The sequence below is a fragment of the Triticum urartu genome, chromosome 1 (assembly GCF_003073215.2).
Source record: "Triticum urartu cultivar G1812 chromosome 1, Tu2.1, whole genome shotgun sequence".
Classification (NCBI taxonomy): domain Eukaryota; kingdom Viridiplantae; phylum Streptophyta; class Magnoliopsida; order Poales; family Poaceae; genus Triticum; species Triticum urartu.
Window position 1 is genome coordinate 40,147,456 of NC_053022.1, and position 72,089 is coordinate 40,219,544.

General features: G+C 44.4%; 4 protein-coding genes across 5 annotated transcripts; 2 read left to right on the top strand and 2 right to left on the bottom strand.

Annotated features, from left to right (window-relative positions):
- The first annotated feature begins 18,259 nt into the window (after window positions 1–18,259).
- On the top strand, window positions 18,260–21,534 carry LOC125532673 (wall-associated receptor kinase 2-like). The gene is made up of 3 exons (XM_048696641.1): window positions 18,260–19,169; window positions 19,751–19,907; window positions 20,541–21,534. Exons 1-3 carry the CDS (start codon window positions 18,260–18,262, stop codon window positions 21,532–21,534), a joined length of 2,061 nt encoding a protein of 686 aa, XP_048552598.1.
- Window positions 21,535–27,574: 6,040 nt separating this feature from the next.
- On the top strand, window positions 27,575–32,728 carry LOC125545483 (wall-associated receptor kinase 2-like). Its single transcript, XM_048709435.1, has 3 exons — window positions 27,575–30,275; window positions 30,888–31,049; window positions 31,463–32,728. Exons 1-3 carry the CDS (start codon window positions 29,381–29,383, stop codon window positions 32,449–32,451), a joined length of 2,046 nt encoding a protein of 681 aa, XP_048565392.1. The 5' UTR covers window positions 27,575–29,380; the 3' UTR covers window positions 32,452–32,728.
- Window positions 32,729–35,303: 2,575 nt separating this feature from the next.
- LOC125545491 (50S ribosomal protein L10, chloroplastic-like) lies at window positions 35,304–36,199 on the bottom strand. The gene has a single exon (XM_048709448.1). The coding sequence runs from the start codon at window positions 36,077–36,079 to the stop codon at window positions 35,495–35,497; it is 585 nt and encodes a 194-aa protein (XP_048565405.1). The 5' UTR covers window positions 36,080–36,199; the 3' UTR covers window positions 35,304–35,494.
- Window positions 36,200–45,519: 9,320 nt separating this feature from the next.
- On the bottom strand, window positions 45,520–50,212 carry LOC125545497 (APETALA2-like protein 1). 2 transcript variants are annotated; one of them, XM_048709456.1, is made up of 9 exons: window positions 49,145–50,212; window positions 48,969–49,025; window positions 48,739–48,826; window positions 48,443–48,588; window positions 48,088–48,132; window positions 47,852–47,955; window positions 47,598–47,725; window positions 47,119–47,226; window positions 45,520–46,103 (listed from the first exon to the last, which is right to left on the bottom strand). In XM_048709456.1, the coding sequence occupies exons 1-9, from the start codon at window positions 49,741–49,743 to the stop codon at window positions 45,846–45,848; spliced, it is 1,533 nt and encodes a 510-aa protein (XP_048565413.1). In that variant the 5' UTR covers window positions 49,744–50,212; the 3' UTR covers window positions 45,520–45,845. The 2 variants fall into 2 exon arrangements, with proteins under 2 accessions (XP_048565413.1, XP_048565418.1); XM_048709461.1 differs by lacking the exon at window positions 48,088–48,132.
- Between the last annotated feature and the right edge of the window lie 21,877 nt (window positions 50,213–72,089).

Here is a 72,089-nt window from a genome sequence, read left to right on the forward strand (position 1 = left end):
AGGACTATGGGGATCCATTCTCCTCACATTGTAATCTCCGGATACATACTAAGATAAAACAAAGCCTCTCCGGAGCACGAGACGTAGGGTTGTTATCTCCACCGTGAGAGGCCCGAACTCGCTAAAACCACCGTGTCACCCATATGCATCTCGATAGATCATGCTCCTTTATCCTACCCCTTTCTTATTGTCGAAACCGTTACCACGACAGCGGCCCCCCTTTTTCCTTCTCCCTCTCCCTCTCTTTCCTTCTCTCCTATTCCGAATAAGAAAGAGGAGGGGAATCTACTTGGATTGGGGAGTCCTAGTAGGATTCCCCACACCTGGCGCGCCCCCTTAGGGCCGGCCACCTCTTCCCTCCCCTCCTTTGTATATGTGGCCAGGGGGCACCCCATAGACACACAAGTTGATTGTTTAGCCGTGTGTGGTGCCCCCCTCCACAGATTTCCACCTCGGTCATATTGTTGTAGTGCTTAGGCGAAGCCCTGCGCCGGTAACTTCATCATCACCGTCATCACGCCGCCGTGCTGACGAAACTCTTCCTCGACCTCAGCTAGATCTAGAGTTCGTGGGATGTCACCGAGCTGAACGTGTGCAGATCATGGAGGTGCCGCACCTTCGGTGCTAGGATCGGTCGGATCGTGAAGACGTACGACTATATCAACCGTGTTGTCATAATGCTTCCGCTTTCGGTCTATAAGGGTACGTAGACAACACTCTTCCCTCTCGTTGCTATGCATCACCTAGATAGATCTTACGTGTGCATAGGAAAAATTTGAAATTACTACGTTCCCCAACATCCTCATGGTTCCCCATCGTCAGTCCTACGTGGTGGACGTGCCCGATGCCCCCATATTTGTCCCATAGTTGGGTTGGATATGAGGGGTGCCGGTCAGCCTGGGCGTTTGAGGCGCCCGTTTGGGTCAAATTTTCATGACCGGCCTCAAACGCCCGGGCGGGCTTTTGAGGCGCCCGTTTGGGTCAAATTTTCATGACCGGTCAGTGACCGGGCGGGCCGCCCGGGCGTTTGAGGCCGGTTTGGGGCACCCGGCTATAGATTCTCTAAGTCCCAACAATCGGATTCTGAGCCAAGGACTAGCAGCCGACAATAGGAGACGAAGGGAGCAGTTGGCTATATGCTAGCAGTCGATGGCTACGTAGGTTACCTCTCGACCACAATGTCTTAAAGATGCAGTCACCTAAGGGTGGAATAATCTAGTTACAATGTCTTAAAGATGGCAGTCACCCAATGGTGGAATAATCTAATTAAATACATCAGCTAATAGTAATAAATGTCAAAAAACAGTCGGCCACACCCGAGGCCATAAACAACATTAATACCAGCCCATTATGTACCCCTCCTAGCACACTCTATATAAGCCAGGAGGGGAGCATCTGGCTGAGGGTGAAAGATCCATGCCTTGTACATTACGCCAAAAGCTAAGAGCACAATATCACCTCCACCATAGTTGGCCCAAATCTGTATAATTCCTTGCGCGTGCTTCTACCTACACCGTTTGATAGATACTATTGCATCTACATTCTTACACTGTAGTATTGTCGGGATCACGTGAACCGTCATCTAGGGCCGCCGTCCCGTCATTCATGTCCTGAGCCACCGCCAACCCTCTGCCTCATAACGCCCCAACTATGGAGGGAACATTGGAAGGCAACTCCTTCCACTTCTGACCAAACATCAGCCACCGGACCTAAGTCAACGCCTCCATCGCTGGCGTGCATCCGATGCAACCGCCAAACCACCGACATCATCGCGCCATAGCGACCCATGGCCCTACCAACGGCCACACAGGCCGCCGCCACCACCCCACACTGCTAGTCGACGCCCAGTCACCGGATCTAACCGGAGATGGCCAAGCATAGAACCACCATCGGCCACACACTACTGGGGAAAAGCCTATACACAGAACTTTAGCAGTAGCGCATGTTAAAAAAAGGCGCTACTGCTAGACAGCAGTAGCGCGTGCGAAATAACCGCGTTGCAGATACACATATAGCAGTAGTGTGTCCCTTTGTAAAAGCGCTACTACAAAAATTCCCACCACTAAGCCGATCAGCTACACATAGTAGTAGTGCTCTTTTAGAAACACCGTTGCCGCTAATTTTGTTGTAGCAGCGCGTTTATGTGTAAGGCGCTACTGCTAACGAAAATAAAAGAAAATGAAAAACAAGTAGAAAAGTAAATGAAAATGAAAGAAATAGAAAAAAGGTAAAAAATAAAATGTAAAGAAAAATAAATGAAAAAAGGGAAAAAGAAGAAAGAAATAGTAGTAGCGCATTTGAGGAAACGCGTTGTAGCTAACTTAGCTACAGCGCGTTTTCAGGAACACGCTATCGTTATGTTTCACTTAAACAGCGGTTTCCCTCCCCCCCCCCCGGCCACCACTTCTCCCCCAAATCCCTCTCCCTTGCCGTTGTCTCCCCAATTAGCCATCGCCCCACTTCGTCGTTGTCTCCTGTCGGCATGGACGCCCGCAACCTCACCGTCTCCCTCCGAGGCCGCCGTCATCCTCGGCGCCGCCGCCCGAGGCCGCCCTCAGCCTCACTGCCGCCGCCCTCGACCTCACCATCGCCGCCCTCGACCTCACCATCGCCCGAGCCCGCCCAGGCCCGCCGCTGCCCATGCCCGAGCCCGCCCTCTCCGCCCCTGCCTCCGTCACCGAGCACCTCCCCGCCACCGTCTCTCCCCTCTCTGTAAGTCCCCCCCCCCCCCCCCACTCCTCTCTCTCTCTGCATTTTAGAGCAAAAATTAGTAGAGCAAAAGTTAGTTTATAGCAAAAAATTTAGTTTAGAGCAAAGGATGTTAAGTAGTAGATGTTAGAGTAAAAATTAGTTTAGAGCAAAAAATTTGGTTTACATCAAAAGTTAGTTAGGGCAGTAGGGTTTAATTAGGGTAGATGCTGCTTGTAGTATATAGTGATACTAGTAGATGTTAATTAGGTTAGGGCAGTAGTGGTACTAGTAGATGTTAATTAGATGTTTTTTAGTTAGGGCAGTAGAGCTTTGCTAGGTTAATTAAGTTAGTAGTGCTGCTAGTGGTAGTGGTACAATATGTTAATTAGGTGAAGTTAAATGAATAACCTAAATGAATGAAATTAGTAGTTAACTGAATGTTTTTCCTTTCATCAGTATAGAGCACTAAAGTTAACTGAATATGCTCTATTAGTAGTTAAATGAATTTTCTTCTACACTTTGTTTTTGAATTAGCTTGTGAAATTTGGACATGTGGTTGCTCGTGTATACATGTGTTGCGGTGTCGAAGATGGATATTTGAACACTGTTTCCAGGGAATGAAGCTGAGTGGCCTATGTTTTGCCGGAATGTTGATTCATTTTCATTCCAGCAAATTTCAGGTTCCCGATTTGTCCATTTTTTAGCAAAGGTCATGCCAAAAAATTTCGTGAATTTCGGCATGACTTGTGCTACAAACTAGGACATATCAATTGCCTGGGATTTGCCGCACCGGGAAGGAGTCAACGTTCCTGCAAAACATAGGCCTTTTTTATGTCATTATTCATTTTATTAGGTCTAGAATTAATTGACTAGATTTAATCGTAGGAAACATGGCTACCAACGATTAAGGATAGGGTTCTGGTTATTGCGACGACGTCTACCTGGCGGCAGATGAATTTTTGACCCTTGCCGACGATCAACCGATGTTGTTGCTGGGCCCACCGGTCGCATCGGGGACTGAAACCGACACGCAGACCGGTGCCGAGACTGAGACCGGCACTAAGACCGAGACCAGCGTTGAGACTCAGACCGGCATTGAGACCGACGCTGAGACTGAGACCGACGCTGAGACTGAGACCGGCGCTGCCTCGGGGAGCGGAGCCGATGTAGAACCGAAAGCAAAGAGGCAACGGCATCCTAACAAACTAAGGACTACTAGACTGGTGGTCACGGAGGTGGACGACGACAATTTTGAGCCAAACGCACCCGAGGAAGTGCGCGCGTGCTACAACAATCAAATAGGCTGCATCATACGGACAACCGCCACCATCAACGATGAGAAACTACAGAAGATAGATAATATGAGGCCCTCCCTCCTAAAGAAGGTGCACCAGATATTCTTGTTCCCGGGCCGGAATGAAAAGGATTATAAAGATCCAGATAAGGACCCAGCAATGAAGAAGATAAACAAACACGCCATGAGCAAGTTTAGCGACGCGTTGGCCGCCTGGAAAACAAGAGTGAAAGCAAGGATCATCAACAAAAAGGAACCCTACTCCGAGATTGTAAAGGATAATCCGACAATCACAGCAGAGCACTTTGAAATATTCAAGGCAGCTTGCGAGGCCGAAGCTACCAAAAAAAGTCAAAGTACATGAAGGGGCTTTAACAGAAGAACATTGGGTGCCACCACCTCGAAAGTCGTGGTTACGGCGGGAAGAGGTCCATATGGGCCAAGGAGGATGCGGAAGCCGCGAGTCTGGGCATCCCAGACCCCTTGGCGGAGTTCACCGTCTCGCAGGAGCGTGACGTCCTCAGGGCCCGACACCGTTGGGACCCAGTGAAGAAGGTTTTCGAGACGAATGCGGTCACGGTGGAGTTCATGAGACTGCTGGTAATTTTAGTTTCTGATCAATTCGACTGCACGTTAGTCATATTTGTAAACAATCCTTGTGCCTTTTGCAGAGAGAGAAGCACAGGATTGCGGCCGAAAGCGACTCGCCGTCTGAGGCGTTGGCGAGGCCCAAGTGGGACACTCCATTCAACCGGGAGTTGAACATATTGAAAGGACTCCCGATGGAGAATCAGCCGTCGTATGGACGTGTGCATGGTGTCGGAGACGGCGCCACGTGGAAGAAGTACTACCGTGAGACCACAGAGGAGAGAACGGAAAGACGGGGGTAACTGAAGAAAACATCGACAAGAAGGTCGAGATTGCGGTTGAGAAGAAATCATCTCAAACAGTCGCAATAGCGGTAGCTGCCGCAAAATAGGTGGTTGTAGATATGTTTACTTCCTTGGTTCTGGCTGTTTTCAATTGGACCAGGCAAAATCCAGAAAAAAATGCAGCGGACTTTCCCCTTGCTGACTTCTTGGGGAGCAGCTCGACTAGCGTTGCACCAGCACCTGCAGCTGCAGTTGCTCCCGCACTTGCTCCGGCACCGGACGTGCTCGGCGGTGCTTTGTCTTTGGCTGAGCTCGACGCCCTCACGGTATCTGTCACACTGGCCCCCTTCAATAAATGTATAATCTCCCGTTTGTGTTGCCTTTCGGATGTTTCACGTCGCAGACTTTTCTTTGCAGGCCGATGAAACCCCGTGCACCATATTGTACACCATCGGCGACCAGAAGGTGGATGTGGGGAAGGCTATGATATTGAAGCCGAAGGAACCATTATTCCATAGCCGGCTGATCCCCCCGAACGTCTTCAAGGTTTCTGTGGCCAGTGTCAAACCGGGCCACGAGAATTTGCCTCCTCTGGTACTAGTGGGGATGATGATGAGACCCCGCGACGGCTTGGAGATTGTTGCAATGGGTGGGTCCTGTTGTGGCCAAAGAGCCTGCTTCGTCTGGAGGCGACCGGGAGCACACCCACGAGCACGCAGTTAGGTATGAACATCAACACCTCACCTACCCAATTAGTGTCGGCTATCGTGCTGGGTGATAGCGGAGGGGGTGAGGAAAAGGCTCCATTAGTCGCTGGTGACGTCGCCATAGATGAGGATGAGGATGACGATGACACTCAACAGTATGTCTATACTGGCGCCTACTTAGGGTTTGAGCATCATGAGCCGGTGCCTGAATTGCCGTCTCCGGAGGCTGAACGTGTTATGGACGACCTTCCGGTAGTAAAGAAGTCTAGCAAGAGATCGAGGAAAGGCAAAAAAGTTGATTCTATGATCCAGCCGCCTCAGCAGCCTTGGGTTCAAGACCGTATAGATGTCCCCGGTGCAGATAAATGGCATATCCCCGGTCAACCAATCCTACCTGTAGCAGCGCTAGGGGCCAGATTCGGTGATCTAAGGAGACTTCATGACGACGTGCTATGAATAGCGAAAGGCCTCATCGCCTCGAAAGATCCAAGATACCCACTCTATGTGGTTAACGTTCCGCGGCAATTATCGTACGTCGACACATTCCCCGCGGAGAAGTTCTTCCTTCGATTCGATTACATATTCGACATGTTTCACATGAAGAAGCTGGATTTTACGTGTGTCCACCTTTATGCCTTGCACATGAACTACATCATCGAGGTTGAGCAGATACCTCATATCTGTGTCGCTGACCTGTACTTCATGCATGAGGGCTTCTTGGGAGTCTGCGCAAAGCACCATGAATACACGAGGGAATACATCGTCAATTTCATGCTCGCCAATAAGGACACAGAGGCGATTCTCGTGCCTTATCATCCCCTGTAAGTCATCCGCGCAGATATCCTTCCTTCGATTTCAATCATTCATTTGCACGGTGGAGGCTAATTAATTTGAGGTGTACTTATTTTGTGCAGCGGCGTGCACGCCGTCCCCATCATCCTCTACCCCCGATACTCCCACGCTCTTTACTTGGACTCGTCGAAGAACATTAACAAAAAGGATTACACCCACATCAAGGATGTTCTCGACAGTGCTATGTTTTACTACGACGCACGGGGTGGAGAGGTCAAGAACAAGAAGAGAAGGGACAGCAGGCCCGCCTTCAGCCATAAGACCGACTTCTGCTACATCCAGCAACCGAGTGATTCTCTTAATGATGGATTCTATGTCCTACACCACATGCTGGAGTACAGATGGGATCACCAGAACCTTTGCCTGTCACCTACATCCGGCGATGCCCATATTCTGCAATGGGCAAAGAACGTAGGAGATATCGAGGATCATCGACTTCAAGCTGAGTTCTATCACATCCAGTGCGAACTTGCCCAAATCATCATGAAGGAGGTCGTCGAAAAAACAGGGATGTTCTACGAAGAAGGACAAATGTCACGGGAAGACGTCCGAACACGGGTAGCCGCTCAGCGTCTCGACCTGAAGCCTTTCACTAGGCTCGGGGACTATCTCCCTGACTTGGATGGATGGCACGTCATGTTGGAGTGATTGTCGATATATGACAATGTGTCCATTTAGTCCATACTTTCTGTATGACCAAACTTTGAGTTATGCACGACGAAACTTTATTTGTGATGTAATTAAACCGTCTTCCTCGACTAGCGACAATCACTGGTTAGGGCATTTTGGGTACGATCAACTTTGTTATTTATGCTTATGATATGTTGCTTCTATTCTTGCCAAGTCCGTCTCTTTCTTTTGCTCAACTATATATGTTGCATATCATCGACTCATGTGACGATGCAGGTGCATAGATCATCGATGGCGAAGAAGTGCTACGCCAGGAGTATATATACGACGAGTGGCCGGAATGTTAGGCCTAGGTGTACCGGTTTCCGAGCGACAGGTAGTAGTTAGTTTAGGTTCACGCTAATGCGAGAGAGGGATACAAACTCATGTACTGCATAGTTCCGCTCTCACTCAAAGTGATAGCTCTTCTCGTGTATATCATTGTTTAGATGGATAATGATGTAGTTGCAAGTAATCGAGACTTGTATCGGTATTTTCGAGATGATGACGAGAGACCACTTTGTGTTGGATGATGATTATGATGATGCCATGATTTGATGAGACTATTTGTATGTATATGCTATGATTACATTTGTATGTGTATGATATGGTAAAGATTATCATATAAAGCCTATTCAAATAAAAAACAAATATGCAGAAAAAACTAATAAAACTAGTAGTGGCGCTGCCTTACCAGTAGTGCTTCCTGCTAAAAAGCACTGCAGATATTAGCAGCAGCTCTCTGCACTAAAGCGCGCTACTGCTAGCCATGTATAGCAGTAGCTGAAGGAAATATGCCCTAGAGGCAATAATAACTTTATTATTGCCTCTAGGGCATATTTCCTTCACATACGCCATTGGACACAAGGTGAACTCGCTCCTCTCCGAACCATCACTTTCTACATGTGAGATATGGCTACTACCTCCAACGTGTGTTCTATGCATGATCAGGTACTTGGAGGAAAGCCACGAAGTCACCACATCCAACGGAACAGCTAGCGAGGACGCCAAGTACAAGGACCAAGAGAAGAAGTTGTGCGAAGCTACAGCCACCGGCCGGCTGGCCCAGCCCGGATGTCCGGCCCCTGAGGACCCGAGCCGAATCTACGGACGACCGGAGCCACCGGACGTCCGACGACTCCCAGCGCCCGGACGACCGCCAGACACCGGACGTCCGACACTCTCTAGCACCCGGACGACCGACGCCGACCGGACGTCCGACACCACATATTCAGAGCCAAAACGCCGGACGTCCGACATGCACCGGACGACCGGACCCTCGTGAGCCACCGGACGTCCGGTACCTGTCGGACGTCCGACGCCTGTGCGCCCGCCCGTGTGTTGGGCCGAAGCCACTTACCCTTTCATTCGCCTAGACTATATATACTCCTCCACCTCCTCCTAGTTAGGGTTAGCATTGGTTTAGCTCATACTTAGAGATAGAGCTACGCTCATCTATATCAGATCTCCTCCGTGCGAGAGACTGCGTCCTCTTCGGAGAAGATCCCATTGGATTCAAGCCCCCTTTCTAAGGGAAGATCCCCCCGTGGATTCAAGACCTCCTCACGGAGAAGAACCAGTTACCTCTTGTATCATCCGTTGTTGACTTTGGATCTTGTATCTCACCTTTGTGTTCATCGATCTAGCGCATGTGTGATCTATTCTTGTCGGTTGAGTGAATTCTCTCGTGTTTCCTCTTGTGTTTCCCTCGTTTTTCCCTCGTGTTCATCGCGGGATCCGCTCCTTTCGTGAAAGATCGGCCTATAGGGTTCCTACCCTACATCATCTTGGCATCAGAGCTTAGGTTTATCACGAATTTGGAGCCTCCCCGATGTGTTTTCTAGCCTAATTTTGTTGTGTTCTTTCCCCAATTTCGAAAATCCCCACCAAAAATAGCCCCAAATTTTTTTGTGATTTGTTGGTTTGATGAAGTTTTGTTGATTTTGATCCATGGATTTTCTTGGTTTCAAGTGGATCTAGCATCTCCCCAATTTTCCCCACTTTCCATCCACGAAATCTCATCAATTTTGACCCCAAAATCCCCAAATTCCGCCAAAAATCGCGTCCCGGATTTGAAATCTCGCATTGACACCGACCACCGGACGACCGTCACTTTACCGGACGTCCGGAGCCCCTGGAACGACCGGACGTCCGTCATCTACCGGACGACCGGAACCCCTAACCCGGATGGAAATTAGCGGATTTCCGAGCTCACCGGACGTCCGGCCACCGGACATCCGTCCATTAGCGGACTTCTGCTACCTGTAAAAACTGACTTCGGCTGATTTTTGTTTCGGCCATAACTAATTCATCCGAACTCCGATTTTGACGTTCTTTAGCTCGTTTTGAAGATCTTGACATCCTCCTTCCCACAAAAATACCACCAAAATCTTTTGACTCCATCAAATTTTGAAAATTTTGGCATCTTTGCCTAGGGCTTCCACCACATCATCCGCTACACCACCACCGACTTCGGCAACCTAACCAATTTTGTTCCCCATCACATTAGTGGTTGCTTGAGGAGTGATTTGAGTCTCCTAAGGTGTCTAGACTACTTAGGGACGGTTGCTTCTTCATCAACCACCACCACCACTTCCGCATAGGCTTGACCACTATACACTTCCGCCACCCCAACTTAACCCAATTTTGGTTGTGTTGTGAGTTGTGTCTCCTAAGGTGTTTCGGCTACTTAGGGACCGTGCTTCCAACTCTGACACCGTGTATAGTACACCATCATAACCTCCACTTCCGCATTGCGTACTCCACAACCCATCATTGCATTTCCACAATCCCTTTGAGCTTCCGCAACCACCACCGCATCCCGCTACCACCATTTTGACATTTAACGTTTGAGATTTTGAGTTCGCGGTTTTTCCGTTTCCTAAGGTGTTTCGGCTACTTAGGGACGAGTCTCCATCATCTTGGTATCTCCATCAAGATCACCGCAACTCATCATCGACACGGACGGTAACCTCCATATCATCTCGGTATCGTGGTACCCCTCCATTGTACATTCCCCTTGCAATTGCATTGATAACCCCCTAGCCCATTTTGCGTCACTTGCCTATCGAGACTAGCCGATTAGGAAGGCTGAACTTATCTAACATGTCACTCTTCCCGGCAAAGATACCTTGAGATGATTTTCAGCCAAATTAACCTCCGAAGCTCTTTCATCTCGAGGAATACAAGTCGTTTAGTTACTCACGACACAAGAAAAAAGAAAAAATAGTCAAGAAAGTGCTCTCATCCAAAGAACATGCAAGGTGGCAGTAGTACTACATACCAGGAGGCTACCTTGGCCTAGGTGCGGGGTTCGCCACCGGATCAGACCCTGCCGGGGGAACGGACTTGGTGCCCAGGTCATCCCTAATAGAGCATCGACATCGATGGCCGACAGGAACGGCGGTTCCCTCGGGGATTTTGGAGCTACGAGCCTATGACTGGGTCGTGCTGCCTGCCGCCCCAGCAATGACGGCCATTAACGAGTACTCCCTCCGTCCGCTAGAAAGTGTGCATCTAGGTATTTCAAGACAAATTAACAAATTTTGCACAAACCCCCTTCCTCCCCTCATTTAAGCTACTAGCAGATGTGGTGCTGCTTCGATTCAAGTGTACAATTAATGCAAACATAAAGCAAAAAAGCAATCCAAACACCAGAAAGTACTTGGCGCCAGAGAGTTTAGCTCCACTTTCACTGTTCTCGCTACTTAAACTAGTAAGATAACAATAGTACTTGGCGCCAGAGAAATTAGAAGAGGCGCCATGTTTAAGAATTGGAACCCAAGTGTCTAACCCAGCCACAAAAAAGCAGCTCACATGAAGCAAACGGTACACCACAAATTCACTATCCATGGCCATGGACTTGAACATGAAGCAAATGGGAAAACAAACTTTTGCCATCTTAAAAAGCAACAGGAAAATTTGCCATGTTGAAAAAGTAAAACTTCAGATTAGGCAAATTTGCATGTTAATTGTGAAAAAGGCACATGAATTTGCCATGGTATAATTAAGAACATACAAAAATACAATGCATTTTAAGTTGCCAAAAAAATGAGTATTATTAAAAAAAATGGAAGTGTGATCTGGAAAAATAAAATTGCCATCTTAAACTTTAAAACTGCCATCCTCTAGGTAAAAAAATGTCGTGAATAAATAAAAAATTAGCATTTTCTTACAAAAAAACATAGAAACATAAATTCATAAATGCGATGCTCTGTAGTATGAAGATTGCCCTGCTACTTTATAAAATTGTCATTTCTCCAATTTATAAATTTACTATGATAAGTAAGCATGACATGCCAATAAAAATTAAAATGACATCCTCTTATCTATCCGTGTGTGTGTTTCCGTGTGTCACATATTGCTATTGGTCTACTTGTTTCACTTGCGAATTTGTGAATCTCTTTCAACATTATTGACTCTTGCTAACATTTTACATCAAATTTTTGTGCCACTATCCTCACCAAGCTCCACCATAAGCCTTACTTGTATATGTGTGAGAAACCGACAAGAATTGGTACCAATTGTGCTATTTCCTTGCCCACATTGGAGTGATCATTGATCCACTTTCAACTTCGGTCAAGGTACATTTGGTATTCGTTCTTCTCTTTCTACCACTCACACTTTTCTCTTGGAGTGATGGATCGGTAAGGCATTTCATCTCCGGTCTTCCACAACAACGACGGCGTGAACAACTACATCACCAAAGTGTCAATCTTCGATCTACAACGACAAATGCAAGGCGCACAATCAAGATTGCGAGAGCACATCAAGAACATCTCCATCGACATTCGTCACTCCGAAGCAAGGAAAAGGGACTACATCGACAAGAAGCTTTCCGCACATAAAGAGGAGCAAGATGCAAGGATGGAGGAGATTAGAGCCTTGATCAAGTCTTCTTCCCCTTCATCATCCTCAAGGCGGCGACATTCATGCCACAAGTCTTCGGAGCGCCCAAGCGATGCAAGCGCAAGTCGTCCACGTCCACATCTCCAAGGCGACCACCATCACGTTCGTGATACACATCGTCATGAAGGGAAATTCACCTCCAAGCATCATGTGCACGACGACGACGAACGACATCTACTACGTGCTCAAGCACGACAACGAAATCATCATCATGAAGATGCTCCACAAGCGCAAGTGCACAAGTCCCAACAAGCACTACCTCACGCCAAGTCGAAGCTTCATGAGCACAAAAGAAGACCGCGAGACGACCACCACAAAGACGGCGCTATGGCTACATCAACCACTTCGGCATATTCGCCAAGTGTTCTCAAGGCATCTTCGCCTTTGGACGTACGGCATCTTCGCCTACTTCCCACGTGTACGCCTACATCGACTTCATCAAGTCCAAGGCGACTACCTACAAGCGAGGGCGACACTTCCATCTTCGGAAGCCCCCCAAGGAAGATGGCCGAGCATGGGAACTTCCCTTCGGTCATGGAGACGAGCTACGAGGTGCCACATCATTTGGGCCTCCTACAACAAGACGGCAACAAGAAGGTCGACCTTGGGCCATCCCCTTCGACCACGGCGACGAGCACGAACCTCTTCAACAACATGAAGACGGCGCCCATATTGGACTCAAACTCTGAGTCAAGCTACGAGACCGCTCATGAGACCTTATCTTTGGTCTTCGAGGAGAGTGATGATGTGCCATCTTCGGCGTTCATCCACGGCTACGACCACGACATGATTGAGCATGGAGACATTTGCACCAACATCTCTCCGACAACGACCTGTGACGAGATGCCCCAATTGCCATGTGAGGAGAGCCACCACCACATGAGTGACATGAGTGACTCCACCACACGTGACATTGAGAGCATTTCCTATGAGAGGATGAGTGTGACCACCACTAGCCCCACACTTGAGAGCATGCCACACATCCTATGTGAGGTTGAGTGCCATTTGAGTGACTCCACCAACCATATGAGTGAGAGCAACCGAGAGGGAGTGAGTGAGCCACAACACTTAGTGAGTGAGGTAGTTGACACGGCATGTGAGGCCACTTTGATTTCTAACGACTTAACCTCTACTCCTAGTATGTTTTCTTCTTTGGTGCTAGGTCTCCTACATGACGACATGCCTATCCTCGACGAGTACATGCCTCCAATGGAGACAACGATGGCCATGGTGGACGATGATGCACCCCCCACATGGTTCCATCAAGATGAAGATGACCACGACTCGGTCTTCGACACCTCACCTACAACACATGAGCGATGCTACAAAGGTAACATAGGTGATGGTGCTTCTCTTGTCCCACTAGTGGACTATTTTACGAATGATTGCTTGCATGATGTTGACACACCTATACCCATGCTTCATGCTAGTGCGACTTCTTCATGTCATGACTTACCAATTTATGATAAATATGATGATGAGCATGTTGATTTGCCTAGTTGTGATGCTATGCTCCATAGGATATCATGTGAAAATTCTATTGGTCACATCATGTTTGACAATCCATTAACCTTGTCATATGCTATGAGTGAGATATCCCATATTGCATTATCCCAATCTCAACATAGTGACTATGCATGCCCCATTACAATAAATCCCATTTGCACTTATGGTATAGATGACGAGATGATGGTCATTGGCTTTTGTTTTTCATGTGATGATATTGCCATGCTTCCTTTACATGATTTGCGCAATTCATCTACTATGCCATGCCATGATCACATTGTACCAAATATGCTTTGTTTTGGATGTTGTCATAATTGTTTGCACCGTATGCATTCCATGAATAACAATGCTCTACATATTTCTTGTGATGCATTACACACTTTGAGTCTCCATTATGCTATACATAACAACAAACCTATCATGATGGATGACATGTTTCTATATCACGCATCTCATTTATTCGAGCATTGGATATTTTGTGCTAACCAACAAAAGTACGTGCGCATCATGATGGATGATGTGTACATCTACCACGCACACACAATTTTCCCTTTGTCTTTGTTTTGTGTAGGTACTCACGTATACTCGTCAACTTCTCAATCCCATGAGTTGACGAAATGAGCTCTTGAGAGCAATGATGACTTGGGATCCCGTGGACTTTCATTCCCACCATTCCTTTTGCGCAAGGACTACGCGCATCTCTTTTACTTGTCTCTCACACGGCTATGGGCTATTTACCACTTGTCACCTTATGCTCATTTTCCCGTGTTCACTTTGCATGTTATTTTTACTCCTATGCCTTTGCCATGCAATTGTGACCCTTGCTTGCATCTACCCATGATTCACCATTATGCTACTCCTATGTGTATTTGCATGCTTGGTGGAGATCCTTGTTGCTATTGCCATGTTTATCATGTGCCCCATGCTATTGATGCTATTTTGCTCACATCTTGCCTTTATGCTTGTGAAATGTCTTGTGCATTATTCATGACCCCTATTTGCACACATGACATACTTGACATGATTCCTTCTAGTACGTTGCATCTTCGCACTACTAGCTTGCTTGCCTTGATTCACATGATTGCTTGCTTTGTCGCATCACCCATGTTCCATTCTTACTTGCTTTCTTGGGTTGATGATGTATATATTCATGCCTCTCACATGATATATTTTGTTCATTGTCGCTTGCCTCCAATTGTTGCATCTATGCTTATTGATCGTGGAGACTTGGACACCTTAATTGTGATGCATGCTTGCTTGATTACGCCTATTGTATTTGGTTATTCTCGCGTCATATGCCTCCATACTATGAAATGCTCCCTTGTCCTTTCTTATGATGAGCATGATGCATCCACTTGTTGGGTATTTTACCGCACGAATGATAGGTTTTCCGCTAACCTAATTTGTTTTTCCGAGTGTTTGTCGTGTTCTTTCATGTTGAAGGATTCACAAGGCGATGCCGTCATGACACAATTTGGTCATGTGGAGGCATACACGATGTGCAACACCAACATTTGCGAGAATCTCCTAAAGGTGAACTCCTTCCCTTTGAGCCATCCTCAAATATGCATATTTGATGGGTCACTCTTTCATTGTTGTTTCCTTCTTCTTGTCTACATGTTACATCTATTGGATGGAGGACCGACATTGGAGATGGGACCCATGGACCTTCAAGTTGAGGAGCGCTCGGATTTATTGGATGCACCTGCGAACCTCCACTCATGCCACAACATCGAGGATTGGTATACCAACACCTCCATATTTGTTGATTGTGTTCACACATGTCATGCTCGATGAACATATCATACACATGACAAATTTGCATCTTATGCATGGATTGACTCACATCATTATTGCCTTGTTGCATCTTGTATTCCCATGTCATCCATGATATATGAGCTTGTGCATTTCATTAGCAAATTTGTTGTGATATACCATGATGGCATATTCATACATCATGATCTTATTGCCTACCATCAATTGCATGATCACATCACATTGAGCATCCATTACCATATTCATGCTTTTGATAAACCGTCTCACTATGACATCATTTTGCACCGTGGTTGCATTCATCATATTCTTGCTTTTGCTACCATGAATGTTGTGCATACATTTCCATATCTTTTGGATAAAGCTTCATGCACCTTGTTATGATCAATCTTGTTGCACAGACTCATTCTTACATGATGGACACTTTGTGTGCTCTAACCATTGTATTTCCGAGTGTCGTTTGTGTTTGCTCTTTTTGCATGTATACCACTCCGGCGACACCTTGGAGTACTTGGATTGCGCAACGTCTTCCACTCCGTCCAACTACATGTCCGTCCACGACTACCGTTTCCATGGTGATGAGGATCACGATCCGAGGTCGGATCTTTCCCAAGGGAGGGGAGATGATGCGGAGCATCCTACGTTCATCCCCATGTACACTCCGACTACTCTCCAAACCCCAAGTGGACATATGACGAGACCTCGAACATACGCCATTGGACACAAGGTGAACTCGCTCCTCTCCGAACCATCACTTTCTACATGTGAGATATGGCTACTACCTCCAACGTGTGTTCTATGCATGATCAGGTACTTGGAGGAAATCCATGAAGTCACCACATCCAACGGAACAGCTAGCGAGGACGCCAAGTACAAGGACCAAGAGAAGAAGCTGCGCGAAGCTACAGCCACCGGATGACCGGCCCAGCCCGGACGTCCGGCCCCTGAGGACCCGAGCCGAATCTACGGACGACCGGAGCCACCGGACGTCCGACGACTCCCAACGCCCGGACGACCGCCAGACACCGGACGTCCGACTCTCTCCAGCGCCCGGACGACCGACGCCGACCGGACGTCCGACACCACCTGTTCAGAGCCAAAACGCCGGACGTCCGACATGCACCGGACGACCGGACCCTCATGAGCCACCAGACGTCCAGTACCTGTCGGACGTCCGACGCCTGTGCGCCCACCCGTGTGTTGGGCCGAAGCCACTTACCCTTTCATTCGCCTAGACTATATATACTCCTCCACCTCCTCCTAGTTAGGGTTAGCGTTGGTTTAGCTCATACTTAGAGATAGAGCTACGCTCATCCATATCAGATCTCCTCCGTGTGAGAGACTGCGGCCTCTTCGGAGAAGATCCCATTGGATTCAAGCCCCCTTTCTAAGGGAAGATCCCCCCGTGGATTCAAGACCTCCTCACGGAGAAGAACCGGTTACCTCTTGTATCGTCCCTTGTTGACTTTGGATCTTGTATCTCACCTTTGTGTTCATCGATCTAGCGCATGTGTGATCTATTCTTTTCAGGTGAGTGAATTCTCTCGTGTTTCCTCTTGTGTTTCCCTCGTTTTCCCCTCGTGTTCATCGCGGATCCGCTCCTTTCGTGAAAGATCGGTCTATAGGGTTCCTACCCTACATCACCCCTCGTAGGTGACCAGCCGCCCTCGCCTTATCAAGGATGGTCACAAGGGCATCCAGTGGTAGGTCGAAACAAGAGGTTTTTTACGGTACCATGGTACTCCTTAGGTAGGGGTGGAAGTACGGGTTAAATCCAACCCTTGGTTTAAAAGGGTAGTTTGGGTAATGTTTATTTAATTTTTGATCTAATTCCCTGCCGATTGGCTGGTTGAGAAGTCACCGACGCCTCCCTGATCGAGTTACCGTGCACAGCCATGGCTGTGTCCTTCCCACACGGCCCATTGCATGCATCTACCGCCGCCTGTGCTAACTTTAGTCGCTGACAAGGCCTCTCAGACGCATGCCTTATCTCAGTACTTGCCAGGCCATCAGCCAGTTGCATCGTTGGAGTTCTTCAATCTTGTAGTTGCAATTATTAAATTTTATGCGTCTCTCCTTCATAGTTGGAAGATGCTAACAAATCTTCCTGATGCATCGCTACGTGTGATTCCAGGGCGAGATTTCCGGCTGATCCGCTATGGATGTTGATCTCATCCCGTAATTAGTGGGGAATTAAATACCACCCTCACGTTATACCACGTTAATTACCAATTTACCCTTGAAATCAAGGTACTCCTCAACTTTTGGCTGTGGTACTCCCAGGTTTCCATATTGGAGTACCAAACAAATGTATCCATCAGATTAGAGAAAATGAATGGCTCATATTAACTTGTGGGTACCATAAAAGAGCTCCGAAACAAAGGCAAAAGATTCACCTCATCTATTAGTTAAGGAGTCTAGAGTTGCTTTTACAAAAGCCACGAGAAGGTTACATGGCCGCTACTCTCCCGGTATAATACAGCCCAAATGGTTTGCGCCCACAATGACCTAAAACTTGCCTTCGCTTTGAATGTTTGATTGTAGGATGGACAAGTGGGTAGACTTGTGGCGGAAGATCCTAACATTTCTCTCACATCAAATGGTCCAACAAGTTAGCATGGTAGGGGAGGCTAACTGGCTAACACTTTCTGGTTCGGCCTATTGGTGCTTGACATATTGATCCACCAATCCTTAATAAAGAGCTCATCAATTAATAATGAAGTGTTGATAATTAATGATGAAGTGCCGATGTAGTCGAGGTTGAGCACCTCTTCATCATTTCTCATAGTCCGACCAACAGATTTGATGGTCTGTTTGCGAAGCGGACAAAGGCCGCAGTTTGGCCATCCTTTTTTTCCACCTCTCTGCCGTCCCAATACAATTTTGAATTGCAACCAAGCGAAGAATTAACTAATAACCATCGACGGTTCCTGTATATATAGAGCAGCTAGTGAGCTATGTTGCACAGGAGCTGGTACAATATATCAATGCCGACGGCATTCTTGCTGACCGCCCTGCTCCTGGCGGCAGCGGCAGCCACCAACGAGGCGACAGGGAGCCTCGTCGTGACCCATGGCTGCGCGACGAGCTGCGGCGGCGTGGACATCCCCTACCCTTTCGGCATCGGCGGCGGCTGCTTCCGCAAGGGCTTCGAGATCGAGTGCATCAACAGCAGCCACGCTGTGCTCGCCGGCACGTCCATCCGGGTGATGCGCCTGTCGTCGGACCGGGCCGAGTCGCTGGTGATGCTCCCCATTGGATGGATGTGCTTTAACGCCTCCAGCCCCAGCGAAGCTTCGGATTTCAGCTACGCCGAGACGGAGATGAACAAGGACGGCGTGTACCGCATCTCCAACACGCACAACATGCTCGTCGTCCTCGGCTGTAACACCTTCGCCTACACCGCCAGCGGGAAGACGCAGGGCGGCACCGACGCCTACACCTACTACACCGGGTGCATGTCCTTCTGCAACAACTCGGCCAGCGCGCAGGACGGCCTCTGCGCCGGCGTCGGCTGCTGCCGCCTCGACATCCCGCCGGGCCTCACCGGCAACTACTTCAAGTTCCGCGCCTACAACCACTCCACCATGATGGACTACAGCCCCTGCGACTACGCCTTCCTCGTCGACAGGAACAACTACACCTTCCGCCGCTCCGACCTCCGCATGGACACCAACCGGACCTCGCCCGTGTGGCTCGACTGGGCCATCCGCGGCAACGGTTCCGTCGATATCACCGCCGGCGACGTGTTGTCGTGCACGCAGGCGCCCAAGACGGGTCAGTATGCCTGCGTCAGCGCGTACAGCGACTGCGTGGATTCCACCAATGGGCCTGGCTACAACTGCAAGTGCTCCGAAGGCTACGAGGGCAACGCCTACCTTGCCGACGGATGCACCAGTAAGTAGGAGTACTTTCTGTGAGATTCTATGAAATTCGTTGAATTTCGGTAATCTCAGTAGTCCCTGAAATATTTACCTTTCCACCAAATTATTTCAGTAGTATACAGGAATTTAAATATTTTCCATTTTTTCAAATATTTAATTGAATCCAATAGAGTAGTTCGGCCCTCTGAACGAAATGCAAACCGAAATTGATTTCGGTTGCTTGCTGGATTTTGTCTAAAACTGAAAGAGAAAACCGGTAGTACTGCTCCTACTAGTACGCTGTAGTTGTACACCCTCTGTTTTATACTGTGCTAACATGGTGACATTTTTTACTTAGCATTTAGTAACTTTGACCGTCAATCTTTGATTGAAATATGTACGAACAGATCAAATATGAAACTAGTATTTTTCTTGACAAATTTGATGGTGTAGTTTCCGGCCAATACATATGAAGATCTTTTTTTTTCTTGTTAATCAGTGCTCAAAATAGAAGTCTGACTGCATGTTTTCTAAGACACCGTTGTTATTAGAAATATGGTTTAAGGAGGTCGATCGATGCCCTAATGACTATTTTTGTGAATTTGCGCAACACAGATATAGATGAATGTGCACATCCAGCAAAGTATCCTTGCTACGGTATCTGCAAGGACACTCAAGGATCTTACCAATGCACCTGTCATCCAGGTTATGAGAGCGATGACCCAAGAACTGGACCCTGCGCTCCAAAGTTCCCACTTGTTGCACAGATTTCCATAGCTAACCTCAGGCAAACTACTTTGAATCTTTTGATTTTGCTAATTATCAGTTCCGCAAATATTTAATTTATCTACGTTCACTTAAAATAGACAACACAAATTAAGTAATCTTTATATGCAGCTCTTATTATATGTACTCCCCTTGTCCCAAAATTCTTGTCTTAGTATGTATCTAGACACGTTTTATACATTCCTATCTAGACAAATCTAAGACAAGAATTTTGGGATGGAGGTAATATTTTGTTATAGTTTAGTCCCTCCTAGAGTTATCTAGCTAGCTGAATGAGTGGGTAGATGTGAGGGGAGTGATGAGTATTGTTTGAGATCTACAAGTGACCTGACTTAACAAAGTTCGAGTCAACTGATGAACAAGAGCAGTTTTAAGAGGGACCATGTTAAAATTTGCCGATGAACAAACAATTCCCCACCGAGGGCCACAATCTTATAGTATCATGTAGGCTCTGAGATGCGAGTACATTCAATTCAGTATCTTACTTTTCTTTAAGTTAAATATATACAGTTACTCAAAGCAATGTGTAAACTTTAAAAATGAACTTACTGAATTTGTTAGCAGAACAATAATCAGGATATTTTTCATTAAAATATTTAGGTTTGCTTATTTGTCCATATATAGGTGTAATAGGTGGTACACTTGTCATCGCATTTGTGGCATTCATTATTATTATTCGAAAAGAGAAGCGGAAGACCAGAGAGTTTTATGAGAAAAATGGTGGTCTTACCTTGGAGAAAGCTAAAGTTATAAAGCTTTTCAAAAAGGAGGAGCTCAAGCCAATTTTGAAAAGTAGCAATTTAATTGGAAAAGGTGGCTTTGGTGAAGTTTACAAGGGGGTTGTTGATAACATACTAGTTGCAGTAAAGAAACCAATTAGTGGTAATGTGCTGGAGAACAAGCAATTTGCAAATGAAGTCATCATACAGTCTCAAGTCATCCACAAGAACATTGTTAAGCTTATAGGTTGTTGCCTAGAAGTGGATACCCCCATGCTAGTGTACGAGTTCATTTCCAAAGGAAGCTTGCATGACATTCTTCACGAGTCTGACAAGAGGGAGCCGCTCAACTTGGATGTGTGCCTAAGCATTGTTGTGGAATCGGCACATGGTCTAGCTTATATGCATTCCCAAGCCCATACCAAAATCTTGCACGGTAATGTTAAACCAGCCAATATACTTTTGGATGACAACTTTGTGCCAAAGATCTCAGACTTTGGCATATCGAGGTTGATTGCAATAGATAAGGAACACACTGCAAATGTCATTGGTGACATGACTTATATGGATCCAGTATACCTGCAAACAGGTCGACTGACTGAAAAAAGTGATGTCTACAGTTTTGGGGTTGTCATCTTAGAGGTCATTAGCAGGAAGAAGGCCACTCATTCCGACAATAACAGCTTAGTGACGAGTTTCCTTGAGTGTCATAAAGAAGGGAAGAAAGCAACTGAGTTGTTTGATAAGGAAATTGTCGTAGCAGGAGATTTGGAGCTTCTTGACACTCTGGCAGGTATTGCTGTGGAATGTCTTAACCTGGATGTGGATCAAAGACCATCAATGACAGATGTCGTGACGCGTCTTCTCACATTTAATAGATCCCGTGTGTTGTAACTTGGTCTCTGGGTTGAGTTTTAACACGTATGAATATTAATCATGCATCACACTTCTTTCCATTCCAAAGTCAGAGTGCATCTCCCGGTAAGATAGGTAACTATTGAGGTGTGATTTTTCTGTATTTGCTGTTGTGAGAAGTAGAGGAGGCCATCCTGAGTTTTTGAAATTTTGCAGTATTGTAGCAAGTAATTAACTGTGTGGTTTATGTGACCAAATTTCTGAATAACTAGATGAAACCCCACGTGTTGCTGTCGAAATTGAAGCCAAAAAACTTAAGCGAAAAACAATACAAATTGATAAGTTAATTAAGATAGCTTGTACGTTGAGAAACACAGACCTACATAATGCTATCGCCAACTGATTACTTGAACGTTTGTTTGTTAGTTTGCTCCTTGGATGTTGCCTACCCTGTCTTTTGCTTTTCTGGTTACGTATAATCTTGAGTGACATTCTGGGGTTGTTATCATGAGACGGATATACGTGTCTTCTCCTTTACCCCACCTCTCAATGTTGTATGACTAATCAACAACATGGGAAAAATATATTAGAAACTGCTATGATACTTAGTTAACATGGCATTCAATAATGGTGATAACAATGGAAATTTATACGATGCAATGAAGATAAAGGGCTTTCTTACACTTTTTTTAAAAGAGGGAGAGAACCTCAGCCTCTACAACGAGTGATGTACACAAACATATATTATTAATTATTTTTTCTTACATGAGCAACAATAGTTTTTTTCCCGCAAAAAACAGTCTTTAAATTAGAGGTTCAAAAATAATTGACTAAAAATAACATATTTAGAAACAACATGAGGGAGAAGGGATTATCCTTTGACTAAATTATAAAGATTACACCGGTCCATCTCACTTGCATCTTGATCATAAAAACTTCCGTCCTCTTCATGGCCCGCAACATATCATAGGAGGTGTCGATTCGTTGGTTGGTTGTCATCAAGGCTAATCTGTGATAATAGTATATATTATTCACTGATTTATGACCGGTGAATCGTGCCTCCCACGGATTCATCTCCTCTACAACTTATCTTGACCTCCCGCTCAGAATGGATCGCATATCCCATGGATTGATGCTTTTGCTGCTTGTCGGGAACTACAAGTGACTACTACTATGGATCGCCGCTCGCTCATTCGTTTGTCGCGACCTCACACAAATTGACCCCCTCATGAAGCGATCCTAGTCGCCCACCCAAATCAAACAAAGAGAAGTAGGTTGGTTTGGTCTGGGCATGAGAAGGGGGTCACATCTCGCCACACTAGATTTTAAGCACGAGAGTGGTAGTGGACCGTGATATTCACGGTTCCGGTCCAAAATATAGTTATTTTAGCATGAAATTTAGCGGGACCAAAAATATTTCTATAGAAAATCCAACTAATCCACACAATAGTTGTGCGAGTCGCGACTACGTTAGGTTGAGGTTTTTATTTTCATTTGAACTTTAGACCCGGAATCGGATTCGAAATATTTTAGCGGGAAAATACATCTAAGCGGTGCAACAAGGAGAACAACATTTGTGTGGAGCCCGAACACATAAGACACCGAGTTGACGGCTTCTATAAGTTTGGAGAGCGGCAGAACACTTTGTTATGTAAGTGGTTGCGTAATAGCTATAGCTTCATGTAATTCACGCATCTTCGTCCATGTCCGAATTCAACGTCAACTCTCAATCCGCGCCAATACAAGTATTTCATCTTGTTCTCCATTATTTTATGTGAAATAGACATCATAGTGTAGCAATACAAGTGGCAAATAAATATACTTGCTTTTTTTCAGTAACCACCATGTGCAAGAATATATAAAAAGTGCAAGAAGTGATGAAAGTGAAATGCAGATAAATACACATAAAATCATGGACCAAATTTGGGATGACAGCAGATGGAGAAGGCTACCCACATGTATATATGTGATCGGGGCGTCGCGGTTCTTCGTTCTCATGGACAATCAGGTGGCAACGACAGTGTACAGCGAAGAGAAACATGTCATTCCGCTCGCCGAATTTTGGCATGCAACCAGGAGCAGAATATTTTGACGGGAAATTTTGGCAAGGGAGCGAATATTCCAACAAGAAAGTTGGGTAGCAGGAGAGGGAGGAGTAGTAGGTGCTATGGGCAAGGTGGCGGGTAGAGTGAAGAGATGGCATAAAGAAGTTGTAGGAGAGTTGGAGGGGCGGCTCAAAAAGGCTCGATCTGACCTTGAAAGGCGTATGAAGGATCAAGTCTCTGAACATAAAGTTAGGGAGGAAGCAAGACTGCGGGGAGTGGTGCGCGACTTGGAGGATAAGAAGAACATCAAGGCGAAGCAACGTACCCACATAACCTGGATCAAGGACGGGAATAGGAGTACTCGATATTTTATGGCCTATGCATCAGCGAGGAAGAAGGCTAATAGAGTGAAGGAGTTGAAGAGGGAGGATGGATCCATGGTGAAGGAAGGAGAGGGTTTATCTGACTATGTCTGCTCTCTTTTTTCAGGAACTCTTCACCTCACATAGTGGTTCCAATTTGGCTGACCTTATTGAGAAAGTGGAGCCAAGGGTCACTACCGCCATGCAGGATATGCTTAATGCTGAATTTTCCCGAGAAGAAATCAAGGCCGCTCTTGATCATATCGGGGATCTCAAGGCCTCGGGACCGGACGGGATGCCGTCCATTATCTATAAGAAGCACTGGCACTTTATGGGGGACAAGATTGTAGACGAGGTCCTCGCCGTGTTGAATGGTGGTGAGATTCCATCAAGTTGGAATGATACAGTAGTTGTGCTCATACACCAAAGGTTAAGAACCCAAACAGGATTAAAGACCTACGGCCAATATCATCTCTATAGTTTGCTCTTTATTGATGGGTTGCTCCCTCGATGCCTCTTGTATGTCCTTGAGTTTGATGGAGATATACCTCACCACGCGTCATTTCTTCAGGTTGCCTCTAGTCGGGAGGACGCGAAGGCCCGATTAGGAAGGCTGAACTTATCTAACATGTCACTCTTCCCGGCAAAGATACCTTGAGATGATTTTCAGCCAAATTAACCTCCGAAGCTCTTTCATCTCGGGGAATACAAGTCGTTTAGTTACTCACGACACAAGAAAAAAGAAAAAATAGTCAAGAAAGTGCTCTCATCCAAAGAACATGCAAGGTGGCAGTAGTACTACATACCAGGAGGCTACCTTGGCCTAGGTGCGGGGTTCGCCACCGGATCAGACCCTGCCGGGGGAACGGACTTGGTGCCCAGGTCATCCCTAATAGAGCATCGACATCGATGGCCGACAGGAACGGCGGTTCCCTCGGGGATTTTGGAGCTACGAGCCTATGACTGGGTCGTGCTGCCTGCCGCCCCAGCAATGACGGCCATTAACGAGTACTCCCTCCGTCCGCTAGAAAGTGTGCATCTAGGTATTTCAAGACAAATTAACAAATTTTGCACAAACCCCCTTCCTCCCCTCATTTAAGCTACTGGCAGATGTGGTGCTGCTTCGATTCAAGTGTACAATTAATGCAAACATAAAGCAAAAAAGCAATCCAAACACCAGAAAGTACTTGGCGCCAGAGAGTTTAGCTCCACTTTCACTGTTCTCGCTACTTAAACTAGTAAGATAACAATAGTACTTGGCGCCAGAGAAATTAGAAGAGGCGCCATGTTTAAGAATTGGAACCCAAGTGTCTAACCCAGCCACAAAAAAGCAGCTCACATGAAGCAAACGGTACACCACAAATTCACTATCCATGGCCATGGACTTGAACATGAAGCAAATGGGAAAACAAACTTTTGCCATCTTAAAAAGCAACAGGAAAATTTGCCATGTTGAAAAAGTAAAACTTCAGATTAGGCAAATTTGCATGTTAATTGTGAAAAAGGCACATGAATTTGCCATGGTATAATTAAGAACATACAAAAATACAATGCATTTTAAGTTGCCAAAAAAATGAGTATTATTAAAAAAATGGAAGTGTGATCTGGAAAAATAAAATTGCCATCTTAAACTTTAAAACTGCCATCCTCTAGGTAAAAAAATGTCGTGAATAAATAAAAAATTAGCATTTTCTTACAAAAAAACATAGAAACATAAATTCATAAATGCGATGCTCTGTAGTATGAAGATTGCCCTGCTACTTTATAAAATTGTCATTTCTCCAATTTATAAATTTACTATGATAAGTAAGCATGACATGCCAATAAAAATTAAAATGACATCCTCTTATTAATAAAACTGTCAACAATAATAAAAATTCCATGCTCTGAATAATTTTACCATCCTGATTATTATAATAAAACAGGAATGCTCCTAATAATAAAAACTACATGTTATTAATAAAAAAATGGCATGCTCTTTATCATAAAACTCACATCCTCTTGATAGTACAAATGCCATTTTACTAATTATTAAAATGACACACTCTTAATAAAACAAATGCCATGTGAGAAAGTAAAAAAAAATTCCAAAAAATGTTATGACTGCGTGATAAAATTTCCCAAAAAACTTGCCATGGGGGCATTCCGGAAAGACCTAAAACTTGCAATGCTACCTATGATAAAAATACACATGGCAAGTTTGAAATCTTCCCCTCTAAAAAATAGGGATTTTTATTTTCAAAATATGAAAATGGCATTTTAGAAGAAAAAAATCAAATGAAAAAATAATTTTTGAAAACTAATGTATCTGAGTGCATGTGTTCACAGACCGGCTTCAGCCCAAGTTGTTAGTGTGCATGGCGAGGGTCTGGTGTAGCATTTCAACCCACTCAAAAAAACCCAGTAAAAATGGTGTATCATTTCCGTATACCCGAATAATGACGCGTTCGGAAGGAAACCGGGCACCTGCACGGCTGCACGTAATTACGGAGTAGTAGCATTTTGCTTGGACCCGTAATGTTTTTGTGTGTGAATGACTTGGACCTGTTATGTAGTAATCTCTAACGTTCTGGATCCTGTACTCTGGCTTAATTTTGGTTAATGTTTTTTGATCTTAAAAAAACATTTTGGCGTGTGATAATCAATGTGGTTGACCGTGCACCTACGTGCTATAGGCCACAGTGCACAGGGCAGGGCGGTCCGAGAGAGAGCAGCACATACACATACTCGATCAAACCCACGGTCAGGCGCGTTCACACTAGACGGAAGTGGTGAGGCAGGCTCATTTACATCGGGCAGGCCGGAGTAAGTGCACCCAAGGATAGCGGGGTACTTCGAACTTTATTTCTTCTCCGCTAGCTACAGAGAGGGACGCAGAGTGAGCTCGACCGACCCAAGAGGCAACCCCGCGCGAGACTTTGGCGTTGACCGGCGCGCGCCGTCGTCTCCCCGTCCCCGGCGGCGAGCTCTGCTGGTTGCGATCTGAGGTTTGCTGTGCGTCTCCTTTCCTTCTTCATCCCCATTTTTGTTTCGAGGTACTACTTCGTTGGAGGGCGTTCGAGGTTCGTCTCGTGTCTTCGGGGTTTGGGCTCGGGGTGTTTTAAACACAGCACACAAAGAAGAAGTCTGGATCTGTTTTTATGGCCTCCGTGACTTCACTAGCTAGCTAGTATTTCACCGTGGTGCAGTGTCCTCACGCGCAGTTCAGAATGTCCATTCTTTTTCTTATACATCGCGCGGTGATTGTTGGATCTTGCTTCGTTTGTTCCATTGGTCTGCTTAAGATTGGAGGCTGCTTTAGTTACGTTGTTTTGTATTGTGTAAGCTGCGTGATAAGGTATTTGCGCTATTAATTTCATCATGCCACCATTCATGACCATCCACAGCCTAGATTGCCCTCAGCATTTCATCCTACGTAGCACTATATTTTTTTAGGGAAACGTAGCACTGTATTTTTGTTTTCATTTTTTTGAGAAACTTTATTTTTGTTTTCATATGAACGTAGACTATAGAGAGAAGAATTCGAAAAAAGAAAGACTACATATATATATATATATATAGAGAGAGAGAGAGAGAGAAGAGAGAGGAGAGAACGGTTTACTGGGACTGGGCCGTTCGCAGCCCACCTAAATTCGTACGTGGCCACCCATCGAGCCACCTCCCGGCCCGAGCCTTCCTTTTTTTTCCAGCCGCCGACCCGCTGGAGCAGATCGGGTCGTCTCCGGCGCCGTCGTCCTCCCCGCGCTGCCTCCCCCCGCCACTGGCACCAGCTCGACCTGATCTCCCTCTCGCTATCAATGCTGCACCTCCCTCCATGGTGCTCAACCGGCATCAGCTCGGTCTTCCTGCTTCCAGTAGCTCGCTCCGCGCCGGCCGGCTCCAGCGCGGACGGCGACGAGGTGGCGCTCCGTGCAGCACCTTCACCGTGCGCACGAACGTGGCGCTCGACGTCCTTGCAATTAGCGGCTTGTGTTGCATATATGCATTTTAGACGATGTTTTTGAGGATGTTACTTCCATTCTGCGGTCAGTCCTCTGCAATCTCATATGGACACATAGAGGAACAGAGAATTAAAGGTTGATTTCAAGAAAAGGCTAGTGTGCATTTGTAGATTTGCAGCTTGTAGCTTAGGTTTTCTTCATGGATGCATGGTTAGGGAAACAATGATGTGTACGTATATGCTTGGCACACTAATGTCTGAAAAAATCAGCATGAAGTGTTCAGATATATTGCTGAAGAGTTAGGTAGTCTGCTCCCGAGGAATTGTATGTTTCGTGGATGATTAGGCATTCTGCAATCATTTATACACAGAGAAAAGCTAGCAATTAAAGATTGACTTCCAACAAAGGCTAATGTGCATTTTAGATTTGCAGGTTGTAGTATTCAACAGTAGTAATGCACTTGCAGATCTACTTCATGGATGTATGGTTAGAGACAATGATGCATATATGCTTGACACACTAATGTCTGAAGAAATTAATGCAATGTTCAGACATATTGTTGAAGAATTAGGTTGTGTGCTACTGAGTAATTCTGTAATTGTATGTTTCTTGTATGATTAGGCGTTGTGCAACTTAACAATGGGTAACTTATAAACTTTGCAGTGCAATTTTACAATGAGTAACTTCTAGAGTTTATAGTGCTATTCTTGCGTAGGTAGACCGTGTAGTGACATCTGTGCTAATTAAACATGACACAAGTAGATCTAGTGGTATTTTGGAAATTGTTTTCTTGCTCATATCCATGGGAAAACAGTAGGAAATAGTAACACAATATCAGCTAGTCAGAACACAATAATAGTCCAGGGGTACCGTATTATAGACTTTTCATCAGACAACCTAGACCATAAGCTCAAACGACAGAAAACAAAAAGAATGACTGCATTTGTTTAGCTGCTTTTTTCCACTGCTATTCAGTGGGCAGTTAAGCTTAAGCCGTCTCCTTGAGCCGAAAATAAGTAGGCCTTAGTATGGCTGCGGGACATGTAGTTGGTAGAAAAAGTCCCAAATGCCCATGGGTGCTCGATGATGTTTCAGTCCTGATTCGGCACGGTTTATTGGGTTTTGTTATGACATATAGCACAAATCATATATTTGGCACATGTTTTTAATGGAAATGAACATTTTTTTATGAAGTGAAATGATGCAAAGAACAATGTTTTAATGTAGTTAAAAGCATTTAAAGGCGATACAAAATTATCTAAAGATGATTATATACAACCAATCTGTGTTACGCACACATTAAGAAATTGTTCGTAGACACTGGAGCAGATCAGAGAACAAGAGATTGCACACTTTGAAGAAATTGTTATCACACAAAATTAACTAGAATGTGGGATGCTGCTGGACTACTACATGCATATTGCTTTGTTCTTGAGTCATTTTATATATGTAAATTAATTTCTTATTGTCCACCATCGGCGGTTCCAGTATAAAGGAGTGAGCTACCGTTGCACATGCATGAGCAGGTACAGTATCAATGCCGACAGCATTCTTGCTGATGGCCCTACTCCTGGCGGCAGCTGCAGCGTCAGCCACCGCCGAGGCGGCAGGGAGCCTCGTGGTGACCCATGGCTGCGGCATGAGCTGCGGCGGAGTGGTCATCCCCTACCCTTTCGGCATCGGCGGCGGCTGCTTCCGCAAGGGCTTCGAGATTGAGTGCGTAAACAACGGCCGCCCTGTGCTCGCCGGCACGTCCATCCAGGTGGTGCACCTGTCGGCTGATCCGGCGGAGTCGCTGGTGTTGCTCCCCGTCGGGTGGATGTGCTACAACGCCTCGAACCCCAGCAAGGCCGCAGACTTCAGCTACGCCGAGACGGAGATGAACAAGGACGGCGTGTACCGCATCTCCAACACGCACAATGAGCTCGTCGTCCTCGGCTGCAACACCATGGCCTACACCGCCAGCGGGAAGACCGAGGGCGGTGGCGCGGCGTACCCGTACGCCTACTACACCGGGTGCATGTCCTACTGCAATGACTCGGCGAGCGCGCGGGACGGCCTCTGTGCCGGCGTCGGGTGCTGCCGCGTCGACATCCCGCCGGGCCTCACCGGCAACTACTTCGAGTTCCATGCCTACAATCACTCCACCATGATGGACTACAGCCCCTGCGACTACGCCTTCCTCGTCGACAGGAACAACTACACCTTCCGCCGCTCCGACCTCCTCATGGACACCAACCGGACCTCGCCCGTGTGGCTCGACTGGGCCATCCGCGGCGACGTATTATCGTGCACGCAGGCGGCCAAGACGGGTCAGTCCGCCTGCGTTAGCGCGCACAGCGACTGCGTGGATTCCACCAATGGGCCGGGCTACAACTGCAAGTGCTCCAAAGGCTACGATGGCAACGCCTACCTTGCCGACGGATGCACCAGTAAGTAGTACTTTCTGTGAGATTCTATGAAATTCCTTGAATTTCAGTAATCTCAGTAGTCCCTGAAATATTTACATTTCCACCAAATTATTTCAGTAATTTCAGTAGTATACAGGAATTCAAATATTTTCCATTTTTTATAAAATATTTAATTGAATCCAATAGAGTAGTTCGGCCCTCTGAACGAAATGCAAACCGGAATCACCGAAATTCACTGAATTTCGGTGATTTCGGTTGCTGCTGAAATTTTCCTGAAACTCAAAGTGAAAACCAATAGTACTCCTACTATAGTACGTATGTTCTAGTTGTACACCCTCTGTTTTATACTGTGTTAACATGGTGACATTTTTTACTTCGCATTTAGAAACTTTGACCGTCAATCTTTGTATGAAATATGTACGAACAAATCAAATATGAAACTAGTATTTTTCTTGACAAATCTGATGGTATAGTTTCCAGCCAATACATATGAAGATCTTTTTTTCTTGCTAATCAGTGCTCAAAATAGAAATCTGGCTGCATGTTTTCTAAGACACCATTGTTGTTAGAAATAAGGTTTTAAGCAGTCGATCGATGCCCTAATGATGATTTTTGTGAATTTGCGCAACACAGATATAGATGAATGTGCACATCCGGTGAAGTATCCTTGCTACGGTGTCTGCAAGGACACTCAAGGATCTTACCAATGCACCTGTCATCCAGGTTACGAGAGCGATGACCCAAGAACTGAACAATGCGTTCCAAAGTTCCCACTTGCTGCACAGATTTCCACAGGTAACCTCAGGCAAACTACTTTGAATGTTTTGATTTTGCTAATTATCAGTTCCGCAAATATTTAATTTCTCTACGTTCACTTCAAGTAGACAAAACAAATTGTGCAATCTTAATATGTAGCTCTTTTTATATGTATTTTGTTATAGTTTAGTGCCTCCTAGAGTTAACTAGCTGAATGGGTGGGTGGGTGTAAGGGGAGTGACGATTACTGTTTGAGACCTACAAGTGACCAGAATATATTTAACAAAGTTTCAGTCAACTGGTGAACAAATAATTCCCCCGCCGAGGGACACAATCTTATACTGTATCATGTAGGATCCGAGACGCGGGTACATTCAATTTCAGCATCTTACCTTTCTTTATCAGGAATTACTTATTAAAGTATTTAAGTTTGCTTCTTTGTCCATATATAGGTGCAATAGGTGGTGCACTTGTCATCGCATTTACGGCATTTGTCATTATTATTCGGAAAGAGAAGCGGAAGACCAAAGAGTTCTATGAGAAAAATGGTGGTCTTACCTTAGAGAAAGCTAAAGTTATAAAGCTTTTCAAAAAGGAGGAGCTCAAGCCAGTTTTAAAGATTAGCAATTTAATTGGAAAAGGTGGCTTTGGTGAAGTTTACAAGGGGGTTGTTGATGACATACTAGTCGCAGTAAAGAAACCAATTAGTGGTAATGTGCTGGAGAACAAGCAATTTGCAAATGAAGTCATCATCCAATCCCAAGTCATCCACAAGAACATTGTTAGGCTCATAGGTTGTTGCCTAGAAGTGGATACCCCCATGCTAGTGTACGAGTTCATTTCCAAAGGAAGTTTGCATGACATTCTTCACAGGGTTGACAACAAGGAGCCTCTCAACTTGGATGTGCGTCTAAGCATTGTTGCAGAATCAGCACATGGTCTAGCTTATATGCATTCACAGGCCCATACCAAAATCCTGCACGGTGATGTTAAACCAGCAAATATACTTTTGGATGACAGCTTTGTGCCAAAGATCTCTGACTTTGGCATATCAAGGTTGATTGCAATAGACAAGGAACACACTGCAAATGTCATTGGTGACATGACTTATATGGACCCAGTATACCTACAAACAGGCCTATTGACTGAAAAAAGTGATGTCTACAGTTTCGGGGTTGTCATCTTAGAGGTCATTAGCAGGAAGAAGGCCACTCATTCTGACAACAACAGCTTGGTGACGAGTTTCCTCGAGTGCCACAAAGAGAAGAAGAAAGCAACCGAGTTGTTTGATAAGGAAATTGCAACCACAGGAAATTTGGAGCTTCTTGACACACTAGCAGGGATTGCTGTGGGATGTCTCAACCTTGATGTGGATCAAAGGCCATCAATGACAGACGTTGTGGCGCGCCTTCTCACATTGAATCGATCACGTATGGTGTAACTTGGTTTGCGGAGTTGAGTTTTAGCAACATGTATGAACCTTTATTGTGCATCACATTTATTCCCATTCCAAAGTCGAAGTGCATCTTCAAGTAAGATATGCAACTTTCGATGTGTGAACCTTCACTTATTGTATTTGCTGCTCTGAGAGGTAGGGGTTTCAGAGAACTTGTAGTACGAATGTAGCAAGTAATCGTGTGTTTTATGTGACCAAATGTATGGATTAATTAATTAAATTCATGTGTGATGTTGCGATTTGCTCTTGCTCCTGGAAACCTCAACGGGCTCGCCATGAAACAGTGCATTCCATGGCAATATCTAGGGGTGATCGTAAGAATTCAGAGATCTGCTAGAGTATTCTCAAGCATGAAATTCTTTTTCTTGACCATACGTTTCCAATTCAAGGGTTCCTTGTGATTATGCACTAGAGTGATTTGCAAGGGTGTATCATGCTGTATACTGATACCGGAGGAAGCTCGTCGTCGTCGTCGCTAGCTAGCCAGCGTTGAGAAACTCGGAGCAACGTTGAAAGCAGAACCAAAGCTGCTTTGAGGGAGAGAGACCGACAGAAAACCAGGCTTCCTCGCCATCAAAACAACAAGTTGAACAAATCATTTTGTATGTATGCAGTTCCAGTCTTTTGCTCTAGGTTCAAGTTTATGAATACTGCAGATTTGCAAACAACGCAATTTGACAGGTTGAACCGTCGGGCTGCAATTGTTTCCTTCTTAAAGATGTTTTTTTCTCAATCAGAGCAGCTGGCTTATGGAGTCGCTGGAGTGTTGCGACTCGTTGTAATCAGCTGTAACTGATGTGGCCTCATAATGTTCCTCATCTCTTATAAGTAGATATATGGCTTAATGGATAATTCTGCATGGCCACCACATTACCTGATGAGCACTGGGTTGAATTTAGTTTTAGAGTGAGTGACAGGAACAAGTATCTCCATTGACCGCTCAACTCTCTGCCTCTTTCAGTAAACTCCAGTATGTGGCACTGGCCTGGTAAATTCCTCCAAAATAATTGAAAATAAAATAAAATAAACACATCACAAGTACATAACCTAGGTGATAAAAATGATCATGAACGGAAAAACAAACACTACAACGCACCCAAGCTCAATCGAACTGAAACAATGTGATAACTGATAATACATGTTGCAACAAAGTAATGATGATTACGGCATTCCAAGACTGAACAGACCAGCAATAAGCATGCAAGTACGCTGGACATTCAAACAGGAGAGAAAAATCAGTCAACACAATAATGGTGCTTCAAGTTTTCCATGGGCTGTGAGTAAAAACGGCTGCAGAGAATTCTTAGAGCCGAAGGATTTGCTTCTCTTGCCTCCCTACTCAGCTGCTACCACGACAGGTTATTAAAAGAATGGCATGTCTGCATATTAATCGGAAGGAGGATTATCAGAAGAACTGCTACTTGTTGTGCACACCATTATTCAGTTATGCCCCGTTTGCACAATGTTGCTGGAGCTAGCTATGCCCTCATATTCAGTTAACTGGCAGTCTTCAGGATAAGATCTTACGCTTGAAGAACTCTCTGGCTGTTACTTCTTTTCATGGAACTAATCATATTGGTTGCCTGGAGCATCTGGATCACCAGAAATGATTACATCTTCAACAACAAAAACCCGCCTCTACAGATGCAGGAAATTTTTTAAGTATGAGTTGGAAAATGGTCCTTTGTCGCGTTCAGAGAGCTTCTTATGCTAGCTTTGTAGAATGGGTTGCCCGGTTCTTCTAAATCTATGTACTCCCTCCGTTCCTAAATATAAGTCTTTTTAGACATTTCAAATGGACTACAACATACGGATGTATGTAGACATATTTTAGAGTGTACATTCACTCATTTTGCTCCTTATGTAGTCACTTATTGGAATCTCTAAAAAGACTTATATTTGGGGACGGAGGGAGTATTTGCTTGTAATTATCTGCATGTATGTTTCATGTAAACTATTTTTTAATTAATTGAAATGTGAAGTATGTTAACCACCTACTGTTTTGTCCTAAAAAAACTAGGCGTACTCAGCTGTAGTTAATAATGAGTAATGATGTAAGATAAGAAACCATGCCAGTTCAAATTGTTTGGTGAAGCTGGCGCACAACTCACAAGTGATGTGAGCTCATATTGTTCTTAATCTTATATATACATATAGCTTAATAGCTAATTCAGCATGTCTAACACAACACCTGTTGAACATTGTTCTGAATTTAGTTTTAGAATGCAGGAACATGATGTATCACCATTGACTGACATTGACCTGGTGAAGTTCTCTAACTTATAATTAGACAAAGAGCATAACCTAGGTGAAAGATCAGCAAGGGGAAACCAAACTTTACAACGCACCCAGGCCATCATCTATTGATCGAACTGAAATGATGTGATAACTGATACAAGTTGCGCTTGCGCAATGAAGTAATGATGCTTATGGTATTCCAACGTTAGTTTATCAGGAAAAAAAAGTCCCTCTGGGGATGTGCATGTGTTGTCAGCTGCACAACTTCCCTTTTTCTGGGGAATGCATAGCTGCCAAAAAAAAAATCCCTGGCTGGAGTTCATGTCTTTTGTTGTCTTTTCTTAGGTGATGTCTTGGGTTAATGATACTCCATGAGTTCATCGGTCTGCACAAAAATCTAACTTCGCTAACAATGCTGATAGCTTGTGCCATCTATCTGGGGAATCTATTGTACCATATAGCTAGTATATGCTGATAGGTTCTCTTTTTCATTCTGCCCCCTCCTCTACTCCAACAAGGAACAAGCAACCAAAGCAAGAATATACATCATCATCCTAAGCTTCTTTCTGATTTTGTCTAGTACACGAGCGATTCGGCACTAGTGAAAGATCTAGCAAATCACATTTCTTCTTCCCATTCAAAAGTCAGTTCATGAACTGATGATACATATGGGCAATGCATCCTTATGATGGTTTTGTGGGTGTTCTCTACTAACACTGAATTCAAAATCTGCAAAAGAGAAAGGAGCTGCAGGTGTGATAACTGCGGAACCTCGGCGTCGATGGAGGGATCACTTCTCCGGCGCCGGAGCAGGAGCCGCCTCCTCGGCGGGCGGCTTCTCGGCCTGCGCCATGGCCTCCTGGCGCGCGCGGAGGGCGGCGAGGACGGAGACGGCGGGCATCTGGAGGCACCCGAGGAGGTACTGGTAGGACTGCACCCTGGTGGGCATGGCCTCGAGCTGCGCGAAGTCGTCGGGGCCGTAGAGGCGGCCCTCGTAGACGGCGCCGGTGAAGTCGTTGAGCTGGAGGCGCCACTCCTTCTGGAAGTCGCGGTAGGGGCGGAGCGCCGGCGGGATCTCGTCGGAGCGCACGAAGAGCCAGGCGTTCATGCCGCGGGCGCAGGGGCGGAGCGACTCCCAGCGCGTGCCCTCGACCGCCGCCGCGAGGTCCGAGTTCTTGGCGACCAGCAGCCGCGCCGTGGAGGGGAGCGAGGCGCGGATGCTGCGGAGCTGCGCCACCGTGAAGCCGTGGCACCAGATGCCCGCGAGGAGCTGGCACCCGTCCAGCTCGCGCCGGAGCGCCTCCTGGCGCGCCCGCTCCACCGCCAGCCGGATCGGCGGCAGCGCAACCCCGGCGGCGCTGCGCACGGACGTCATAGTCGGCGGTGGCGGTGGCGGCGGCGGCGGCGAGGGTTCTGGGGGGCGGCGTTGCGTCTGACTTTCGGCTGGGGGAGCTGCTATGTGCGATTTGCAGAGAGCCTCCAGCTGGGCCAGCCCAGTACTGTGAGATCTGTTGTTGTAGCCATAGAGGTTGTAGCATTGGGGAGCTCTCGTGTTACTGTGGCGATGGATTTTATTATTATTTTCGAACATTTTCTAGGAAAAAAAGCAAAAATTTCTTTTGAAATGCGAATTTTTTTTTAGTTTCTATTTTTGGGGAAACATGAGCGATTTTGAAAACATGAATATTTTTCGAATTTGTGAACATTTTTGGAACATAGGAACTCTTCTTGAGTTCCCAAATAGTTTTTGGAAAATGTGAATATTTTAAAAAAAATTCTAACAGTTTGCCATTAAAAAATTCTCCATGTATTGAAAAATGCAGACCATGTAATCAAAAAATGTTAATATTATATTTGGAAAATGTTAAATGTATACATAGAAAATGTAGATACATACCAAAAGTGTACAATGTGTGTGTAAAAACTAGTTTTCAAAAAAATGTTAATCATCTAGTTAAAAAATGTTTCTGATGTATACAAAAAAATTAGAATGTGTACTGAGAAAGGTCAACATATGTTGAACAAAGATAAAACCAATGAAAGTCGACAAAGAAACAACGAAGCGAAGAAAAACATACAGACCGAATAAATACAAAAAAGGCGAAATTAAAAATCGAAGAAAATCAATGAAAAAGAATGAAAAAGGTAAAAAAAAACCAGAAATAAACAAAGGAAAACAAAGAAAAATCGATGGAAACCATCAAAGAAACAAAGAAAAATAAGAAAATAGGAAAGAAGAAAAAACAATGAAAACGGAGAAAGAAACTACAGAAAACAAAAAAAAGAAGGAAAGGAAAAACTAAGTAAAGACCAGGAATAAAACAAAGTAAAGCGATGAAAAAATCAAAGAAAAAAAAACAAAGAAACCCATAAAGATAGAAAAATCCGAAAGAAAAATGAAAAATAATAAAACATAACAAAATGTGGCGTACGCTACCAACGTGCAATCAAGCGCGCCCGAACAATCAGTTGATCAAGAGCTAAGAAACGGGCTAACCTAGTTTTGTACAGAATAGAAAAAGCGTTCAGCGAGATAGAAGGTAGTCTTGCAGTAAGCGAGATATAGCTCTTGCACAATTTGTCAGAACTTGCGACAAATAGGAAGTTCTTTTGACACACGAGGCTTGTACTAGAATGTGTAAGTAATGGGCCTCACTGAGCTTTTCTGGATCGTACAAATATTCAAATAAGGCCATTTTTTTTTCTTACCATCGTTGAAGCCCGAGCGCTTGTTACCTTTGTTTAATCCACTAAACTTTTCTAACTTGTCTCAATTTTTTTAGACTTTTCTAAATCAAAAAGGGTAATTCTGGGAGCAACTAGTTGGAGGGTTCCCCCTGTGGAATTTCTCATTCGACGCATATTGTGTCAATTAACGCCACTTCGCACATGAATTCGCTCGCTAGTGGTTCCTTGGGACGGCGCATTTGAAAACACACGTTCTCGGGTTTTGGAAACCTCCCGGAAGGTTTCAGTCTGGTTGTTTATTTCCTTTTTCCTTTTTCATGTTCTTTTATTTTACTGGTTTTGTATGCCTTTTTTTAAATGTCCTTTTTAAACAAATCGGAATTTAAAAAATGTCCATGTTTTCCAAAAATTAAAAAACATTCCATGTTCATATATTTATTGTCAAATTCAGAGAATGTTCTTGTTTTTAAAAAATGTCCGGATTTTTTCTAGAATGTTTGAGTTTCTAAACTTGTTCAAAATTCCAAGAAATATTCCCAATTTCAAAAAAAAAATTGTGATTTCAAAAATTGCTCATGATTGTAAAAAATATTTTTATTTTCTAAATATGATCATGGTTTCCAAAAATGTTCGCCTTTTATAAAAAAATTGACGCCTTAAAAAATTGTTCATAATTTTGAAAATGTTTTGCATTCTACAACATAGTTTTCTTAAAACCTAGAAAAATCATGTGCTACAGTGTCAATACCTTCTGACATGTATAAATATGTGGGGGCCGGGCACTCAATTTCAAGTATAGTTCGGTCGGACTGTTTTGGCTCTCTAAGTTGCATACGACGTTGTATCGAGGTGATCCAAAAAAACATAATTATTTGTCTTGAGGAGACGAAGAAATTTCATGGTGAGATATTTATCATTTGAGTCAATCTTAGTTACATTTATAACCATGCCAAAATCTGGTGTCAGCCATGTATGTAGAAACAAAACCTAAATGTGTTGTGTGTTGACAATTTCGTGCAATTGCATTTACATACAAATTGGACCCAAATTTTACCGACTCATATGTGAGGATGGAGTCGGGAGAGATGGCTAGCTCACCCGCTAGGAGGGGTGGGAAGGAGGAAGCAACCATAAGTGAACTCGTCATCCTAGTGCTGGAGAGAACAGGAAAGGATGGAGAGGCGAAGAGCTCCTCCTCCTCTTCTAGCCTAGCCTCTAGGAGGGCTCGTAGGGGATAGTTGCATCAAGGAGGGGGGGGGCCCCGCGTGAGGCAAACATCGCCATCGACGTTGGGGACGGGGCGGGTCGGAGCTGAATCCGCATGAGGCCGGGGAAGATCCACGACGATGAGCTCTCTCGAGGGGGTTGGTTGACGGTATGGTGAGGTGTCCAACAGCTAGAGGAGAGGAGAAGCACTTGAAGATAGAAAGAATAATTATCTCTCTATGGTTAGGATCTTTTATATGGACTGGCCAAGGAGTGCATTGCGGTCGGCCTTAACCTAGGCGTAAAATCACACTGACGTGCCGAAATGTAAGCGCATCAGATATGAATGGTACAATGGGAACAGGACAAAGTAGACTTCTGGTAGGTGATATTGGGCAGGTTCATTGATGATCTAGGCATGCTGCCCAAGAAGCCAGCTAGTACATCGGTACAATCAACGAGAAGATTAACAAGGCCAAAAGCACCACCTCATGGATTTTGCAAGATTCATGTTGATGCAGCCATTGCGAGGAACCAAATCAGAGGCGCAGCAACGACCGTTTGCAGGGATTTACAGGGTAATTTTATGGGAAGTTCAGCACTAGTGATCGAAGGCATAACTGACAACGCCACCATGGAGGCTATAGCCTGCCGGGAGGCTTTGGCTCTGGCTGAAGATCTTCAGATAAACAATTTTGTCGTAGCTTCAGACCCGAAACAGATCATCAGTGACACTAAGAAGGGGACCCAGGGAGCATATGGTTCAATCATTAGAGAAATCAAGCATAGATCTGCCTTTTTCAATTGTAATTTCTTGTTTGGAAGTCTTGCTACAAATGTGGATGCTGATAGGTTAGCCAAGTTTTCGAACTATCTTGATCAGGGTAGACATGTTTGGTTGCTACAACCACATCATCCCTTCTGCATTCCTCTCCTTCGGGAGTTTGATCAATAAAGCTTGGGTTTCCCCTAAAAATGGCGATATTGGCCCATCTGTGATGACATCACTAATCGGTCATATATACGACTGTTTAATGATAACTTTTTCGTTCAAGTTAGACCGTTTGAGATATTTATTACTGACTTGTAATATATATAATCGGTCATTGATGATTGTTGGAACATAAGCCTCGGAGAGAAGCCATTCGGTCGCCACAACATACAGCAAATTAACCCCTTCCAGTGCCAAAGCCAACATGTTGTTGCTTAGTAGGTGAAGAAAATTAAACCGTAGACATGTCCGCTAACAAGTCATCAGTAGGGTGGAAGAGTAAACCGGGTTTGTTAATTAGGCCAATAATAGTTTAGGAGGAAATACGTGTCAAACCTGACAGTTTAGGGGGTTAAACATAATTATCTCTTTCTGATCAATCCTTTATATTTTGAATTCTTTCTCACCAATCTGGGCTGAACTACTGTGCTCCTAAATGGAATCTCTGGCCTGTTAGATCCTCCAAAAAGGTATCTGGTCCATTAAGAACTCAAGAAAAGTTGGCCTGTTTCAACGCAACGACTATATCTCGCTGTTTTCCACCGTCCGTCTGACTGGGCATGCCGATGGTTTTGCAAAGCTTATAAGCTACAGCCTACAGCGTTTTTTCTGTGGTTTTGGAACCTTCTATGGCCGTTTTTTTCCTTTCTTTTAATTTGCCCGTTTTAGTTTTGTTTTTTATTTTCATGTTCCCTTTTCGGTTTTTTTCTTCCAATTTTTCTTATTTTTCATTTCCATGTTTTTCATAAAAATAGGTCTGAACAGTTTTTGGTATGTCATATTTAAAAAAAATTCTATTTTTCTATGATTCCACGAAATTTTTTTATATATCATGACCATTCTTAAAAATTTGTCCGTTTTGTGAACATTTTTACGTTTTGTGAACATTTTTAAATTTCATGAATTTTTAAACGTGCTAACATGAATGGTATGACAAATTTTAAAAACTAGATGAACATTTTTTAATACATGACCAACATTTTTTAATGCATGTATAAGAACATTCTTTGAAATACGCAAAAAAAAGCTACAGTTTGAAGCGTTTTTTGTGTGGTTTTGGAACCTTCTATGGTCGGTTTTTAAATTTGTTTTACTTTAACGGTTTTTGAGTTTTGATTTCCTTTAATTTTCATGTTCCTTTTTAGTTTTCTTTTTTTCTTCCAGTTATTTTATTTTCCTCTTTTTTTCTTTTCCATTTTCCATGTTATTTTTATAAAAATAGGAGTGAACAGTTATTTGTATGTCATATTTGACAATTCTATGAATTTCTTTTATATGTCATGACCATTTTTAAAATTTGTGAACATTTTTTGAATGGTACCAAAAAATTGTAAAACTAGATGGATATTTTTGAAGACACGACTAATTTTTTTTAATACATGTATAAGAACATTCTTTCAAATACGCGTGAATGCTTCTAACACACCATGAACATTTTGATTTAGGCTAGGAATAATTTTTTAAAGACACGATGAATTTTTTTATACATCGTGAACTTTTTTATAAAATAAGTAAAATAAAATTATTTCCACAGAAATTCATTTTTTTTGAAGAAAAAACACAAAGATGTATGTTTTTTAGAAATAGAAAATCATACGATTTTTGGGTATATATAAAATTGTATCTGGCCTCCTTTTAGCAACTAAACCATACATAGCCAACTCAACTAAATTGGCGACCATAGGGTGTAGTGGGCCAGCCTAATCCACGAGACAGAGGCTAGCGTCCTGTCAGTCACGCAATAAGCGAGACCTAGACGTGCCCCAGTTTCATTGCAGTACAACTCCTTTTAAAAAATACTTATAATTTTGCATAAGACTGTGGAACTCCTCGGCGTGTTTAACCGAAAAATGCTTTCACCCTGCTTTATATATAAAGCAAACCGTCACAAGCCAACAAGATTCGAACAGTCCAACACAACACACACGACATCAGACACCAGAGTACACAAAACAGGTGAACCACAAAATGGGTTTTGCTCAGGGCACAACTTAACAAGGCCTAAAACCCCCAAAACAGGCACATGCCGAGAGAGTTTTTCGAGAGACAGTTCATTTACGAAATTCCATGTTAACATGGTAATTTCTACGCGAATCTTGCAGGAAGCCATGTAGATAACTTCTAATCTCCTTGGGACACAGAAATACTTCAAGTAGTGCTGCGGTTTCTGTGTTCCTGCAAAATTCCATGTAACTACAGAGACGATACATTTTTTTTATGGCACGTGCTTGCAAAAGCATAGGCACGTCACCAAAACCATATGACAGACCAGGATTGGGGGGAGGGGTAAAAAGATGGCCTTGTTTCAGTGCAGTAAATTATAAAGGCAAACATATGACTTTTGCATAAAACAGGGGAAGTCCTTGTTCTGTTTCAAATGCAATCTTTTTTCGAGAAATAGTGACCCTTTGGATGCACATTTAGATAATTCCATGTTAACGTGGAAATTTCTACGTGGATCATGAAGGAAGCATATAACTTCTAGTCTCTTTGGGACGCATCGATACTTCAAGTAGCACTGTAATTTCCTCGGAATTCCTGCAAAATCCCCGTGTAACTGCGAAGACAGTACATTCTTTTTGTGCCTGATTCATCGTCACAAATTTCTTTGGATAGTTTGTGCAGGGCCAGGTCTATCTCGTGGATTGTATTATTTTGTAACCGCACGGTCGACAGCGATGGGTCGTGCAAGATCAGTATAGGTGTTGTGTCACCATCAAAATCAAATTTTGTGTGAATATAAATGTTGGCTGCATATGTATCTCGACAGCTCTACTGAGTGGAGCAACATTTCACATGATCTCTTTCGTCCTGAGCATCAAAAGTCCAACAATATAATATCTTTTGAATATATGGTATATGATGTATTGTGTTGATCAACTCTATGCACTCACACCTATATAAACAAAAGCTGGATCTGGCCAATCTGAAGTTCTGAACACATAGTAGTATACAACTTGTTTCATTCAACTATGTCATTTGGCTCTGTGGATATATGCTGCCTCTTGCTTGCCATGATAAGCTATCCACCTTAAGAACATATTAAGTCTCTGTTTGGAGCAGAATACTTTAGCAGAAAATAATTCAGCTCTCGGAAAATCAAGAAAAAAAATGGGGTTTACAAATGGGATTTGAAGTTCTGAATTTTTTATGTCACCTCCAGTATTCATGGATACCACACTAGTGAATAATGCATAGGTTTAAGAAGGGATTAACAAAATCCAGATCATGATGACCAGTTCACTAATCATGGCTATTCAACTCCCTTTTTCTTATATAAGGGGCAGTGTGCTAAAGTGAGTACATGTGTTAAGTTGATAGTATATTACACATCTGCAGGGTGTACAAGATTATCTCCAATAAACAAAGCATGGTACAAACAACAAGACCAGCTTTTAAAAAGAACTCATTCGAGTACAACTAATACAAGGAATCACCATCAACCTCCAGCATAAACAATGCCATCAGGCCTAATATAGTACTGCTGCGCCCACCATTCATACTTTAATCCCCCTCTAGTCCATGTCATGCTATAAGATTATTACAATCAGGTTGCGAATTAACGTAAGCAGTGACGCAATTCCGACAGGCCAAGGATATACATATATTTCCTCTCAAAGGAATCATGCCAAAAGGAGAGAGAGAGACCCACCACATGGAAGCGAAAAAGCAAGGACATCCTCAATCCTTAAAAAACCCAAATTGGGCTTTATTTATTTATTTTACTTTTGTCGATGCTATGCATAAGAGCACTTCTTCTTTCGAGACCGTTACAAACTGTCATTGACATTGAAGCCTTAACAACAAGTACAAAATTACGAGGTCTAATGCTGATGATTACTCTACACTACAGCTTTTTGTTCCACAAAAGTTGTATATGTACCATATAATTGTGCATCTTACCCCCTAAAAGCCAAATTCAGTGGGTCAAACTTGTTACTTTCGTACAAAAAAAGTTTTTTCTCAAATGAAAATTAACCACACCTTAAAGATTTCACTAATTAATTTGATGGTTGGGGGGTTGTAGTGTCTTAGTGTTGAAGATGGGTGGTTGTACTTTAAGTTTTCAGCTTGTTTTTCTATGGTACCTGATGGTTGTTTGTCGGTGATCTAATGGAGCTGTTGCGTGAATATTTTTAGGCCTCCTTTCTTGGAACGAATAATGAAATGACAGAACTGACGAAGGCATCAAAATACTATAATGTTACACGTCGACACCTGTACGACGGTTATCATAGCCATTTTGAAATTGTACCCTCGCTTGATTCTTTAAGTTGCATTATTGTAGCCACCAAATCAAGCTCAGCAGATATTTTGTTTCTCCTCAGCCGATGACCAGTTTGACTCTTGCAAACACAGATTGGATGTGTCATTTGTGCGGATTTCCTATCATTATTTTCTAGGATTTTGAGATTTCAACGATGTGCTTGTGAGTATTAATAGGACTAGCTTCTTTCTTATTATTGATGAAAACATCTCAAAATATATTATTTTCCCAATTCTCACTGTGAATTTTTTTGAGGATATAAACAAGAACTCAAACATCACGCATAATACCAATATCTTTCTTCTTACCATTGGAAACGTGCCTAAGCCATGTGAAAATGGATGCCAGAAAGCCGTAATAGCGCCACCTAGTGTTTTTACAGCTGAAGTTGGAGACCGACGGAACTCGATTTCTTGTGTGAGAACTATAAGATAACTAAACAAATTAGCCTTATGGCCTTGAATTTTATTTTGGTCCAGTTTCTGTTGACACCAAATTTGCCTTTCAAGCGATTCCCTTGGTAGGGGTTTCGTGCCATTTGATATATAATCTCATGTTGCTTCCATGGTAAAGTTGATGTGGTCCTTCCTTCCTCATCAAAACCAGCAAAAAGTATTTCCTACTTGTCTGCTTCAAATTTTGCTTGATGAACACCTTCAGAGGCATATCGAGGCAAGTAAACAAAAGTAATACAATCATGGGATTGGAGGGTGGCAGTAGATCTAGTAGCATGCATGCATCTTCCAGTTCTTTCTTCTCAAAGGGAACGAAACCGAGTCCTGTTTGGACCAAAGGGTTTTGATAATTCCCGCAAAAGTAAACTTGTTTCCTGCGAAAATTCGTGTCGAATTCATCTGTTTCGCACATGCCCTCTGGTGGAACAAATGCATGCGAGTGTGCACGGTTCTCGATTCAGTCGCATATTTGGAGGGCATCTATCTATCTATATGCATCTCTTTCAAAAAAAAATCTTTATCTTATCTAGCAGTGATCTTACTACTGCATAGGGTGGCTGTCAAAAACATGTGCCCTTTCACGTGACGGATTCCCTCTCCAAACTTTTGGCCGACCAGTGACTCGATCGACGCCGAGAGATGCCGTCGGGTATATTTCACCATCCCCGACAGAGAAGCTTTTTACCTGACAAAATCACTGCAGCGTCCCGTCGGATTTAACAGCAGACGAGGTCATGTGTCACTCCATGCTACTGTCTTCAAACAGTTCTGAATTTGTTCTGGAGGAAATTACACAGGAAACTGTCATAGTCCAACTGCTCTAGTGCTTCTGAAGTATCTGTTTTTGTTCCATGCTATTTTTATTGATGTAACCATTCATACTTTTTTGGAAACCATCCATTTCAGAGAGATATTTTTCCATTGGAGATCACCATTTTTAGTAATTGACATTTCTAGGCATACTTTCTAGCAATTCTACAGAATTTAGGAGTCATGTAGATTACTTCTTTTCAATATCATGAAGTCCATAATTGTTTTAGATGTTATCTCAAGACTCAAGTATTTATATTCTTGCACCAGATGCTTTGGCATCCGTTAGAGCCAAATCTTGTAACAGTGCAAGAACAAACAACAGTGCAATTCAGCAGTGGTGGTTGGCTGTAGAGCAAAAACAAGAGCCAACTGACATCCAAGAAAAGGGACTGGAATAATTCCCAAAGTAAAGGTTCCTCTTATCTTATGGTATCGGTACTGCTGAATTTCAGTGACAGGTTTGTCTACAACAATGGTATAAATCCATCTCAGATGGTGAGATGAGCTGAGGTTAGTATCTGACAGCGAGAATTATGGGACCAATGCGCCGATGCAGAGAGCGCAGAGAAGAAGGGACATTTCACTTTGGGCAGCATGGGAAATACAGTCATGAATCCAATCCACTACATGAAACCACCCCGGCGCAAGACCGAAAACGCTGAAACGCCGGAGGGGCAAAAAGATACTGGCTTCCCAGAAAATTTACAGTATGGCTTCTTTTTCAGCGGGGGTGGTGGTGGTGGTGTTGGTTGCTTGACGATGATGATGGCGCCATCGGGTCGAAGCGGAATGAGGCCGATGGGGCGCCGGGGGCAGCTGCCGCGGCGGTTTTGGAGAATCCTGATGATGCTGCAGCAGACGATGACGACGAGAAGAGTGGCATGGGTTGTGTTGGAGGAGGGTGGCTCACCCTCCATGCCCAGGTTGGAACAGCCCCTGTGGCCACCTCTGGCCTCCTGCTATGATCTCTGGCTGCTTCCTGCATAAATGAAGAATAATTTAGCTTGCTCATGTAGGATAAATTCAACAAAATTGGCAGAAATTGGATTGTTCTTTGTTTCTTTTGTAGAATCAGTCTAATTCCTATCGCTTTGATCGACATAAAGGTGAGGTAGATATGTACTCCAGTTGAACTTGCTTTCCAGGAAAAATAAAATAAGAAAATGACACATGTGAAGATACTCTTGAAGTTTAGTAGTTGAGGAATCTGAGAGGATAATTTAGGAAAAGTAGAATGGTAAACCAATTTTGGATTTTCAAAACAAATGGCAAACTGTGTACTAATCCTATTACTATATGGTGCCGACTTGCTAGCTTTCTTTTGCTTCCAAGTAAAGCTGTGAGATGTACTCATACTATTAAAATAGTATTGGTACGATTCAGATCTCTTTTCTCGCTATAAATAAATAAAACCTCTGAACAGTGGTCATACTATTATAAATAATAGCATACAAAATAGAACACCAAAACGTTCTTAGCCACATGAAGGAATATTGACCAAATTATTGGAGTGGGCTAAATCTGAATCGTCAACTCTCTAGGATGTTCCTTTAGGAGGAAAAATCAAGCATATTTATACTATATAAATAAGTGTCTCAACTTTGTAAAGTTGAGACACTTATTTCGGGACGGAGGGAGTATATCCTATGACTAGTAGTAGTGCTACCCAATTTGACAGTTTGTGAGGACTCAAGATCCTGCATATGAAAATTGTGCTAGGAATTAATGACTCTGAACTCAACAGGGATTGGGTGGACTATGAAAATCAGGCCAACTTGAGCTATAACTGCAGCCACACGAGAAAATGTTTAATTGACGCTAAGTACAACAGTAACAGCTGCAAGGGCACTATCAGTCTGCATCAGCCAGTTCTGATTGCAAAACAGAGTGGCGTCGACATGCTCAATATGTACGGTCCGATCCATATCGGGCGTCATCAGAGCCACCATGAAAATTTTAGGTGAAAGGAGCTTTAAAATTTAGTATCACCTCACCTCATTATTTAAAAAGAGGGGATATGATTGGCCATGCCAGATTGGTGGATGCTCGGTCAGAAGGGGGTACCGATGAGGGATCGCAACCATCTCAGGGGGAGCATCGACCTGCATAACACGCAAAAGATTATTTCCAGTTGAATGTCAACTAATAATCTTCCCAAGCTATTTAATTTCTGAATGAAAAATAGATAGATAACCATAGTCAGGCAGGAAAAGTAAACATGTTACTGTGTGGTGAATATAGTTTGGGCGGCGGGTCAGCCGACGGTGAAATTTAATTTTGACAATAGCTGTAGAAGTTCCTATGAAGTAAACTAGGAAAAAGACTTTGTTACGATAGGGCATCATACTGCAGTCACTAGCATGGTGATAGTGAAACTCAATTATTAATCACATAGTGGATCAGATGGCCATACAAATCCAGCAGTGAAATTGGACTGGTTGCCCAATCTTTTAAAGAAAGCATTTGTACTTGCCTTTGGTCTCTTTAGTTCAGAGCCATCATATGATCCATGGTGGAGTTGCAGGCCAAGGCTGCTCTTATCCCTTTTGGGACTTTGTGAAGTTGGTTGAGATATGCTCAAGTTGAGGTCGACATCTGCGCCTGCCAATCGTAATAATCGAGTTCAAGTTCATCAGCTAATCGCCAACGCAGAATTTTGCCAAATTACAGATACAGACATGACAAGGTTAAAAATAAAAACAATCAACTTTCTTATCATGTTGTTACCTTCAGCAGCAACTTCATTGAGCAGCTCCGCATCATAGGTGCTCGGCTCGAAGTTGGTCACGGCCTCTCTACCATTGCATTTGATCGCCGCCTTGTCGTAAGCCCTGATTTTTCCGGGACAAGAAAAAGAAGAAGAGAAACAAAGAGAAGAGATTCGAGTTGGTACTTCGGTTGATGGAGAAAAAAGAAACAACTTTTTTATTGTGCATCAATGGGCAGAATCCAAGCTCAGGAACCTTGCAGCCTCTACTTCATTGTCGAATAGCCCAAGATATATGTACCTGCACCCAAGCATGTTGTTTGAGGAACTCCCTATCCACTGCCTACTACTATTTCATTTCATTCTTCCTGATCTATGCATCTTATTTTGAACCTAAGAACTACTGCTTAAAATACATTCCTAATGGATCATGGGATCTTGTTTGATCTGATCATGACTCTCTCTTATGAGATTCAGATTCAGATCAGATAGGCCGCAGCACAATCACATCCAGAGATGCATATGTAACTTCACAAGTGCATTCAGTGCAACATGCCATGAAGTAAGAAATGTAAAACTGGTGCAAAATGGAAAGGGGAATTTGTTCTTACTTCTTGCCGAGGAACTGGCCCATGCGCGCCTCCCACCGGCCGCACTTGTGCAGGGTGACGCCTCTGTACTTGGAGCTGCCCCGCGAGAAGCCGGTGCTCTGCCGCCGCAGCACGTGCACGAACTCCTCCTTGGATAGGCCCTTCATCTGATCCAGAACATCCACCAAACAACAACAACAACAGAGTCAGAACTCAGAATTCCTTCAGTTCATCAGTTTCAACAACAGTACTAATGCACTCTGCATCTGAATAATTTGGTTGGATGAGGAACACTGGTTGGTGGCTTTGCTGATCACCTGCTTCATGTCGTCCTCGTAGTCGCTGAGGTTGAAGTTTATGTCGGCGTCGACGCCGCGGAACTTGATCGCCGCTCGATCGTACGCCCTGCGGAACATCCCAAGGTCAATTTGGCACGGTGAAATGAACAGAGTGGAGACATAACTTCAGAGTTGCAGTACAGGTGGTTCAGGTGATGATCACATCACAATTATGTACTGCGTACGTGCTTAATTAAATTTGTACGTACCTTGCAGCAGCATGTGCAGTGTCAAACCCACCCAAGTACACCTGCTTGCCGCAATCCCTGCATTCGGCGATGAACAGGAGCAAGAAAATTTGTAAGAACTGCAAAATCAGTCGGTGATATTTGAGGAAAAAATCGGGTTTCTTTTTGGGGGTGGTTGGAGGGATTGGTGTACGGACCAGATATGGGATTCCCAGCGGCCGGTGCGGCGGTAGAAGGTCACGCCGCGGTACTGCGAGCTGCGGGAGCGCGGGCCGCGGCGGCTCTTCTTGGCCACCGGCGGCTGGGCCGCCGGCGGCGGCGGGGGCGGCGCGTGCGCCTGCTGCTGCAGCTGCAGGATCCTCATGTCCGGAGGCGGCGCCGCGGGGCGGAAGAAGCCGAGCTCGGCCCAATGCTGCGGCACGGGCATCGCCGGCGGACCGCCGCCGGCGGCCGCGGCTGGGAACAGCTCTTGGGTGACGAGTTGTTGCGGCTGCAGCACGTGCTGGTAGTAGTGCCGCGGCGGCGGAGGTGGGGGCGAGGGGGTCGCCTCCTCCTCGTCGTCGTCGGCGCCGACGTCGTTCTCGCCCTCGGCGGACGCCGAGCTCCTCAGGATGCTGAACTCGAGCACCGCCCGCGGCGCCGGCGCCGGCTGGCGCGTCGAGCTGGAGGCCTCCTCGGCCGGCGCGGCGCCCCCGCCGCAGGACGCCTCCGCGTTCAGCACCGACGACTCCGACGTCCCGGAGTCGCTCCGCGCCACCGCCGCCGGCTTCTCCTCCACGTTCAGATCCAGCTCCATCGCCGAGATCACCACTTCCAAACTTCCAATCAATCAACGAGAACACCTATAGATGTATCAAACCCAAACAATCTCAATCACGAGTCGCCGGCTCGATCGATCGCTTGCTCTGCTACTTTTTCAGGAAGAAGAACCAGAGGAGGTACAGGTAGAAGCAGGTGAGTGCCGACGCGTTCTTGCGGTACATTTAGCCGCCGCCGCCTCAGTCCCAATCTTGGACGGGCATCCTACACGCCGCCGGAGATGGCGCGACGATCCTATTCCTACGGCCGCTAGCTAACCTCAGGATTCAAGAAGAACAATTTTACATGGACGGCCAATCCGGCCGGCGGTGTCAGAAAGGTGGGAGCTTTTGGAGTGAAGGGTATATGCAACAAAAGCTTGGCTAGCTCCGGCGAGCGGCGGTGGGAAACGGCCGGAGACGGGGACGAAAGGGCGGAGTAGAGAGGGTGTGTGGAGAGGGTGGAAAAAGAGGCCGGTATATATAGAAAGCGGGGTCGCCGGAAGTAGCCGGTGGCAGCCGGTTATCCTTAAAACCATTCCGCATTTGGGCGTCCTTCTTTTCTTCCTTTTGTTATCTCAAGTCTCCTACTAGCTTTATTTGGTATTTTTGTTGGGGGCAAATTATAAGGAGCAAACGAAAGAAAGTCAATTATTTCAAACTATCTACTGCTTCAGTAAAAATTCTACTAGTATATAAACTTTGTAATTTCAATGATGTTTTCAAAACTTTTGAGGACAGTCGATTGGTCTTACTGGTAGATCACCACCGCATTTCTACGATTCTATTGAACACTCATAGAATTTTGTTTGAGAAAATCAGAAAAAATTAATTATTAGATGAGAAGAATACAGAGCCGTTCCATGCGGATACTCTGCATTGCGACACTGGCTAGCGACGAGTTTTTTTTGGTCGTCTGCGCAATTCACCTTTTGATTACTTTTCACCGGGTGTTTAGGGCTATAATCGTAACGGACAACCTTTCCAGCTCATCTGCTTATCGTGTTTGGCGAGCCAAAACCTGTCTACGTTCTTATTCACAGTTAGATGGAAAAGCATTAAGAGGCGAATTGAGTAGGCGGTGGGTGGATAACGAGCTAGCTCGGATCGATTTATTCAAACTCAATTAAGCTTCCATATTTAAAAAATAAAAGAGACATTTACCGATAAGACTTTAGAAAGCCTAAACCCACTAAACCTAAGGCTATAATCGTACGGGATCAATCTTTGCGGCTCATTAGCTTAGCGTGCTTGGCTAGTCAAAGCCAATCTAGTTCTTATCCATCCTTCAAAGATGGAAGAATATTAAGAGGTGAATTAAGTAGACGATGGGTGGATAACGAGCTAGCTTGGCTTGATTTATTCGAACTCAATTAAGCTTCCTTATTTTCTTAAATATAAGAGACATTTACCGATCAGACCTTTAGAAAGCCTGACCCTGCTAAACCTAAGGCTATAATCGTAACGGGTCAATCTTTCTAGCTCATCAGCTCTGTGTGCTTGGCGAGCCAAAGCCAGTCTAGTTCTTATCCACCATTCGAAGATGGAAGAATATTAAGAAACGAATTAAGTAGACGATGGGTGGACATTGACCTAGCTCAGTCGGTTTATTCGAACCCAATTAAGCTATCATGTTCTTGAAAATATGATACACATTTGTTGATCTGGCCTTTAGAAAGCCCAACCTCACGAAATCTAAGGCCATAGGCCATAATAGTAACCGGGCAATCTTTCCAGCTCACCACTTTATTGTTTTTAGCAAGCCAAAGCCAGTCTACGTTCTTATCAACACTCGAAAGATGGAAGAACACTAAGAGGCAAATTAAGCAGAAGATTGGTAGATAACGAGCTAGTTCGGCTTGAGTTATTCAAACCCACTTAAGCATCGATGTTCTTAAAAACATAGAAGACATTTGCCCGTCTGGGCATTAGGAAACCCCACCCCACTAAACCCGAGCCCAAGCCTAACACAGGCCCAGATAAATAAACATCACACATTTCTATTTATAATATTATTTTAATTTTTGTAATTATTTGCTAGGTAAATAAATATTGTGCTCACTCAGGATGGAGTGAACATTTACTTTGGATCAGATGGAGTATTATAAACATTTCCTCAAAATCCTATTTTTTGCTGATCTTGGCCATTTTTTGAGCTTTTTGGTCGGCCCTCAATCTAGAGCCCGAGCCCAGGCCAACCGTCGGGCTTCGGGTTAGGGCCACTAGACAGGGCTTCTCATGCCCAGGTTTACCTCAAACTAACATGGTGCAAAGGTAATTGTGCACCGAGCTAAGTTACACACTCTGTAAGGGCTGTCCAACCCTAATGTCCCAAGAGGATCGACAGGGACATACATGCATGATGTGTGAATATTGGAAACCACGGGGGAGGAGTGTAATTTCGAATAAATGGGAGAAAAGAAATCATCAGGGGCGACGTGGAGCTCTACTAGCTACGCATTTATGACATTTTGTATTGTATGTATATGTATTTGATCTAAGTTGGCCGGGTACACACCTGCATAAATTATTTGGGTGTGTGTCCCCTTTTACTAATGGACCACGAGGAGCACACTGGTTGAATGTGCACACCTCATCGGCGGACCACGTGTGCCACTTGATGCATCTTGGACAGCTCATCGCCCCCCATGATTCGATCGTATCGATCCATCCCACGTAGTACTCTCGGAGCTACCTATGCCTAGGTTTCCGGCCGTCGGATTCATCCAGGAGATTAAGGCATTTTTAGAAAGGAAAATAAATACTGGCGAAAATAAGTTCATCTAAATGACAGTCGCAAGAAAGTTGTTCGTTGCAAATGGTAAAATGATGGGTGCACACCGTCAAATAAGCCCAATAAAATAAAAACATGTCCGCTATGTTTATAAGAGCATCTCCAAGGGGGACCAGCAAATCTTCCGCAACCGTGGACCACACTGTTCAGACTGCGGAAGCCCGTGTATCGGTTCGCAGGATAGTCCGGACACGATTTCTCCCGGAAATTGGAGACAAAGGTGTGAGAGGTTTGCGGGAGTCCAGACACCCGAAACATAGGACTCCGAGATCCCCGGCCACCCAATCCCCCCTTTCGGTCTCCTTTCGGTCTTATTTCCTTCCACTCCACCCCTTCACCCCCTTGCTTTGCATCCGCACTCTTCACCTCCGTCGCCGCAGCTGTTCATCTTCGGCCGCTACAGAGGCAATGCCGGACGTTCGCAACCAGCACCGCCGCACCCGGTCGCTATTTCGATGGAGCTTTCCACCCTGGAGTTGTTTGTACCCAGGTACACTCCGGCCCCTGTCGACGACCTCCAATGCCGGACACCACGCCTAACAGGTGTTTGATCAAATGCCATTGAGCTTATTTTCAAATGCTCTGTCGTTTTTAGAGTAGGAAGGATGGTAAGCTACTTGACCATAAAGGATGAGTTCTTGTGCGATGCGTGGTTGGTCGTATCCGCGGATTTCATATGCAGGAGCAGAGGAGAGCCTTCTAGAAGCAAGTGCATGAAAAGTTTCACACACGGAAGCACATTGCGTCCTACGACATGCACATCATTCAACCACGCAACGTGAGGTCATTGTCGTATCGCTGACACACTATCCAGATCAGCGTAATCAAGGTTTGCAACTTGGTTAGTCAGCTCTAGGCAAAGTGGCCATTCATGCGGACATGAAGGAGATGGTAAGTTTTACTTCCTCTCGCTCAATTATTTGATTGATTCATCCACTCAATGTTGGTCTACACATTATATGTAGCCCGTACACGCTGCCGTGGTGCACCACATGACAGAGGGACAACCATTTACGTGCACACACTGTTGGATGAAGCTAAAGGGGGAGTGTGTGGAATGACATGATCCGTTCATGAAAAACCTGCTGGACATCCAGGCTCTAGTCGAATTAGAGACAATGGTGTACTAGACTTAATTTGCATGCTATGTATGGATGAGTTGTGCTATTTTCTATTCAAACTTTGATGAATATCGGCCACTTTTCATGAATTTCATCCGGTTAGTTAAAATATGGTTTGGAATATATGCGGCTAGTGTTGGATGACATTCTCCCACATCCGTGTCCGCGAACAAATGCGGGAGGATTTTTGCGGGTTGCTGTTGGAAATGCCCTAAGTCCTCACAAAAGGTCCGCAATATATAGCTTGGCGTTTTTTGCTCATTTGTTAGGACATCCATGTAAATTATCAAGAGCACGCTTGTTTATTGTGATGGTTGTTAGGGCCAGGCGAAAATTTGCATTAAATAATTCTACCAGGCACAATAAAAATTTAAAAATGAGGAATACTTATCGATTTTGCAATCTTAAGGCGCCTAAGTTTTTCTTATGTCAAGAAAGCCAAAGGGTGGCTGACTTGCTCAGCTGTAAGCTTGGGGGCTTCCCTATCAAAGCACCTAGGGTGGCTGACCACGAGGAGCACACTGGGGCTTCCCTTTCGAATGAGATCTGTTTCTTCAGACATGGCTGCCTCTGAGAAGCAGCGGGACGCTGAGCTCTTGCGGGAGGCCATGGAGAAGATCATATGTATCCAATTTATCGTCTATCAACCTTCTCTGATCGATTGACTTCGTTTTCGTGGAGCCTGTGCGCTCTTGTGTGGAATTGGGGCCACTTGTCCCCTCCTATCGCCTCATTTTGTTCTGGTTGTAGTCGATGTACTGTACTTTATGTCTGACTCTTTGTATAACTCTTAGCCTGGTGTGGGCTTTATTAATTTAAAGCTGGACATTTTTTGCATCTTCATTCTAAAAAAAAGTTTTTCTTCTGTCTAAGTTAGTTTCTGAGAATTTTAAACTTAGTTTAGTGCAAAGTGCAACATGTGCTTAAAGGAAATATATAACTTGGTGAGAAAGATACAATTTTAACTTTTTATTAAACTTAATTCAGGATTTTCAAAATCCACTTGTTGAGTTAACAAGCAAAATCCTACAAAATATAGTAATGGAAGTACCAACCGTTCACTCTATAAGATCAAGAGTAAACACCTTTTGATTTTCTATGTTCTCATTTTTCGTGGTCCACACCTCCAATTTTGGGGATCTTGTTTTCTTCTAGCACACTTTAGCAAAATCATTATTTGTTCAGTGAGCTAAGCTTATACAATAAATGTGTTAGCCTTTGAAACTAAGGTTTTTATAATTCCAAAATTGTTGTCATGGAAAGGAGCGTCTAAATGAAAATCAAATTTCCCCCGGAAAAAAAAAATCAAGATCGGATTCAAATGCCTAGAACATTTTCACATGAGTGTGTGACGCCTTCAGTTCTACCACACTTTTGCACTTTTCTTTTGTACCACCGTTATACGCTGTTTCACTGTATGCATTGCTATTCTAGTCATGTGTACTCCGGGGTATACTCTTAAGGCATGTTTACCCATTAGCAAACTAGTGAGCGCTCTGCGTTTTAGTCTCACACGTGTAACGTGTACCATTGACAAATACATAAAACTGCTGGGTACCACCAGGGACACATTGATTAACACTAGCTACCGGCTAAAAACAGTCACGTAAAACTATCGAGTTCTAGCGACACATTTTTTGTTGTTGAGAAATTAGCGACGCATTAATTATTTTTTTGAATTAGTTTGAATTGCTTACCACATATGTCGATCATACATTTAGTTCACGTAGCATGAGCTCGCCGGCCAAAATAGAAAGCTTTCTAGCTAGGTCGAGCCCACGGAGTTAGAGCAGGATTTAGCCCACGTGAACAGTGCGCGTGAAAGATCAACCAGTCGAATACGAAACACCAGCAACCATTGGTCACACGTTGCTTTCGATCCACCTTAGCTAGCTGGCGCAGCCAGAACCACTAGCCGAAAAAATAAGGATCAATAGTGTATTGGCTAGGCCGGCCGTCTGAATACATAGGGAGCGAACGTCTGCTCGGTCGCTTTCTTTGCACAAGGCGATTTGTTTCAGAGTTCGATCCATTTTATCGTGCTCATGGCCAACGAGTATGCGCCTGTGAAGTCTTCCTAGTAAATATTTCTTCCGTCCGAAAAAGTTTGTCTTTTAAATGGATGTATCTAACATCAAGTTAGTGTTAGATACTTCCTTCATTTTTGTATACAAAGCCACAAACCTATATTACAGGTACCAAGACAAAAGTTAATATCTTCTAAGTCAATGTTGCAAGTTAGCTTATCTCTTTGTTTGCCGTGTAAATTAATGTGTATTTTTCTCTTTCATGCACATCAAGCCAATGCTTCCACTCCCGCATGCATGCAAGGGATAGTTAATGTCCTCCTTTACTAGTACTACGAGACAAACACCATTAATATTGCATCGATTAGTGTTAGTGGCCTTGTATATCTGCAAATTGTTATTTTGATAGTGACCTTGTATATAAAAATGAAGGGAGTACATTCATTTGAGGGACAAGTTTTAGACAAGCTTTTTCAGATAAAGGGAGTACGAATTTAGCGTAGCTTAGGATAGTTTGATTCTTTATGGTGAAACCAACTCATTCTCGCACGGGTGCTTTCATATTTCACGGATTATGTATTTTAGGTTCTCTCGCGATGTTCTTTCAACGGAGACCCACTCGCAATGACGGGTCTAGAAAAATAATATAGGGCGGGTTCAAAGGGATGAGGATTTGTGGCTCTCGGGTGCCACACACCCCTATATATGAATATAATATTAAAAAATATACCACGAAATTTTAATAAAATCTGAAAAATTAGGATATCAAACCTGGGTGTCCGTTGTACACCCGTGTTCAATTTCGTATGGAATGGGTGCAATGGGAATCTTGATAAAAAGGTAAAAAAAACTATGTATAAAGCAAAAACTTCGGAGGATCGTATGTCGGACCGTATTTTCATTGCCATGGATATGGCTGGCATCCATTCCCCATGAAACTAGATACAGGTGTATAACGGGCACCCATGTTTAATATCCCAAAATTCAACTTTATAAATTTTCTGATATTTTTTAATGCTATATTCATATAGGGGTGTGTGGCACCTGGGAGCCTCATGCATTTGCCAGGCTCAAAGTTAACGACGAGAAAATTAAGCATCATTTTAAAGAAAATAAAATGACCTCCTAATCCTTTTGTCAGAATAACCTTAAATAGTCTCAGGTTACTGCTGGAAACATCTAGTATTTGCAGGATTTTTTCTGTACTTTTCGAAAAATATTAAAAAAAATCTCGCAAAAAAGAAAAGTATTAAATTTTGAACAAACATTTGGATCGGTCTAGCTAAATAGTCATTATCTCCCGGTTCACTTGTCCACTTAAGTTCCAAATTTCCCAGATTACTACTAAAAACATGTATTATTTACTAGATATTTTTTATTTTTTTAATGTCAAATTTTGAATCTGTTTAGCAAAACTATCTGCTAATCCTTTTGTTAGTATAAGCTTAAAACATGTTTTCTCTTCATTTCTGTAAATCTGCAAATATGTTGTGTTGGATATCAATCAAAAGTTCATGAACTGGTTAGAGTATTTTGAATCTGTTCAACAAAATAGCTACTATCCTCGTGGGGGCGACTTAAAGGAGGTCTCTGCTATTCCCCTATCAAGAGGTCAGGGAAGGCGGGAGGTAGCTTTTGGCAGAGCACGTACCTCCTCAACCCATCACCGTATTGGTAGTAATGTCCTTCCCACCCATAAAGCCAAATGTGTGCGATCGACTTTCACACAACATCTGGAAGAACATTAACATAAGCATTCAAAAGAGGATCATGTATCATATCGGTATTCATTCCATACACATACTAGGGTCCCTTCGTATCCCCGAAAACTGGGGAGTTTACTCGGACATGGAGACGGTTGATAACCCACAAGTGCAGGGGGCGTAACAGTCTCCGATGGAAGTAATACAACCCATTGATTCAACACAAGGGAGGTCAAAGAATACTTGTAAACTTTAGCAGTTGAGTTATCAATTCAACCACACCTAACACAAGTACTTTCTTGCAAAAATTATTAGTTGTAACAACAATATGATGAATAATGTGGTGGTGTTTGTAACTAAGCAATTTCACAACAGCAAAAAATACTCATCAGTTGCCAAGTACAAGTAACTTCAAGAGGGCCAACGGAAACTTTAAAACATAAGCATAGTGATGGATAATGGGATGTTGCATGGATGATTTTATATGCAAAGACAATTAATCCACGTGGGTCACTACCTAGCTCATGTTCATGATTATGTGTTATGTGTAGGCATGCATTCCATAACTTGAAAGACGTGTTTAACAAGAGACTGCCTCTCATCTACAGTCCTGCCCTTCCTTATCAAGGGGTCCTATTAGAAACTATGGGTAATTAAGGTATACCAAAAAATGCATTAACACTCTATGAATACATGTTATCCTCAACTCATAGCTACTCCCATTGATATCCCGGGTTGTCACTTTTGGGGTCTCCGGTTTGAAATTATGATAGGTTGCATACAACTTGCGTGGTACAACCAAGAACAAATAGACATAAATGACATATAAGTTCAGATCTGATATCATATTACCCGGACCCTAGTATTAAGCATTGGGCACAACAAAGTCATAACAACATCACTCCACGAAGAATCATTACACTAGGGATCATTCTCCCATCAACATGAAATCTAATACATGATAAATCCCATCCAGTTCCCATCCATCACATGTGCCTATAGCGGATTACTCAGACATAGTAGTGGAAAACATGACGGTGATGATGGAGAAGGGTTTGATGATGATGTCACCGAAGAATCCTCCTCTCTGAAGGAAATAACATAGCCTCCAAAAGCATTCCGGGAGGAAAACAATGGTGGTGGCGTCTCCATGTCGTACAAAATCCGAGATGGAGGGTTTTAGAGGCATATAAAGCTGGGGGGCACCCGAGGCTGACCATGGGACCCACCTAGCCTCCACGCACCTTGTTGAGGTGGCCCAGGCGTCAGGGTGTGATAGCCTGGATTGTGCCTTCTCTCTTTTTCCGGACTTGCCTTCTCTTTGTTTCCGGACTTGGTTTTTTGCCTTGCTTTGATTTGGGTTTTGGAATCATTTCAAATGGACTTGTCACTTGGGCATATCCTTGACTTTTACCCAAGTGACCTATCTACTCCTCATTCAAATTTATTCCTCTGATAAATCCCCCAAATAATCAAATGAATACTTTTCATAAAAGAAAAATATTCATTTTCCTCTCTGAAACTCTATTTAGAAACTTGTGCTCCAAAGCAACCCCAATTTTTCTTGCTCCAAAAAATCTGAAATAATTCTTGAATATTCTTTGAACCTTGGCACACCTTCCCAAGCAAAAATATTGCATGACTTTTTATAATATTTTTGCTAGAGAAAATCATTTCTCTTCTGGCCTAAAATTACAATTTGTACAACAAGTACATTTTTCCTTGATCTTTTGGCCCTGATCTTTCTTGAGCTTGATTACCCTCCTAAGAAAACCTAAACCCCAGGAGATCAGCCCTAATGGCCTTCTAGAAGATTGCATAACTTGGCGACCAAGTTTCTGGTCAGAAACTTGCCAGCTTAGTTGAGTCAAGTCTGGTCGGCCTGGGTATGAGCTTTCAACTTTCCTAGACTAAACATTGCGTGGACTAGAGCATAGACATGGTTTGGCAGTGTTTGGGCATCGTCTTGACCATGCCAGCGTGGTGACCGCATGAAGACACGGTGCCTGGCAGCGCCTCGATGCGCTCTGGATGGCGCCTTCCTCTCTGTTCAGTGCGTGCTCGATCCAGCGCTCGCCGACGCCTGCCGCGCCGCACCTATAGCCCCGACCCATCACCATTGACCTCTCCCTGGCGCTCGCCGACGCCGGAGACGCCGCAACAAGCACGGGCACATCGTGACCAAAAGCCACAGTGCGCGCGTGCCCTTGTCCGCTTCTTCCACCGCCTCCTGTGCTCGTCCGCGAGCGTGGGCAGCTCCTGCGTTGACGCTGCACGCTTGCCCCCTCGCACTGGAGCGTTTCGTCGCTGTTCGCTGGCTTCCAGAGAGCTTCGGCGGTGACACTTCCCTCCTCGCTCCGGCTATTTATAGCGCCCCTCCTTGCTTCCTAGCCACACACCACTCCTCACGACCTCCACAGACACGTAGACGGGCCACAGCTCGGTCGGGCAGGTCTCTAGCCGTCGCCCCGACCAGAGAACTCAGCGACCTCCGCAGCAAGGCCACCACTCTCCGGTGCCTCTCGAGCTCAAGCAGTTGCTCGGACTGGGCATTGGGGGTCTGTTGGTGCTGCCTGGACGCCGCTAAGCCCTCGGAGCCGCCCCTAGCCGTCGTCTTCAACCACTCTGGTGAACCCCGTCCACCACCGAGGCTTGCGAGCTTGACCGCGAGCAGCTTCATCCACCCCAAGCCAAGCCACGGGTACGGGCAAGTGCGGCACGAGCCCAGCTTCAATCCTATCCCTCTAGCCTAGCCCCAAACCCCCTCGTCGCCGGCGTGAGCTCCGGCGAAGCGCCGCCCCTCTCTGACCTCGCTTTCCCCCCTCTCTCCTGACATGCGGGACCCACCCGTCAGCCTCACCACTCGCGCCCGAAGCGGTACGACTGGAGGCGCACTCTCGCTTTACACCTTCGACGTCACCCCCGAGGATTTCTATTTAATTCAAATTTATTTAGAAATTTGACTAAACTTTGACCAGCCACCATTTCTAAACCATAAGTCCAAATGATTTGATTCTTTTTGCATTGTCTTTATTTCAGAAAGCTCTAGCAGCACACCAAAAGGTGGATTTTTCCTTGTTGCCTAGAATTTCTGGTAAATTTCAAAATGATTTTTGATAATTGCTTTTGTGGTTTTAAATTCTTTTCAGAAGGAGAAGCTTGTCTTGAAGCAAACCAAGAGGGGTGTGATCCTCCTCTACACTAAGGCAAGCCACACCAGCATTTGGATGATGTTATTTAAATATCTATGATTTTCTACTTGAATATGAGTTTTTATTTGCATTTAAAATTTGATATATATATATATGTGTGTGTGTGTGTGTGTGTGTGTTGTTGATTGCTAGTTAGTTTACCATGCTTGATATGCTTGTTTTAGTTACTGGTTAAATGCATGAACTTGTTTGGTCAAGTAGAATAAGATTTTGCACTAGTTATATTGCTATGGTAAATAATGATAGTTCTTTTATGAAGTGATATTTTTCATTTAAATGATGAGCTAATAAAAATATTGCTTGATAATAAAAATGAGTTATAACCAGAGAAGTTTTGATCTTGAGTAGTGCAAGATAATTATGTTGATAAGATTGATCCATGTCTATGAGTTGTTTGTGTTGCATGTCGATTAGTTGCATGGTTATGGCATAGTATCATTGTTATTTTATAAAAAGTTTTTGTCAAAGTTAAATTGGATTAAGTTCAACTTGAATATGATGTTGATCACATCATGGTGCCACTGAATCGGGTTTTTATTCAGTGCAACCACATTTACCTTGTGGGAAGGTCTTGATTCAGTCCTTTGTTGTGCCTCTCACTGATGCCTCCCGCGAGGGAAGGTTATGGGCGTGCATACCCTGGCCCGGTAAGCAGACATAACCTTGTGTGCTCGTTTTTTAATTTTTTGGTACCTTGTCCCTGTTTGGGACCGTTTTGCCACGACGGTGGCCGTTGGTGTCTTTGGTAGACACGGGGCCACCCAAGACGTAGCCCTGAGAGGGAGTTGGTCGGAGTGGCCGGGAGAGTGCCATGACAAAGGGAGGGTTTCGCCGAAATGCTTTGGTCCACCCGAATGGGAGTGCGAGGCCAGTGTTCCGTAGTGTGGGTAAAGTGCGCTACCTCTGCAGAGTGTATTTAATCTATCGATAGCCACGTCCTCGGTTATGGGCATAGCTCGGAAGTAAGTCACACCATGGATCAAATTTTATAATTAATCTTGCAAACTAAAATGATTGTTGTGGTGCATTGTGTTTTGTGTGATTCATGAACTCGTGAGTTGTTCATGAGTGTTTGGTTTTAGTTGTGACCCAGGTATGGGTACCGTTTGGTTACGAGATAACCGTCTGGTAAGCGAGTCCGTGAGACTCGGTGCATGTATTGGTTTGCATCTGTAGTAGTTCTTGCCTTGCATTAATCTGATTAATTGTCATGATATTGTATGTCATCGTGCTTATGATTGTTGTGAGCTTGCAAGTACATTCAATGTACTGACCTGGCATGTTATGCCAGCTTTAGGCAAGTTGGTTCAAATCGAAGCGCATCTAGTGTCTAGGCCGTGTCCACGTCAATGTCCCTGTGCTATGGAGTTTCCACTTCGTCGTTCTTCCGTTGTCGCGCAGTTCGTGTTATCGAGGCCCTCGCCATGTTCATTAAATAATGTACATACTATTCAGCAGCACCGTGTGTGCCGCTTGGCCTCGTATCTCAATGTAATGTCAGACTTATGTAATCTGCTAGCATCAATAAAGCGGTTGTTTCTGTACCATGTTGTTGTGTATTGCCAGAAGACTAGATCTCTGGGCTGGCAATGCAAAGTAAACCGGTTGCTCTGAGCCGGGGTGCCACAACGCTTGGTATCAGAGCCGCGCTGATTGTAGGACACGCTATATCGTTAGTGCGTTAGTGAAACGGTAGGTAGCTTCGTTTGAGTGCCGGTAGTCATAGAAAATTGGTTGCTGCATTGCATGCATGTTTATTTGTTGTTATTACTAACCATATGGTTTGTGAGTGTAGATGACTCCAGTATCGATCTTGTACCATCCTGAGCCAACTCCGTACACATCGCCGCACCTGCTTCAGAACATGTGGCGACGACTCTACCCAGAGGGTGCTGATCCAGAGTATCAGGTGTACGGGAGCATCTGGCCGGTGCATTGTATGAGTATTATGCTGAGGTCAGTCTACACCACAGTCCCCCTTCCGGCGCTTACACTCATTCTTTAAGGGTGGTCTTGCTTCTACGCCATCTCAGGCGGTTCAGTTTGCTTCTAAGGCTCTTGTTTCTACAACGAGGTAAGCATGCACACCCACCCAGGTGTTTTCTACTACCCATCTTTGCACGAGAATGGGTGTATCCGCTTTCCTTTGATTAATCCGGCGTGCGATCGTCCCACTAGTCACCTTTCTTGCTACATCAGAGCCAGTTATCACCTTAACTACGAGTTAGCTCGGGAGCTTTCACGCGCCCGGACAGCTCTCGCCGCTGCTCGTGCTAGGAACCCTCTTCCTACTGTCATCTACACTACTCCAGTTCCTCCAGTCTCCGTTCCACCGGTGACTTCTCAGGGTGCCGTTAACCCTCTGACGGTGACCCCTCGCAGTGCTCCTGCTGCGTGGGCTTCCCTTGTCGCTACTCCTGCCGCTCCTATGCTTAGATCCCATCCCGCTCCTGCCCTTGAGGGAGAGCCCTCGAGGCAGCGCCAGCGCGTCTCTCTTAAACCGGAGGTCTCTACTATCAGTTCAGGATCTAGAACCGGCTCAGGAGAGGAGCCTGCAGCAGCACCGTCTGAGTAGTAGACCGTTAGAGTATCGCTCTAGTTATGAGTATGATGTATGAGTGTAATCGCACACGTCATGATGCTTAGTTTCATGTATGAGGGTAATAGACCCGTTGTGATGTGTACTGTCATGTTAAGTCTATGTATAATTATGTTGGAACTTTTTATTCGCTTTGGTTTTCATTCGTTGTGTTCTTCCAGGATTTGTCATTGGCTTTCCTCCCATTTTGAAATTTTCTCATCATGGTTGCTATGTATTGGGAAAAACGAATAATAGGATGACGCGTGGAGGCAGTAGCAGTCAAGCTAGTGAGGATGTCCCTGTTCGTCGCTCCACAAGACAGGCAGGACATCCCCCCGAGCCATACCAGCCACCTCCGTCTCCACCACCACATCCGCCTTCCACTGAGCAAATTCTGCGAATGTTTGAAGAAAGAAGGAGCAACGATCTGCTGGAAATATTGAAAAGTGTGCAAGTTATGGTTGGGCAGAATGGAAACCAGAATAGTCGTCACTCCAAGCTGTCAGATTTTCAGTGAACCAAGCCTCCCAGCTTCAGTCAAGCTATTGATCCATTGGACGCCGATGATTGGTTAAGAACTATTGAAAGGAAACTGGAGATTGCTCGCACTGAAGAAGGAGACATGGTTCCCTTCGCAATGCATTATCTCGAAGGAGCTGCCGCTATATGGTGGGATAATGCCAAGGTTATATGGCCCGCGGACGAGGAAATTACTTGGAAAAAATTCAAGGATCATTTCTGCAAGTATCATATTCCCACCAGAATTATGAAAATCAAGCAGCACGAATTCCTCGCCCTCACTCAAGGCAGCATGACAGTCAGCGAGTATCTGAATAAATTCAACCATTTGGCCCGCTATTCTCTGCACGATGTGGCCACAGAAGAATGGAAGATCGACATGTTTCTTGGAGGACTGAATTAGCATCTCAGGTGCACGCTCAACATGTTTGATTTCCTGAACTTCCTGACTCTGGTGAACAAGGCCCTCATCGCAGAAAGGGAACACAAGCTCCTCCACGACAACAAGCCAGCTGTTAACAACCACAAGCACAAATTTGAGCCGAAGAAGGATATGCAACCAGTGCAGAAGGCTCGTACTTGGCAACAGACTCAAGTTGAGTAGAAACCCAACTGGCAGCCGAATGTCAACAAGACTACCACTCAAGTCAAGAATGTCGTGACCAGCCCGGTGCGTGAATATTGTCAGCGCAACAATTCATGCTTCAGCTGTGGTCAAACCGGACACGATAGTGTCCCAAGAACAACAAACAAGCAACTCCATTCCATCCGCAAGTCAACTACATGGAGCCGTATTCCGCCCCAGATATGATCTAGGGGCAAATCCATCATATCTCCCAGACGAAGCCCAAGAGGACCCGGAATTCGTCATTGGTATGTTCCTTGTTAATGACATACCCGCCGTAATATTATTTGATTCTGGGGCTTCCCACTCTTTTATTTCACGGAGTTTTGCTTCCCAAAACAATTTTCCTTGCTCGATTTTGGGCAAACACATGCTGGTACAATCCCCGGGATCCCTACTCAGAAGCAATCTCGTCTGCCATAATTTGGAAATTGACATCAAGGGCGTCAAGTTTCCAACATCTTTGATAATCATCGACTCCAACAAATTGGATGTTATTCTGGACATGAATTGGTTAACCCAATACCAATTATGCATCAGCTGCGCGACCAGAGAAGTTACCCTGAAAAATACGGAAGGTCGCATCACAAGTTTTTATGCCCGCAAGCGCATACCCATGAAAGATATGGTTTTCGCAGCCGTGGCAGAAGAGGTGGAATTAATTCCAGTGGTCAGTGAGTATCCAGATGTATTTCTTGAAGAATTACCAGGAATGCTACCAGATCGAGAATTGGAGTTTGCAATTGACTTGGTGCGCGGAACCACCCTGATACACAAGAAATGTTATCGTATGCCTTCATCCGAATTGGTGGAATTGAAGAAACAACTGAATGAGATGCTGCAGAAAGGATACATCCGCCCAAGCTCTTCACCATGGGGGTCACCAGCGATATTCGTGGATAAAAAGGATGGCAGTCTACGAATGTGCGTAGACTACCGACAGCCGGATGACGTCACCATCAAGAACAAGTATCCACTGCCAAGGATTGATGATCTGTTTGATCAACTCAGCGGGGCCAAAGTATTCTCCAAAATTGATTTGAGGACCGGATATCATCAGCTCAAGATAAAGAAGGAGGATATTCCTAAGACCATGTTCACCACTCGATACGGTCTTTATGAGTATATCGTTATGTCCTTCAGCCTCACCAACGCCCCAGCCTTCTTCATGCATATGATGAACAAGGTGTTTATGGCTTTCTTGGACAAATTTGTGGTGGTGTTCATTGACGACATACTCATTTACTCCAAGAGCAAAGATGAACACAAGGAGCATCTCCGAGCATTTTTACAAAGGCTTCGCGACCATCAACTTTATGCCAAATTCAGCAAATGTGAGTTTTGGCTCCAGCAAGTGGGATTTCTCGGGCATGTCCTCTCGGCAGAAGGAATCTCAGTGGATCCAAGCAAGGTGAAGGATGTACTTGATTGGTCCACACCAATAACAGTCTCAGAAATCCGGAGTTTCCTTGGACTAGCCGGATATTATCGCCGTTTTATTGAAGCATTCTCCAAGATCGCCAAGCCAATGACTGAGCTCCTAAAGAAGGATAAGAAGTTTGAATGGACTGAGGACTGCGAACGGATTTTCAATGAGTTAAAAATTAGGCTGACATCGGCACCAGTATTAACTCTTCCAGACATCTACCGCAGTTTTGATGTCTATTGCGACGCATCCAGAAAAGGGCTTGGATGTGTACTCATGCAAGATGGCAAAGTGGTGGCTTATGCATCCCGACAACTATGGCAACACGAAGGAAACTATCCTACTCTTGATTTGGAATTGGCCGTGGTGGTGCACGCTTTGAAGATCTGGAGACACTATCTGATTGGAAAGAAGTGCCAGATATTTACCGACCACAAGAGTCTCTAGTATATATTCACCCAGCCTGATTTGAACCTTCGACAGCGACGATGGCTCGAGTTGGTTAAGGACTACGACCTCGGAATAAATTATCACCCGGGCAAAGCTAATGTAGTTTTCCCGCAAAAAGAAAATATTTCAGCAACCGATCACAACCGACAATGATCACATCTATTGCAATTTACATGGGAAGTTTTTGTGTAGCAAGAGTTGCATCATAAAAAATCAAAGTGCACCATCTTTGTTGGGAATGACAGAGTCCCAGCGATGCATTTTAGTTTCTTTGGTGTTGTTTTGACATAAGGTGCAATTGTACTCATTCATATGAAAGAACCATTCCTCTTGAGTAGACCCTCGGTGTTTATCCTATGACATAACATAAGCCAGAAGGAAATTGTATGCCTCATCCTACTAGCATATTTATAAAGCCATTTGAAAAGGATGTTGATAACCCACAAGTATAGGGGATCGCAACAGTTTTTGAGGGTAGAGTATTCAACCCAAATTTATTGATTCGACACAAGGGGAGCCAAAGAATATTCTCAAGTATTAGCAGCTGAGTTGTTAATTCAACCACACCTGGATAACTTAATATCTACAGCAAGGTATTTAGTAGCAAAGTAATATGATAGTAGTGGTAACGGCAGCAAAAGTAACGGTAACAGTTTTGGTTTTATAGTGATTGTAACAGTAGCAACAGAAAAGTAAATAGGCGAAGAACAATATATGAAAATCTCATAGGCAATGGATCAGTGATGGATAATTATGTCGGATGCGATCAATCATGCAACAGTTATAACATAGGGTGACACAGAACTAGCTCTAGTTCATCAATGTAATGTAGGCATGTATTCGGAATATAGTCATATGTGCTTATGGAAAAGAACTTGCATGACATGTTTTGTCCTACCCTCCCGTGGCAGCGGGGTCCTATTGGAAACTAAGGGGTATTAAGGCCTCCTTTTAATAGAGTACCGGACCAAAGCATTAACACATAGTGAATACATGAACTCCTCAAACTACGGTCATCACCGGTAAGTATCCCGATTATTGTCACTTCGGGGTTAATGGATCATAACACATAATAGGTGACTATTGACTTGCAAGATAGGATCAAGAACTAACATATATTCATGAAAACATAATAGGTTCAGATCTGAAATCATGGAAATCGGGCCCTAGTGAAAAGCATTAAGCATAGCAAAGGCATAGCAACATCAATCTCAGAACATAATGGATACTAGGGATCAAACCCTAACAAAACTAACTCGATTACATAATAAATCTCATCCAACCCATCACTATCTAGCAAGTCTACGATGGAATTACTCACGAACGGCGGTGAGCATCATGAAATTGGTGATGGAGGAAGGTTGATGATGACGATGGCGACGGATTCCCCTCTCCGGAGCCCCGAACGGACTCCAGATCAGCCCTCCCGAGAGAGTTTAGGGCTTGGCAGCGGTGATACGTCTCCAACGTATCTATAATTTTTGATTGTTCCATGCTATTATATTATCAACCTTGGATGTTTTATATGCATTTATATGCTATTTTATATGATTTTTGGGACTAACCTATTAACCTAAAGCCCAGTGCCAGTTTCTGTTTTCCCCTTGTTTTAGGGTTTCAAAGAAAAGGAATATCAAATGGAGTCTAAACGGAATGAAACCTTCGGAAAAGTTATTTTTGGAAAGAAAGTAACCCGGGAGACCTGGAGTCCACGTCAAGAAAGAAACGAGGAAGCCACGAGGCAGGGGGGCGCGCCCACCCCCCTGGGCGCGCCCTCCACCCTCGTGGGCCCCTCGTGGCTCCCCTGACTTATTTCTTCCGCCTATATATATATATATCCATATACCCTAAAACTATCGGGGAACACAATAGATCGGGAGTTCCGCCGCCAGAAGCCTCCGTAGCCACCGAAAGCCAATCTAGACCCGTTTCGGCACCCTGCCGGAGGGGCGGAATCCTTCTCCGGTGGCCATCTTCATCATCCCGGTTGAGGGAGTCCTGGATTAGGGGGTCTCCGGACAGCCAGACTATATCCTTTGGCCGGACTGTTGGACTATGAAGATACAAGATTGAAGACTTTGTCCCGTGTCCGGATGGGACTCCTTCGCGTGGAAGGCAAGCTAGGCAATACGGATATGTAGATCTCGTCCCTTGTAACCGACCTTGTGTAACCCTAGCCCCCTCCGGTGTCTATATAAACCGGAGGGTTTAGTCCGTAGGACAACATACAATCATACCATAGGCTAGCTTCTAGGGTTTAGCCTCTACAATCTCGTGGTAGATCAACTCTTGTTAGACTCATATCACCAAGAACAATCAAGTAGGACATAGGGTATTACCTCCATCAAGAGGGCCCGAACCTGGATAAACATCGTGTCCCCTGCCTCCTATTACCATCCGCCTTAGGCGCACAGTTCGGGACCCCCTACCCGAGATCCGCCGGTTTTGACACCGATATTGGTGCTTTCATTGAGAGTTCCACTGTGTCGTCATCATAAGGAGGGATGGCTCGTCACGTTGTCAAGGACAACATCACCTCTGGGGTAGCCCGGGCTGTAGGCCAAACTCTCTGACTAGGCGGCTTCGTCATGATCGCCCGCTTGGCCGCTACGCCGACGATGACTTCTCGGGTCATCGAAAATAGCCTTCACATCGGCTCGAAATTCACTGAGCAGATGGATTCAAGGGAGCTCTCCTCGCTGAACGAGCTCTTGGATCGCATCGCTGCTCTGGGAGTCGCTACGGACTACGATCGGATTGGGATTAAACCCTACCAAAGGGAAATTAACTCTCCGCTGGTCACCCATCAGATAGCGGTGGTGGAGGAGCAATGCGGCGATTCTCCCTCTATCTTGAGAATGAACTATGTCCGGATTCCTGAGCTCTCCGAGCCGGATACCCGCTCACGGGAGGACATCACCCTAACCCTGAACCTAGAATCAGGCTGCATACCGAACTTGCGGGGCAACATCCCGGAGCCCGAACTTCCAAGATCGGAAACTCCCCCGCCCCGGGGTCTCAGATTGGGTCAAGGTCTGGACTTAAATCCACCCATCCACCCAAATACAAACGAACTTTTGTTGGGGAACGTAGTAATTTCAAAATTTTCCTACGCACACGCAAGATCATGGTGATGCATAGCAACGAGAGGAGAGAGTGTTGTCTACGTACCCTCATAGACCGGAAGCGGAAGCGTTAGCACAACGCGGTTGATGTAGTCGTACGTCTTCATGGCCCGACCGATCAAGCACCGAAACTACGACACCTCCGAGTTCTAGCACACGTTCAGCTCGATGACGATCCCCGGACTCCGATCCAGCAAAGTGTCGGGGAAGAGTTCCGTCAGCACAACGGCGTGGTGACGATCTTGATGTTCTACCATCGCAGGGCTTCGCCTAAGCACCGCTACAATATTATCGAGGATTATGGTGGAGGGGGGCACCGCACACGGCTAAGAGAAAGATCACGAAGATCAACTTGTGTGTCTAGAGGTGCCCCCTGCCCTCGTATATAAAGGAGCAAGGGGGGAGGCCGGCCGGCCCTTGGGGCGCGCCAAGGAGGGGGAGTCCTCCTCCTAGTAGGAGTAGGACTCCCCTTTCCTAGTCCAACTAGGAAGAGATAAGGGGGAAGGAAAGAGAGGGAGAGGGAGAGGGAAAGAGGGGCCGCGCCCCCTCCCCTAGTCCAATTCGGACTCCTCATGGGAGGGGGCGCGCCACCTCCTGGGCTGCTGCCGTCTCTCTCCCCTCAGGCCCACTAAGGCCCAATACTTCCCCGGGGGGTTCCGGTAACCCTTCCGGCACTCTGGTTTTCTCCAAAATAACCTGAAACACTTTCGGTGTCCGAATATAGCCGTCCAATATATCGATTTTTATGTCTCGACCATTTCGAGACTCCTCGTCATGTCCGTGATCATATCTGGGACTCCGAACAACCTTCGGTACATCAAAATATATAAACTCATAATGAAACTGTCATCGTAACGTTAAGCGTGCGGACCCTACGGGTTCGAGAACAATGTAGACATGACCGAGACATGTCTCTGGTCAATAACCAATAGCGGAACCTGGATGCTCATATTGGCTCCTACATATTCTACGAAGATCTTTATCGGTCAGACCGCACAACAACATACGTTGTTCCCTTTGTCATCGGTATGTTACTTGCCCGAGATTCGATCGTTGGTATCTCAATACCTAGTTCAATCTCGTTATCGGCAAGTCTCTTTACTCGTTCCGTAATACATCATCTCGCAACTAACTCATTAGTTGCATTGCTTGCAAGGCTTAAGTGATGTGCATTACCGAGAGGGCCCGGAGATACCTCTCCGATAATTGGAGTGACAAATCCTAATCTCGAAATACGCCAACCCAACAAGTACCTTCGGAGACACCTGTAGAGCACCTTTATAATCACCCAGTTACGTTGTGACGTTTGGTAGCACACAAAGTGTTCCTCCGGTAAACGGGAGTTGCATAATCTCATAGTCATAGGAACATGTATAAGTCATGAAGAAAGCAATAGCAACAAACTAAACGATCAAGTGCTATGCTAACGGAATGGGTCAAGTCAATCACATCATTCTCCTAATGATGTGATCCCGTTAATCAAATGACAACTCATGTCTATGGTTAGGAAACATAACCATCTTTGATCAACGAGCTAGTCAAGTAGAGGCATACTAGTGACACTCTGTTTGTCTATGTATTCACACATGTATTATGTTTCCGGTTAATACAATTCTAGCATGAATAATAAACATTTATCATGATATAAGGAAATAAATAATAACTTTATTATTGCCTCTAGGGCATATTTCCTACAGTCTCCCACTTGCACTAGAGTCAATAATCTAGTTCACATCGCCATGTGATTTAATACCAATAGTTCACATCACCATATGATTAACACCCATAGTTCACATCGACATATGACCAACACCCAAAGGGTTTACCAGAGTCAATAATCTAGTTCACATCGCTATGTGATTAACACCCAAAGAGTACTAAGGTGTGATCTTGTTTTGCTTGTGAGAGAAGTTTAGTCAACGGGTCTGCCACATTCAAATCCGTAAGTATTTTGCAATTTTCTATGTCAACAATGCTCTGCACGGAGCTACTCTAGCTAATTGCTCCCACTGTCAATATGTATCCAGATTGAGATTTAGAGTCATCTGGATCAGTGTCAAAATTTTCATCAACGTAACCCTTTACGACGAACCTTTTTGTCACCTCCATAATCGAGAAACATATCCTTATTCCACTAAGGATAATTTTGACCGCTGTCTAGTGATCTACTCCTAGATCACTATTGTACTCCCTTGCCAAACTCAGGGCAGGGTATACAATAGGTCTGGTACACAGCATGGCATACTTTGTAGAACCTATGGCTAAGGCATAGGGAATGACTTTCATTTTCTCTCTATCTTCTGCCGTGGTCGGGTTTTGAGTCTTACTCAACTTCACACCTTGTAACACAGGCAAGAACTCCTTCTCTGACTGTTCCTTTTTGAACTACTTCAAAATCTTGTCAAGGTATGTACTCATTGAAAAAACTTATCAAGTGTCTTGATCTATCTCTATAGATCTTGATGCTCAATATGTAAGCAGCTTCACTGAGGTCTTTCTTTGAAAATCTCCTTTCAAACATTCCTTTATGCTTTGCAGAATAATTCTACATTATCTCCGATCAACAGTATGTCATTCACCTATACTTATCAGAAATGTTGTAGTGCTCCCACTCACTTTCTTGTAAATAGAGGCTTCACTGCAAGTCTGTATAAAACTATATGCTTTGATCAACTTATCAAAGCGTATATTCCAACTCCGAGATGCTTGCACCAGTCCATAGATGGATCGCTGGAGCTTGCATATTTTGTTAGCACTTTTAG

Coding starts and splice junctions, on each gene's coding strand:
- LOC125532673 (XM_048696641.1), top strand. CDS start 18,260: ATGCCGACGGCATTCTTGCTGACCGCCCTGCTCCTGGCGGCAGCGGCA. Junction 19,170..19,750: donor CCTTGCCGACGGATGCACCA/GTAAGTAGGAGT, acceptor TGCGCAACACAG/ATATAGATGAATGTGCACAT. Junction 19,908..20,540: donor CCACTTGTTGCACAGATTTC/CATAGCTAACCT, acceptor TATTTGTCCATA/TATAGGTGTAATAGGTGGTA.
- LOC125545483 (XM_048709435.1), top strand. CDS start 29,381: ATGCCGACAGCATTCTTGCTGATGGCCCTACTCCTGGCGGCAGCTGCA. Junction 30,276..30,887: donor CCTTGCCGACGGATGCACCA/GTAAGTAGTACT, acceptor TGCGCAACACAG/ATATAGATGAATGTGCACAT. Junction 31,050..31,462: donor TGCTGCACAGATTTCCACAG/GTAACCTCAGGC, acceptor GTCCATATATAG/GTGCAATAGGTGGTGCACTT.
- LOC125545491 (XM_048709448.1), bottom strand. CDS start 36,079: ATGACGTCCGTGCGCAGCGCCGCCGGGGTTGCGCTGCCGCCGATCCGG.
- LOC125545497 (XM_048709456.1), bottom strand. CDS start 49,743: ATGGAGCTGGATCTGAACGTGGAGGAGAAGCCGGCGGCGGTGGCGCGG. Junction 48,589..48,738: donor ACGAGGACGACATGAAGCAG/GTGATCAGCAAA, acceptor GTTCTGGATCAG/ATGAAGGGCCTATCCAAGGA. Junction 46,104..47,118: donor CCCTCTTTTTAAATAATGAG/GTGAGGTGATAC, acceptor TCATTTATGCAG/GAAGCAGCCAGAGATCATAG.